This window comes from Vidua macroura, chromosome 7 (genome assembly GCF_024509145.1).
Source record: "Vidua macroura isolate BioBank_ID:100142 chromosome 7, ASM2450914v1, whole genome shotgun sequence".
Classification (NCBI taxonomy): Eukaryota; Metazoa; Chordata; class Aves; order Passeriformes; family Viduidae; genus Vidua; species Vidua macroura.
In genome coordinates, this window is record NC_071577.1 from 1410138 (window position 1) to 1480099 (window position 69962).

General features: G+C 51.2%; 2 protein-coding genes across 2 annotated transcripts; one reads left to right on the plus strand and one right to left on the minus strand.

Moving 5' to 3' along the window:
* Window positions 1–10992: 10992 nt before the first annotated feature.
* Window positions 10993–31471, minus strand: LOC128809928 (uncharacterized). Its single transcript, XM_053982359.1, has 17 exons — window positions 31347–31471; window positions 30959–31143; window positions 30739–30876; window positions 30355–30469; window positions 30046–30183; window positions 29637–29813; window positions 29362–29517; window positions 29112–29213; window positions 28648–28750; window positions 28316–28372; window positions 23049–23053; window positions 14372–14854; window positions 13348–13442; window positions 12964–13078; window positions 12649–12792; window positions 11266–11523; window positions 10993–11010 (listed from the first exon to the last, which is right to left on the minus strand). Exons 1-17 carry the CDS (start codon window positions 31413–31415, stop codon window positions 10993–10995), a joined length of 2358 nt encoding a protein of 785 aa, XP_053838334.1. The 5' UTR covers window positions 31416–31471.
* Window positions 31472–41383: 9912 nt separating this feature from the next.
* On the plus strand, window positions 41384–47872 carry LOC128809929 (uncharacterized; the record flags this gene model as incomplete). Its single annotated transcript, XM_053982360.1, is given in 13 exon segments — window positions 41384–41506; window positions 43749–43838; window positions 44089–44188; window positions 44291–44433; window positions 44573–44587; window positions 44589–44773; window positions 45092–45201; window positions 45486–45584; window positions 45587–45626; window positions 46004–46154; window positions 46157–46826; window positions 46829–47772; window positions 47774–47872. Coding segments are annotated over 13 exon segments (2703 nt in total), but the record flags the coding sequence as incomplete, so codon positions are not given.
* Between the last annotated feature and the right edge of the window lie 22090 nt (window positions 47873–69962).

The window sequence follows — 69962 nt, forward strand, 5'->3', positions numbered from 1 at the left end:
AACCGCTCCAGCGAAAGCGGAGACGCCGCCTCCCCGCCGCTTCGCGCCGCCCTGGCCGCGCCCGCGCCGGCCCCGCTCGCCGCGTCAGCCCCTGCCTCGGAGTCGGCGGCCGCGCCTCCGGCAGTGACAGCGGCGCCTCCGGCACCGCCCGTCATTGCTCCGGCGGCGGCGGCCGCGCCCCCTGCCCCGGCGGCCGTTCCCTCCACGGCGGCCGACCCCGCCGCGCCGGAAGCGACTGTTCTCTTCGCGCACCACACCGCGGAGGGCGAACGCCTGCTACCTGCAACCTCCGCTCCGCAACCTGCCTAGGCAGTGGCTTTGAAGTAAATAATAAATGGCCAGGAGACCTTGCGCTCCTTTCTTGATAAAGCCTTTATTAAAAGATAGCCTAAGGGGGCGGGGGTACGGCATTCGCGAGGCCACCACTACTCCCAGGGAGTCGACGTCCCAGAGGAGGGGGCAGCGTCGGGATCTTTGCCCTCAGAGGATACATCCAGAGACTCAATTATGGCTCATTGGTCTAAGGGGGTTACTCCGTTCGGACCTCTCTCCAGTCATGGCGACCGGCTCCAGGGGTATTGAAGGCTTTCTCGGATACTTTGAGACTTTCCTGTCCCGTAGATGTGGATTGTTGTGCAGTCCCTACTTTGGTTTGTGGTCTGAGTCCAGTTTTAGTTCTCTGCTGGGGTCCGGCAATTAATATGCAGCATATGCTAGGCCTCCTGGGAATCAGGAAGTCACCTCAGGGAGCAGCGGCTGAACTACCCGACGCCATGAAGGGGACAAAGAGGGTTCAACTTACTAGGCATAAAAGGGTTAACACCAGGGGAACATACCAAAACTAGGGGAATACAACCGGAGTGTGAACTGGGCATTGGGGCAATTACATCAGGTAGGGAAAATACGGACAGGGTGGAATCAGTGAATACACTCAAGTGAACTTCCAAACTGTGGAATAAGCAGACAAATGACTGAGCATACAAACAATCGAACAGCGGAGTAAACATACAAACAAATGGTTAAACCTTAAATTTATTCATAACAATCCCCCCTCTGTTATTTTGACTGGGTGTAAGCCTGCCTCAATTAGCAGTTTCTGGCTCCTGATAGTAAAACTTCCTCAGTCTTTGGTATTTGTCATACACTTCCTTGGCTGTCATTCTCTCTGTACCCTCTAACCTCATTATATTAGTTTTTCTTTTCCCTTTCTTTTTGGAGGCTTCTAGGGAAGTGGGAATCATGCTGCCTGACTGGATTGCAGATATAATTATTTTAATTAAGCATGGTATAAGGCAGGGAAAGAATAGCAGTCCAGCTAACCCTGCTACTGCGATAAATGCTACCTTTTTCCACCAACTAGTCTTCCATGACCAAAAGTTATCCCACCAGTCTGTGTTAACAAGCGGAGTCCACTCTTGGGTTCCGACATAAGCAATTTTCCTGATTTCCTTAGATATGTTACAGATGACTTCACTCCTATTATCTATCTCAAGGCAATGCTCTGTGGTGTTAAACTTCCCACATATTCCTCCCTTGTCTGCTAGCAGGTAGTCAACAGCTAATCATATCTGGTATACAACAGTGCAGGTTTGGGAAAGTTGTTCACTAACATGGTCTAGGGCTAGGGCAGTCCTATTGGAAATGGTTTCTGTTACTGCTTGGAGTTTAATTATACGTTTTAACATGTATATAGGGGTCCGGTACCCCCGCGAGCCATCTTGCGCCCAGGTGGCAGGTCCATATGTCTTAATGCTTTCCTCAGGAGTCCATGTTTTTCCTTTCCATTTTTGGGTTCCTCCCAATTCCACCAGACTCCTTTTTTCCCTTTTCGAAGATGTTTTCAGATTATCATATAAAGGAACTCCTAACCCTGGACCTGCCTCTTTGGGAAGTAGGAAAAAGGATGGCTTTATGATTCCTATTGTGCAACTGCCTGCCCAATCCCCTGGTAGATGCGTGTAAGCTGCTTTCCCACAAATCCAAAAAAGATCTCCCAGAACCTTCCAGAACCCTTCCCCAGTTTCATGAGGGAATTCCCAAAACTTTGATATAGACGTCATTCCCCAAAAGGGGTTAATTCCTTTATCTGCACACTCAAACAAGTCATAACCTTCATTGTATACACACCCCCTTTCTCTTTTACTCATACTCCCAATACCGGTTGGGTTCCTGGGGAACCCAACGCATGATGAATGGTGTTCCTTTTGTTATTAAATATCGCTTACAAGCCGTCCTTCCCACTGGGGTGCAGAACTTGTTTCCTGTTCGTAAAATGCATTCTTCTCCAATCACACTGTTCTTTAATTCCCACCTCTCCTTTCTTCTATACTCTGGTGTCACTTGTCCCTCCTCTGTTTGATTTCCAAAATTTCTCTTGGTTTGAGGCTCATGCCTTCCCAAGGCCACACATCTGACATTTGTGTGCTCCCACAAACCCAGCATCTGGTGATGTTTAACTCTTTGCTGATCTTTTCTACCAAATCAATGAACAGGTTCTTCCCACCTAGATCTTCCCGTTCTTTGTTACTAGTTTCTATATTCACTTTCTTTTCCTTAATTATATTCACTCCCCCTTCAGTTATATCTTTTTTTCTCCAAGCATAACCAGTTATCTTTCATGGGACAGTCCCCTAGGAGTCTTTGCCTCAAAGAGGCCGTATTCTTCGTGAACCAGTAGACCTTCCCTCCCTCTTTACAAGTTTCCAATTGGGACTGATTGTAACAGGAAGGACTCAAATTGGTATGTACTCTTACTAGAGACTCCCAAGTTCTCCCCGTCATACAAGGGGTGGTAACACTTGATACAGGAGTCCATTCCTCCTGTACTAGAGAGACTCATAATCATGATTATCATCACTTTTATAGAGGGTCGACTCATTTTCCTCAGGAGTCTGGTAGGGGTCATTTTCCCTTGACCTCCCCCGGTCTTGCCTCCTGGGATTATCTTCCGTGTCTCTACTGCACAGGGGAACTGAGTCTTAAGGTCTTTAAACCTTGTCCTTCCTGTCTCCCTCCCCTATTCCCTGTTTTGGACTTTGCTATTCCTGAGGGGCACTTGTCCAAGGGAAGATATATCTTCTAAGGAAGTGGAGCTATCTCTTAAGGGGGTTTTAAGGTAACAGTTTCAATACATTCAGAAAACTTACAACTTATTCACTTGTAACAGAAACTGTGCAGGCAACAACTATTACTGGTGCAGTTTAACAACTGTATTAATTTTTGGGAGTTTTCTTTAATTTCACCTTTAAGGCTCCAGTGGGTATAGCAGTCCAGGCTGGGGTACTGTCCGTTGACCCAGCCTCTTCCCTTGGGGGTTCCACAGGTCCTTTTACTCGTGAAATGTGCGTCCACCCTTTTTCCCTGGTCCTGACGGCTGTGTGTGTAGTAAGTAGGACTTGAAATGGTCCTTCAAATCATGGGCTAAGAGGAGCAGTAGTCCAAGATCTAATTAGAAACCAATCTCCGGGACTGATGTTATGGGTGCTTGTTTCTAAAGGAGGGGTCTGGGGGAGATATCCCTTTTTCCTGAGTTCCCCTAGTGTTTTTATGATTGTTTCTAGATATTTCCGGGATGCTTCTTCTCCCTCTACATATTGCGCAGTACTGTAAGGGGAGATTAGAAATGGGAGACCAAACAACATCTCGTAAGGAGACAATCCCAGGTCTGCTCTAGGTTGAGTTCTGATCCAAAGTAAAGCAAGGGGGAGACACTTCACCCAGTCCAATCCTGTTTCTAAAATCAATTTTGTGAGTACTGTCTTGATGGTCTTGTTCATCCTCTCTACCCTGCCGGAGCTCTGGGGATGCCATGGAGTATGTAACCTCCATTTTATCCCTAGAGCTTGCGTGGTGTCCTGCAGAATGCGAGCTGTGAAATGTGGGCCTTGATCAGAATCAATATTATTGATTCGCCCATACCGGGGGATAATACTTTCTAATAAAATTTTTACTACTGTCCCCGAGGTCTCGTTTCAGGTGGGGAAAGCTTCTGGCCAATGAGTTAGGTGATCTACGATCACCAGGAGATGTTTATATCTCCTCGCTGGGGGCATTTCTGTGAAGTCAATTTGCACATTTTGGAATGGTCGCTCAGCCAATTTTCTTCCTCCCGGTATAGGTTTCCTCATCACCTTTTGGTTTACCTTCTGACATGTTATACAACCTTGTGTGATTGCCCTTGCTATGTCGTATATTCCTACACAGACGTAATCCCTCAAGAATTGGTCACACAGTCCTTGTGTCCCCCAGTGAGTAAGCTGGTGTATCTAGGCTAGAACTCTCCGTGCTAGAGCTTTGCATATAAACTTTCTCCCATCTGGGAGAATCCACTCCCCTTGGGGCCCTTGTTGCAGTTTTAGTTCTTGTATAACTTTTTGTTCTCGCTCTGAGAATACCATGGGTTCCTTAAGGTATCCCCTTCCCCATTTGTGCTAGTAGCATCTGTTAACTTCAGAACTCTGACCGGTTCTTTTGGGTCTTGGGCTGCTTCTTTTGTGGCTAAATCGGCTGCCCGGTTCCCCCGTACTTCTAAGGTATTACCTTTTTGGTGCCCCCTCACATGTACTACTGCAATTTCTTCAGGTTTCAGTCACGCCTCCAAGATGGACTTAATCATCTCCCTATGGGCTAAGTCTTTGCCCTTAGAATTCAGGTAGCCCCTTTCCTCCCAGATTTTACCAAAGGCGTGGACAATACCAAAGGCATACCGAGAATCAGTGTAAATTGTTCCACACTCCTGGTCCAGAAGTTCTAATCCCCGCTTTAGAGCATACACTTCACATAATTGGGCAGACCAATGTGCTGGTAATTTTCCCTTCTCTTGGACTTCTAGATCTTTCTCATCAGATACTTTTATCACTGCATATCCTGACATCCGCTTTCCATTCACTACTCTCGATGACCCGTCACAAAAATATATTTCTCCCTGTCCTAGGGGTGTGTCTCCTAAGTCCAGTCTGACTTCTGTCTGCAAACTAATAGCTTCCACACAACAGTGTTCCAAACCGGGGGCTGGTCCTCCAGATAAAAATTGGGCTGGATTTACTAATCTGGTTGTGACTGATTCCAGGTGGTCTGAACTCATCAACATAATTTCATACTTTAGTACTTGGGCATCGGAGAGCCACTTGTGTGCCCCCTGACTAAGAATGCCCTTAATGTCATGCCGGGTATATACTCTGATTTTTCCTTGAAATGTCAATTTTTGAGCCTCCTCAACTATAAAAGCTGTTGCTGCTGTTGCCTGGAGGCACGTTGGCCATCCTCTGGCTACGGGATCTAGGAGTTTTGATAGATGCGCGATAGGCTTCTTGTGACTGGCCCATTCTTGAGTTAAAACTCCGTGTGCTACCCCTTCTTCTGCATTAACGAATAGATGGAATTCCTTCTTTAAATCTGGCAACCCCAGGACTGGTGCCGAGATAAGTGCTCCCTTGAGTCTCTCTAACCTCTCATCATCTTCTCTTGTCCATTCTATTGGGTCTGGAAGAACCAGCGTTTCATATAGAAATTTGACGTTCTGGGTGTAATTTTCCAACCATAATTTACAATAGTCAAATAAACCTAATAATTTCCTAATGTCTCTTTTTGTTTTTGGGGCTGGAATTGATACAATCCCTGAGATCCTCTCAGGATTCAACTTTTTGTACCCATGTCCAATCATGTGTCCCAGGTATATTACCTGAGGTTCCACAAACTGTAATTTGTCTTTTGATACTTTTAGTCCGATTGTCCCTAAATAGTTTAGTAATTTGATGCTGGTTCTCTGAACTAGCTCCTGGTCCTTCCCTGAAATTAAGAGATCATCTACATACTGGAGTATCTGTACTCCTTCCTCGGGGGTGAAGGCCTCCAATACTTTTTCTAGAGCTTGCCCAAACAGGTTAGGAGACTCACAAAAGCCCTGGGGCAACCGGGTCCACCTTAGCTGCATCCTTCTATTCCCCTCAAGGTTTTCCCACTGAAAGGCAAACCAGTCCCGACATTCCGGAGCTAATGGACAGGCCCAGAACGCATCCTTCAAATCTATGGTTGTGAACCATGCGTGATGATGAGGGATTTTGCTTAGAAGGGTATAGGGATCTGCTACAGTAGGGTGTCTCGCTATTGTTCTTTTGTTGACCTCTCTGAGGTCTTGTACTAAGCGATATTTCCCTTCAGCCTTCCGGATTGCCAAAATCGGGGTATTATGCGGTGACATACACTGTTCCAGAATACCTTTGCTTAGCAGAGATTGAACAATGGGCTCTAAAGCCCTTCTGTTCTCTAAAGACAATGGATATTGTTTGACCTGTATAGGAGGTCCCTCTGTCACCTGTACCTTTAAAGGGGGAATATCTGCCCATATTTTCCCTTTCCAGCCCAAACCTCTTGACTTATTTCCCCTAAATCTATTTCAGTCAACCTCAGCATTTTAACCACCATCCTTCCCCCTTGAGGAATTATTCTTATCCCTAACTGCACCTGGAGGTTTCTGCCTAACAAATTAGTATCTAAATCAGGGAGGTAAACCAAGTCTACCTGACCAGCCCAGGAATTTCCTTTTATTAGTATTTTTTCCAAAACTGGCGCTGGAAAGGGTCTGCCCTCTGCCTCCACAATTTCACAAGTCCTACCTCCCATTGTTACTCCCAGTGGAACTTGATTAATACTAGAACGATCTGCTCCAGTATCAACTAAAAATTCAAACTCTTGAAAGTAGGGACCTACTTCTAAAGTTAGCAAGGGCTCAATAAAATGGTACATGAGGTCCCCCAACACATAGAGCCCCTGACACCCCTAGTCCTGCCCTCTTAATATTCTTTCAAGGGCCTCCTGCTCTCTCATGATGGCTTCATCTCAAGAGGCCTTCTGACAATCTCTCTTAAAATGTCCTACCTCTCCACAATAATAACATTTGAAATCCTCAGGCCACCTGGGCCTCACTCACCAAGCTGCTACAGGAGCTTTATTAAAGGGTGTTCTCCCACTAGGTGGATTGGAATTCTCCTTCCCTTCAGCTATTTCTTTCCCTACCCCTACACTTTCTCTTGCCACTGCAATCATCATTCGTGCTTTGCTCTTGGCTTTCTCTTCTTCTCTGCGCAAGTACACTCTTAAAGCCTCTCTTAGCCAATAATTGATTCCTTTTTCCTGCCAGTCTTCCAGCCTCTCTAGCTTCCTCCTAATGTCTGGCCATGCCTTGGATACAAACTGAACCTTTAGCAAGACTTGGCCCTCTTGGCTCTCCGGATCTATATTGGAGTATTGCTGAAAGTTTTTTTTCAACCAGCCCAACCAAGCAGCGGGGGTCTTATCCTTCTCCTGACAACAAACGCCAGCTTAGAGTTGGTTCCTTTGGGGACTGCCTCTCTTATCCCTCTGATTATCAGAGTCCGGTACTCCTCCATATTCCTCCTATCTTGTGCCTGGTTGGGGTTCCAACTTGGATCTTCTACAGGTAACTTACGGTCTGCAGGAACCCCAGTTTGATTTTCCCTGTCCCAAATTTTTATGGCAGCAGCTCGAACCAACTTTACTTCCTCAGGACTAAATAATATCTTTAAAATGGAGGTGAGCTCCCCCCAAGTATAAATATGAGGGCCAAGAAACTGGTCAAGTTGTTGCGATACCCCTACTAGGTCCTCTACTAGATTACCCATTTCTTTCTTAAAGCCTCTTACCTTTGAGGAGGTAAGGGGTGCGTTTACGTGTCCTACCCCACCAAAAACTCCCCCCATAGGTACCTGTCTTAAGGGGAATAACCGATCTGCCCGCATAGCTCGGGATCTTGTATTACAATATGGACCCTCATCTAATCTCTCCCGTGGGGTCTCATTGTGGGGTTGGGGAGGTTGCAAATCCTCAGCTTCAATGGAATTATCTATTGAGGGCCGGGGTTCTCCCCACTGACGAGGGGGCTTAGGGACCACCTTTAGTGAAGGAGACATGAACATAGGGGTAGCAATTTTTGCTAACGGGTGTTCAGAATAAACTAAAGAACTCAGGGTATATGGGGAAGAAGTAGGGGTAGAGAGGGAGTCAGGGAGTTGAGATGGGGCAGGGATGGGAACCTGGCGCTGGGAGGCTTGAGGCGGGTTACTGGGGGCAGTAGAGACAGGGGTCTGTAGGGATGACTGAAGAGGGGTTAAAGGAGTTATGGACGATGACGGGGTAGTAAGTGGTGGAGACAAGGGAGAAGACACCTGAGAAGGAGGGGGAAGTACTGGGACAAGAGGTTGTGGAAGGGGAGTTTGAGGAGCGGGGGAAGTTGTTAAGGGTGATGAAGCAGACAAAGAACTGGTAGTTTGGGACAGAGAGGTTTGAGGGTCAGGTGAAGAAGAAGGTAAGGGAAGGAGGGTTGGAGGAGGGGGAAGAGGTATAGGAGTAAAGTTTGGTGGAGGGGGTAATGGAATAGGATTTGGTAGTGGCGGTAAGGGTTCTGGGGAACCTATAGGATGAAGAGGAGGAGGCAGGTGATCTAGGGAATCCCATGGTTTACTCTTTTCTTTCTGTTCTCTGTCTGGCTCCTCCTTGCATTCTTTTAACTTGCAGATCTTAACAGACTTCCTTCCAGACTTTTCCTACCCCCAACAGGCAGCGTATACCAGTTGTTCTTCCTCTGGCTCGGGTTGACTACGTAAACTCTGCATTAATTGAGCACACATCCAGGCGTCCTCTGACCCGAACCACGGCCATTCAGTATCTAGCTTTGGCCATACTTCCATACAAAGATAGATCATCTTAATCTTATCTAAATCCCGGGTTGCCTTATTCATTGCCCAGTCATCTAACCTTCTCCCGAGGGGGCTGTTCGGGGGAATGTTCTTAACTCTCTTGGCCTTTCTACCACGGGAGCTCCTTTTGCTAGTACATTGACCCATCCTGAGGGTATTACAAAAAAAACTCTTAACGTGCCCTACCCAAACACAAAACAACTGACGGACAACACAAATTAGACTAAAACTTACCTCTTTCTCAACAACTGATTCACTCAAAACAAACTTCTACCTCCTGAGACCAATTAAGAATCCACCGAAACAAAACAAAACTGCAGTCCCCCTCAATCCTTACTGCGCTCGACTCACACTTCCCCAGGGTCCTGAGTGCCTGGGTTAGTCTGGGGCCTGCAGGTCAACACCCTAATGCTCTGTCCTCCACCTGCCCGAAGGAACACGCTTCACACACACACTTCCCCAGGAGCCTAAGTGCCTAGACCCTAACCTGAGGTCTGCAGGTCAACACACCACGACTTTCAAAACCCTTCTACCTGCCCAGAGGGTTGGACTGCGCCCGACTCACACTCCCCCAGGATCCCGAGCGCCCGGGTTAGCCTGGGTCTGCAGGTCAACCCACCGCCACTTAAAAACTCTTCTACCTGCCCATAGGGTTGAAACAAACTAAACAAAACACACACCAAAAGACAGGGGAACTACACCAACTCAAATAAAACCTAGGGGTCCCTCCCCACACCTTCTCCTTCAGGTTGGGTTCCAACGGCCAACCCCTAGGGGGGGGAAGTTTTGGAGTGAAGTCCTAGCAGGCTAATCCCTCCCCCAGTCCTTAACTCCCCCTTTCCCAGAAACCCAGAGCCCGGTCCCAACAGGGTAGCGCTATCCTCTTCCAGCATTCCTGGGTCCTGACCTAGAGGCCGGGTCCTAGCGGAGATCTCGGGGGCCCTTTCTGGCCCCTACTCCCTCCCCGTACCTCCCATGAGGCTAGGTCTTAGCGGGGCCTGGGTCCTCCCTCCCTCCACCTCACAACTTAGTCAGGGGAAGCTAATCAGCTAACCCCTGAGGGAGGCGTCTCACTCGCTTCACCGGGCCCAAATCAGGCCTCTTTTGCTTCCCCCGTTCCCAGCCGGCCCCCTCGCGGGAGTCCGGAACCCCAGTACTAGGGGTCCTCACTTGCCATGGGGGTCCAAGCTGCCGGCCCCCGTCTCACTTGCACACACACTCGGTCACCGACTTTCCCCGTAGGCTGTCTTCGCCGTCCAGATGTGGACAGCTGTCCTCCGAAGGTCCGAGGTGGATGGCCAGTCCTCCTGGGCCCTCGTGGGTGTGGTCTATCCCGGACAAGCCCCCAATTGAAGTAAATAATAAATGGCCAGGAGACCTTGCGCTCCTTTCTTGATAAGGCCTTTATTAAAAGATAGCCTAAGGGGGCGGGGGTACGGCGTTTGCGAGGCCACCGCTACTCCCAGGTGAGTCGACGTCCCAGAGGAGGTATAGACGATCCTGTCGATTACGGCAGGGTCGGAGTCTTTGCCCTCAGAGGATACGTCCAGAGACTCAATTATGGCTCATTGGTCTAAGGGGGTTACTCCGTTCGGACTTCTCTCCAGTCATGGCGACGGGCTCCAGGGGTATTGAAGGCTTTCTCGGATACTTTGAGACTTTCCTGTCCCGTAGATGTGGATTGTTGTTCAGTCCCTACTTTGGTTTGTGGTCTGAGTCCAGTTTTAGTCCTCTGCTGGGGTCCGGCAATTAATATGCAGCATACGCTAGGCCTCCTGGGAATCAGGAAGTCACCTCAGGGAGCAGCGGCTGAACTACCCGACGCCATGAAGGGGACAAAGAGGGTTCAACTTACTAGGCATAAAGGGGTTAACACCAGGGGAACATACCAAAACTAGGGGAATACAACCGGAGTGTGAACTGGGCATAGGGGCAATTACATCAGGTAGGGAAAATATGAACAGGGGTGGAATCAGTGAATACACTCAAGTGAACTTCCAAACTGTGGAATAAGCAGACAAATGACTGAACATACAAACAATCGAACAGCGGAGTAAACAGACAAATGGTTAAACATACAAACAAATGGTTAAACCTTAAATTTATTCATAACAGCTTTGCTCTGCCCCCGCCGCCTTTGGAAACCAGCCCCCCTGCGCCGCAGCCGGCAATCGATCCATCAGCGGCAATGCCCGCAGCGCCGGCCAAGGACCTCCCCCCACCAGCTCCGTCACCGGCATCGGCCGTGACACCCGCCTCGCCCCCCTCCCCGCTGATTCTACCGGGTCACCAGGCGCTGCGAACAGCGACAGCAGCGAGCACCAACAGCCTGGCTCCTCGCAGGGGTGTGCACCCCCGTGGCTGTGCACCAGCCTGATCATGCTGTGGAATCTGAAGGTTCCTCTGGGGAACACACCTTCCCTGCTGTGTCCTGGGGCAGCCCGTGCGTCCCGCTTCCGTTCGGGGGGCGGGAGCCGCGGCGTCCCAAGGGGCTGTGGCTTCAGCAGCACCAGGGTGGTGTGGGGGGAAGGCAAAATGCTGGAGGAGTTGCCGTGACGCTGGCCGCGTGGTGAGGGTGGGCTGTGAAGATGAAGAGCCCGTCCCACTGGCCGGGCTTGGGCCGCCCGCCGGGGCTCGGGCCACCACCCTGCCAGCCGGGTCTGGGCTCCTTGGTCCAGCCTCCCGGCCTGGGGCCCCCGTGCCCCCCACGGCCGGGTTTGGGATCCTTGCTCCGCCCACTCGGACCGCGTCCACTGTCCCGCCCAGCACCGCAGGGTCCTAAAACCTGCTGCTGATGGGCATTCTGATTCTGAAAAAAAAAAACCAAAATCATTAAAATTAGTTTTAAGATTAATTAAATAGAGATGGTTGAAAAGACAAAACATGAAAAAGTGGTTGATTTAAGAGCTTTGGCCATAGCATTCCAGGAATTTTCTCAGTTCTTTTGAATTTGGTGATGGTTTTTTTTTGCACGGGAAAGGTATGTTTGCATGGTTGACGATCACCCAGATGTATTTGCATCAAAATCAGGGGAGTTTGGAAAATCATGATCCGGAGATGATTTCCAGCTCTGCTCATTTGAGTTTTATCAGCTGTTGCAGTCTCTGAGACAACATTCAGTGTTCTGGTGTTTGATAATTATATGATGTCACATTTAGTGGTTTTCTATGGTTTTTTAATTGTTTCAGGACTTTCTTCAGTTCTCTGTTTCAGGATTGAGAAGGACTTTTAAGGATGTCAAGATCAACATCTCCAGTCAATGAACACCTTCTCCTGACACTCAGCTGTTTGGACTTTGAAACTTGAGCATTGTTTTCATTGTTATTTGGGTTTTTATATTGTAAGCTTTGTTTTAGAGATTTGATAGAAGTAGGTGTTTGGCAGGTAAAGGATCTCTTTGAACATGCCACATCGGCATCTGATTCGGCTTCTGATTGATAATTAGCAAGTTGATAAGGGAACCTCTTGAGATGTGTTTGCTCTCTCTTTTGCAAGGGCCCTGCAGAAGAATTGCAAATGCAGTTTTTATTTCTTTTTAATTTATTTATACAGAAAAGGGTGATATGTGGCAAGCACATTTCTCTCTCTCTCTCAGGATTTTTCATAGAGGTGCACAGAGATAGAGAAAACAATTTCTATGTCTGCTCCTTGTTTTTCCTATGTGGAATGTGTTTGGAGAATTGTTCAACTGGGGTGATTGCTTGATTGGATTCTGGTGAGGATTGTTTGAGCCTGATGGCCAATCCAATCCATCTGTGTCTGGACTGTTGCGAACAGGGTCACGAGTAGTTAGTGAGTTAGATATGGTAGTTAGAAAAGTAGGTATGTAGTTTTAGTAACTTCCTTTATATAGTATAACAATGTATTATAGTTTAGGTATAATAAAGAAATCATGCAGCCTTCTGAAATGGAGTCGGACATCATTTCTTCCCACCGGGTTCGCATGCATTTTACAATAGAGCACCACGAGGCCTCTGAGAGCCAGGGGACGCCGCTCCCTGCACTCGCTCTGCAGGTGCCTTGACATAATCTCCAGCATGCTGTCACCACATTTAGTCGTGTCCAGGCGCTCGAGGACCTGGAAGGCACAGGGCAGTGACAGGGGACCCGGCCGGCAGGAGCCCAGAAGCGCACAGGGCTGGGCCCAGGCAGCAGCACAGGGCGTGGGCACTGTCCTGGCAGCTGTGGCTACGAGAGGGCAGAGAGCTGGGAGGCAGCTCAGCGAGGCAGCGCTGGCCAACAGGCTCACCTCCACAAGGAATGCCAGGGCAGGTAGATCCCAGCACGGCTCCTCCCTGCTGAGCTGCCGGAGCAAGTGGAGCGTGATGCAGGAACAGAAGGGGACCAAGACATTGCACATCTCCCTGGCAGGAGGAAAAAGGCATCAAGACCCTGAGGTGGGGAGACCAAAGCTCTCCCAGCACTGACTCACAGAGCTCTGGTCTTTCCCCAGCATCCCTGGAGGGGATGTGGACCGTCTGAGAGGCAGCCCCTTCTGGGCGCCCTCCTCTCCCAGCCTTTTCCAGTCTTCTTGGCCATCCCTCACTGACGAGGCCCTCTGGCCCATGAGCACAGGGACTGTGTGGGGCACAGGGCACAAATGCTGGGGGCAGTGAGCAGAAGGGGGTCTCACCTGGCCAGCAGACCCACGGCATAGTGCTGGGTGTGAGCACACAGCATCATGTCCCAGCCACCCTTGCGCTCCATAGACACCACCACATGGTCACACTGCAGTCGGCAGCGCTCAGTGCCGAGGTGTCCATGGGGCAGGGCCCAAGGGCAGAGGCAGGGGGAGCAGCGGGCCTGGTGCCCCCTGAACCTGCCCCTAGGCCAGGTTTCAGCCCAGCGCCTGAGGGGTGGAGAGGATGGAGAGCTGCTGGAGAGGCGACCTGGGGCTGAGCAAAGGCCCAGAAACTCACAGCCAGGGCAAAAAGGTCCTTGTTGTCCCCATCGGAGGTGCACATTCTGTGCAGAGGCCAGTCCTCCATCACACAGAGCAGTGTTGGCAGCGCTTTCTCCAGTGCTGGTCCCGATGAGCCTATGGCTCTCCACATCTTTGCAGCAGCTCTGTGGGATGGCAGCTCTGTGTCAGGGGCATCTCAGTCACAGCACCATGCCCTGTGCAGCTGTGGGGGCCCAGGTGACAGAGGCCTGGTGCCCTGAAGGGCAGGGGGGGAGCATTGGCAGCAGGCTCAGGAAACAGAGGGGCCCGAGGGTCCTGGGCCTCTCTGCCTGTCTGGCAGAGACCATTGGACAGGCTGTGCAGGGCCATGGGCCCTAAAGGCTGCTGAGCCCTGAGCTCTCAAGGCTCGTGGGCCCCGTACCTGTCACACGTTGGGGCACAGCGCAGGAGGGTCAGCACCACGTCAGCAGGGTGTTCTTCTGCCAGCCTCACAATGTCCGTTTGCAGCCTGGCATCCACAGAGACGTGGGACATGAGACTCTGGTGGATGTTCTTCACCTTGGCTGGCACCTGGAGGAGGCATGGGGGAGACTTGGAGCGCTGTCCAAAGGAACAACTTCCCCAGCTTCCCCCAAGAAGTGCTTCTGTTCCCACCACACTGTGCTGGCCTCAAAGGCTGAGGGGGCCCAGAGACCATGGCTTGAGGGGACACACCATCCTGGGAGGCCTCCAGGTGTGGACCCAGGCTGCTTACCTGCTGCTGCTGGTGAGAAGAAACACAAGGCTCCTTGAAATAGTCAAATATGAGTTCCTGACTCAGAGTGGGAGTGGGCGTGGTGTCAGTATTTGCAAGGCCCTGAGTCTCTACACTGTTGGCGTTTGTGATGGCCACATCCTCTGTCACTGCCATGTCAGCCTTTGCCCTGTGATCGTTCATTGCAGCCTCAGAGCCTTCTGAGTGCTCCAGTGAATCTGGGCTGGTGCCAGCAGTTGTGATGCCCTGAGTCTCTTCATTGTCGTTGTTTGTGATGGCCACGTCCTCAGTCATTGACATGAGAAGAGCCTTTGCCCAGGTTTCAGTCTCTGAGGTCTCAGCGTCTTCTGAGCGCTCAGCCGAATCTGGGCTGCCATCGGGCTCTGCCTGGAGCCCGGTCAGCCCCGAGTCAGGCTCGGCTGTGCCCGCAGCTGCTGTGCTGCCGGTCTTTCTACGCTGAATGCGCAGGAACTGCCGGAACATCTGCAGGAGAAGAAAGGCCAGGGAAGCCCGGGATGTTCCATGGAGTGCTCCAAGCGTGGTGCTGGGCTGAGCAGTGACAGCAGGCCCAGCCCAGGTGGGGATGGCTGCTGGTACCTTCAGGCTTTTGCGGAAGCGGCCACGGGCGGGTTCCTGCTCTTGTGTCCGGTCCAGGGCTGCATCTGGCAAAGAAGCAATGCAAGGGCTGGCTGGAGGGCATCCCCCCAGAAAATGCTCTGGTCAAAAGAGAACTGGGGGAAAAGATGAGGAAAATGAAATGTCTGGTGAATGCGGGTGCAACACATTCTGTATTATATATAGAGTTGGAAAAAATTGGTCCTGGTAAAGTTTTGAATGTTAGTGGAGCCACAAGTCACCAGCAGAAGTTTTCCCTTTTAAAACCACAATCTTATAAACTGGGAAAAACAGTAGGAATACATCGGTTCCTATATATGGCTACGCCCCCCCAAAACCATTCGTCCCACACAGATGGGAGTGGCTTTGTAGGAGCAGATCAGTGAAAATCACTGATATGATATACAGTTAGCACAGAGCAACAGGGGATAGAAGCCCTACCTCTACGAGTTTTTGTCTCTATAGATTGGTTTTTTTTGGATTATTTCATTAATTTTGTTCATTTTATTAATCTCAATTACAAGAATTCCAATTTGGTATTTTGGATTATTACTAGTTATATTTAGTTTGATCTTTTTATTGTAATCTATTCAGATTGATTTATTTAATTGTTTCTGTTAGATTCATTTGGTGTTCTAATAGTATCATTTTATTTTGATTCTACATTTTAATAATTTTATTACAATTTATCAATTATTTTATTTGATTGTTTTACTCTACAAAGTTTTGTCAAATTTCATTATTTAATTTCAATCATTCAATTTAATTATTTTATTTAAAGTTGACAATTGTGATTCCAATTATTTAATTTCAGTCATTCTGCTTCAAATCTACTAATTATTTCATTTTATTTCAATGATTTGATTTTCAGTTATTTAAACCTGAACTGGATTAGAAATTGTTATTCCAATTGTTTTATTTCAGTTGTTGTATTCCATTTTTTAATTTCAAGTTATTAATTATTGTCATCAGATGACACAAGGAAAAACGACGCACCACAGCTTTGGTCACAATGAAGAGACTAATTTATTTTCTCTGACTCCAATCTTTTATAGTTCTCAAAAGATGCCAATGGATTGGAGGGTGAACGTGCCACCTCTCCAACGACACTGGACAAACTACCTGTGCATCAAATTTCTCCGCCTCTATGAAAGAATGCAAAACAATAGGTTGTTTACAGAAAGTTGTGTGGGAAAGTTCTCTACAAGAATGTAAACTCAGAAGGCTTTAGAAAACTCTTGAAAATCAGGGCGACAAATTATTTTATTCAATTGTTTTAATTTTAAAATTGTGTACAATTGTGATTTTAATTATTAATTTCAATCATTCTGCTTCAAATCTACTAATTATTTCATTCTATTTCAATTATTTGATTTTCAATTACTCTCATTTAAATCTGAACTGGATTGAATGTTGTTATTTCAATTATTTTATTCCAATTGTTTTATTTCAATTTTTTTTCAATATCTTATTTCAATTGTTTTACTTCAATTCACCAATTATTTTATGTAATTGTTTTAATCATTTCATTCTATTTCAATTATTTGTTTTTCAAATATTCTTATTTAAACCTGACCTGCATTAGAAATTGTTAATCCAATTGTTTTATTCCAGTTGTTTTATTCTGGTTGTTTTACTCCAATTGTTTCATTCCAATTGTTTCATTCCAGTTGTTTTATTTCAATTGCTTTATTTCAATTTATTAATTATTTAATTCAATTGTTTTAATCGAAAAAATTGTGAACTCCATTATTTTGTTAGATACAATACTTAAAATTAAATGATCATATTCTAGTCTGATTGTGGATTTCCAATAATTTTATTGAAATTTAATTGTTTTACTCCAACTGTTTCTTTATTGCAATTACACAATTCTCATTTTGTGATTCCAATTAATTTAATTCTGATCATTTTTACTTTAATTCAATTATTTTATTTTAATTATTTATTTCAATGGTCTTAATTAAATGCCAATACATTAATTTTTTGTTTGATTTCAATCACTTGATTATTCAATCTGGTGTTAATTACGTTATTTTAGATTGTTGTATTCAATATTTTGGATAGAATTTATTTTTGACCAATCAAGGTTCCAATTGCTTTATCAGTTTACTTTGTTAAGAGTAATTTCAATTGTCCTATTTCAAATAAGTGTAGATCCTTTCATGGGCTCATTTGAGTTATTGTTTGCTAGGTTAGTTAGTTGTCCAGTTCATTTATAAAATGGGGCTGTGTACTAGTAAGAACTCCCGTAGGGGAAGGACTGAGAAGGGTAAACTGAAAGAAATTCCACCCAGTAGCCCTTTAGGAGAAGTGACTGAAAAATGGGAAAGTGATGAGAAGTTTAAGGAATTAGATAAAATAAAGATGAGACAGTACTGGGTCGAGGTATGGCCAAAGGAAGCTCTTCAAGAAGGGTCAGTTTACTGGCCTTGGTATGGTTCAAAGGACAGGTGGTTGTGTTTAGCTGTAAACAAACATGTGAATTCGAGGGAAAGTGTGAGTAAAGAAGAAACTAAGTATGCAAGTTGTTGGTTAGAAAGTAATACCCTGGAGGAAAAAGCTAAAGCGTACAAAGTGTCCAAGGACATTAAGGACGTGGAAGACGCAAGGGAAGAGCCCATAAGAAGGTGAGACCCTTTAGATTATCTTCCACCCTCTCCCCCTGCTGTTCCTCCAACACCTCCACCTGCCCAACCCGCTCCTCCAGTACCTCCACCTGTCCAACCTACGCCTTCAACCTCTCAAATTCCTCCCCATATTCTCTGCACACCATCAGTAGGAAGTACATTAACAACCTCAAGTCAGCTGGTTATAAGCCCTGACTCCAGTATTAATGTTTTGTCTTACCCTCCAAACCTCCTAATATCGGGTGCTAATCAATCTCCTCCACAGAATGTTGTCTTAACCCCTCCAAGACACATAAGTGAGACAAAGATCGAAGAGAGAGCGTGATCAGTAACAAACAGTGATTGGCAGAATAGTGTGCAAGGTAATAAAGTTCAAGGTTGTAATTGTGGTAAAGCTGAAACAGATAGTCCAATATCCCGCCGTTACAACAGTCGATTGAAAACAAAAGAGTGCTGCTCAGGAGGAGAAAGGGCAGAAAGACTATTTCCCCTAAGGGAAGTTCCCATGGGAGGAGCCAATGGGGGAATAGGATTTGTGAATGCCCCATTAAGAGCTTCCGAGGGGAGGAATTTTAAGAAAGAAATAAAGACCTTAGTAGAGGATCCCCTTGGAATCGCAAACCAGCTAGATCAATTCCTAGGTCCTAATATCTATACCTAGGAAGAATTAAATTCAATAATGGGGATTTTATTTTCTCCTGAGGAGATACAGCTGATATGAATTGCAGGAGTAAAAGCATGGGAGAAAGAAAATAGAAGGGGCAACCCTGCAGATGTTCCCCCCGGGGATGTTAAAATGCCTCTAACACCACCGGATTGGAACCCGAATAATGAAGCAGGGCGGAAAAGTATGAGGGAATATAGATCTCTGATCATAGAAGGAATCAGGGGCGCAGTTCCCAGAGCAAACAATGCAAAGCTAACATTTGATAGCCATCGAGAAAAGGACGAGGCTCCAAGTGCGTGGTTAGCCCGGTTCAAAAGAAATTTTCAACTTTACTCCAGTGTGGACCCAGAGAGCCAGGAGGGAAAGGTACTCATTAGGGTACACTTTGTGACAAGGGCTTGGGATGATATCAGGAAAAAATTAGAAAATCTTAAAGATTGGCAGGAAAGGAGTTTAAATGAGTTACTAAAGGAAGCACAAAAGGTGTATCTAAAGAGGGAGGAGGAAAAGGCGAAAATGAAGGCAAAGATCATGATAGCAGTAGCAAGGGAAAGTCAGGGAAAACAGGAAGATACCCAAAAGGAGGTAGAATGGTATAAGAGGGAGAGAAAACCAGACCGAAGAGGAGAATTTGAAAAATGAGAGTGCTTTTACTGCGGTAAAGGGGGTCATGTTAAGAAATATTGTAAGCAGCTCGTAAAGGACCAGAAATTATACAGAGAAACTGAGACAGGAGTTGGAGAAGGAGAAGATTAGGGATGTCAGGGGCTCTATTCTCTGAGGGCAGTAAAAGATTTAAAAGCGGAGCCCTTGATAAATTGAGAAGTAGGCCCTCAGAGAGAAGAATTTGAATTTTTAGTAGATACAGGAGCTGATAGGTCATGCGTTTTTAAGATACCAGAAGGAGCAAACTTAGTAGAGCAACTTGTAAAGTAAGAGGGGCAAGCAACAGTCCATTTGAAGTACCTGTAATTAAACAAGTAATAGTGAGAGGAAATTCAAGGGAAGGATGTGTTGATTCACTATTTATGCCTAAGTTGAACTGTAACTTACTCGGCCGTGATTTACAAGTAAAGATGGGGATGGGGTAGTTCCGAAAGAAGGGAAGATGGTAGCAACAATTATGAGATTAAATAGAGAAGACGAGAAAGAAATAGATTCCCAGGTGTGGGCAGAAGAGGGTGGTCGAGGTTTATTAGACATACCACCGATAGAGATAAAAATGAAACCCGGAACTACAGCCATTCAAGTCCATCAATATCCCATCTCAGCTGAAGGAAAACAGGGGTTAAGTCCCGTAATAAAAGGATTGATTCAAGATGGGATATTAGAGCCGTGCATGTCACCCCAGAATACACCAATTTTACCAGTTAAGAAACCGGATGGAAGATAGCGATTAGTACAGGATCTAAGAGAGGTCAATAAGCAAACTGTAGCCAGATATCCAGTAGTGCCCGACCCTTACACTCTGTTGAATAAAAAACCACCAGAACATTCCTGGTTTAGTGTGATAGCTCTTAAAGATGCGTTTTGGGCGTGCCCATTAACAGAGGAAAGTAGGGGGTGGTTTGCTTTTGAATGGTATGGTGAGAACGCAGGGAGAAAACAACAATATCAATGGATGAGATTGTCCCAAGGGTTTACTGAATCACCAAATTTGTTTGGACAAGCACTGGAAGGGTTATTAGAGCAATTTGAGCCAAAACAGAATACCCAGATTTTACAATACATGGATGATCTATTAATTTCAGGGGAGCAAAAGGAACTAATATGAGAAACTACTGTAGAACTTTTAAATTTTCTGGGAAAAAAAGGGGTTAAAAGCATCAAGGAAAAAAGCTCCAATTTGTAGAGCAAGAAGTAAAATATTTAGGACATTTAATTGGGAAAGGTTATAAGAAATTAGCAATGAGTAGAATTGAGGGAATCCTATCCCTGCCCTCCCCAAAGACAAAAGGGGATGTAAGAAAATTATTGGGTTTGGTTGGGTACTGTAAATCCTGGATTGATGGACACACCAAGTTAGTTAAATTTTCATACCATCAATTGGTTGAGACCAGGACTTTTGAATGGACTGAAGCAGATGAGGGGAAATTAATGGAATTGAAGGAAAGACTGATGAAAGCTCCGGTTTTAAGTTTGCCTAATTTGGAAAAACCTTTTGAACTGTTTGTAAATGTAGATGAAGGAATTGCTTAATGGTGTATTAGTGCAAGAGTGGTGCGGAGAAAGGAAACCAGTTGCGTATCTATCTAAATTGTTAGACCCTGTGGTGAGAGGCTGGCCCACCTGCCTACAGTCAGGGGCCACTACTATGACTCGAATTGAGGAAAGTTATCAACTAACTTGTGGAGGTAAAATTAAGGTACATATCCCCCATGATATAAAATTAATATTAAGCAAGAAAGCTAGTCAATGGATTACGGACAGTCGATTACTGAAATATGAAATGAAGTACTCACTAATATTGATAACATAGAACTTACAACTACAAAAGTGCAAAACCCTGCACAGTTTTTATATGGGAAATCAGAAGGCCACCTTGAACATTGTTGTGAAGAATTAATTGATCTGCACACTAAAGCAAGATCTACAAGAATTCCCTTTATTAGAAGGGGAAGTGTTATTTGTAGATGGCTCTTCTCGAATTGTCGAAGGGAAAAGGATGTCAGGTTACGCAGTCATAGATGGGGAAACGATGAAAGTAATAGAGAAAGGAAAATTGCCAACGAAATGGTCAGCTCAGTGCTGTGAATTGTATGCCCTAGTAAGAGGTCTAATTTGGTTGAAATACAATAAAGGAACTATCGATACTGATTCTAAGTATGCTTATGGAGTTGTTCACACATTCAGTTAGATTTGAGGGGAAAGAGGGTTCATAAACTCTAAAGGTAAAATGTTAATTCATGAAGAATTGATAAAAGACATATTAAAAGCACTAAAAGATCCATTAGAAGTCGCAGTAGTACATGTTAAAGGACATCAAAGGTGGACATCAATAGAAATACTCGGAAATAATTTAGCGGATCAGACAGCTAAAGGGGCAGCTTTAGGAAAAGAAGAGCGGCTATTTAAAATAGAAAACCTAAGAGTAATAGATGGGGAAGAGATTCCAATATTCACAGAACAAGAGCAAGAAGAATTGCAAAAACAAGGGGGCGTTAAGGATGAATTTGGGAAATGGACAATGCCTGATGGGAGGCAAGTATTGAATAAAAATCTATCTCGGAAAATCCTAGAAATTCTGCATGCCTCTACGCATTGGGGAACTCAAGCACTGTGTGATCACTTCTTAAGAACATATGTGCGGATTGGGTTATTTGGGCTAGGAAAAGCTGTAACAAAGGATTGTATGACTTGTCAGAAAAGAAACAATAAAATAATGGAGGGGGAAGAGAATTAGCTAAAAGGCCTTTTCAGAATATACAAATTGACTTCACTGAATTTCCTCAAGTACAGAGGTTTAAATATTTATTAGTTATCATCGATCACCTTACCCATTGGATAGAGGCTTTTCCAACAGTAAAAGCAACTGCAGAAACTGTTAGTAAAATTCTACTTGAACAAATTATCCCATGTTATGTTATAGTGAATACAATAGATTCAGACAGAGGGCCTCATTTTACTGCTAGAATTTTACAATATGTAATCAAAACCCTTGGTATGACTTGGAAGTTGCATACTCCTTGGAGGCCCCAAAGCTCAGGAAGAGTAGAGCGAGCTAACCAGACCCTGAAAATTACACTTGCCAAGCTAGTAGATGAAACAAAAATTAATTGGATCAAATGCCTCCCATTAGCCCTGATGAGAGTGAGAACAAAGCCTAGATCTGATGTGGGTATTTCCCCTTATGAACTGATGCTTGGACTCCCATTTTTGACCACCTCACATTGCATGGGGACATCCGAAGGAGATAAAGGTGTGAAAATTCACCTAAAAATAATTGCAAAACCATTAGAAGAGTTAAGAAGAAATGGCTATTGTTGCATCCCGGAGTTTGGGTTTAGATTAGGGTTTTTAATTTATGCTAAAATAAGTCAAGTTCTGTAATCCCGCGTTTCCCCTGTGTTGTTCCCCCCCGCGGTTTCTGGCCCCATGTTGCCTGCTGCCGGCTCTTACCCCTGTGCCGCTCCTGTAACCACCCTGCCGTCCGGCCCTGGGAAACCCCGTGCTGGCCACACGATCCCGCTCAGCCCGCTCTGGCTCGGTGCCCGCCCCTGCGGGGTTCTCTGGTTGGTTGCGGTTGCTGGCGTCACTGCCACGGCAGCCGCCCCTATTGGGCGGCAGGCCGTGGATCCTCTCGCCCCGCCCCTCTATAAAGCCCTATCCCGCCGGCAGTCAGGCGCCATTTTCTCCCATGCGAGTGCCGGGAGCGGTCGCGTCTTTCCATCGAACCGCGCCACGTGACCAATAAACCGTTCCTGCCAAGCACGGAGTAAATGGACAAATTCCTTCCTCTTTGCCGGGTCCCTAGCGCACGGTAACAGCGGTTGGCCAGCCCACGCACCCGAGACACGGAGCCGTGTCCGGGAACCCGCGGCAGCAAACCCCGGTAGCACGTGGAAGCTACGCCACAGCCAGGCTCCCAAGAGCCGCGTGCAGCCGGGGAGAGCAAAAACCCACGCCGCAGCTATCTCCCGCAAAGTACTCCTATTGATTTTAAAATCCATAAATATCAAGCAGGAGATTGGGTATTAAATAGATCGTGGAAAGAACAGCCGTTAACCCCCAGATGGGAAGGCCCGTACCAAGTTTCATTGACTACCAAAACTGCAAAAAGAACACAAGAGAAAGGGTGGACCCATGTTACCAGGGTCAAAAGTCCAGTTCCGGCTCCCACAGAATAGACTATGGGAAATTCGACTAACGTCAAGCAGCACCTCTTGTTTTTATAAGTGTTGTTCTAATGTTGTAATTTGTGAACTGTTATTTAAAGATATTGTTTATCAACCTGTTGTTTAATATCCTATTTAAATCCAGTATTAGTGTAAAAGTTAAGATAAAGAGTTATATGAATATTTATTGTCATATTTATTCAAGTGTTACTATTGAAAATATTTGTTGAAGTTAGAAAAGCATCTCTTTGATTTTAAGAAGTAAAAGTAAAACATTCAACTAATGGCAACTAATTACAATTTCTGGTATTTCTCATTACAGAATCAGTGACAAGAAGTCCCCATAAGATAGAGCATTCGCCCACCATAGTAGTGATCTGACCCTAAAACGGAAAAAATAACAAGTCGACACAGGGAAAGAGTGGAGTGAGACGTGGATACCGGTAAGAACGTAAGCACAGGGGGCAAGCCCAGATCAGGTGACAGCACTCTTACCATCCGAAGCTGACTAAGGACCATGAGAATCAAGAGAGTAACCTGTACTGGACCCCTATGGGGGTTGATAGCAATAATGACTGTGAGTCTCCAGGAGAGCTCACCAAACTCCTGTGATAAGTGCTATCATGCTGTCTATACCGGAAATGCGCGAAGCGCAGTTCTCAGATTCCACACTAATCTTAACCCTGAGTGTGTTGACTTGTCACAATTACAAACCTGTGTAGAAGATGGAAAAACCTATTGGCTATTTGAAAATGAATGGACCCCTAAACAGAAACTAGTGGGGGAATGCCCTACAAGGGAGAAATGGTTATGCACTGACAAGAAACCAGGGAATAAGGTCATTAAAGGATTGGACTTAATAAAAGAAAAAGAAATTAAAAGGGTGAATAAACCAGGGGTAGAAACAAAATTACCGAATGGAAAGAATTTGTTTTCAGATCTAGTAGAAAGAATCAGCCATGAGTTCAACGTATCGAATATACGCTGGATATGTGGGGATACCGGGAGGTCAGAAATATGGCCCTGGGAAGGAATCGCACTCAGCCCTCAAGAAACTCTAAAAGCGATGAAAAACCTAGATAGAGATCGAAAACCAGACATCTGGAATGCAGAAGAAGTTTGGAACTTAAAGTCCGAGGTAATCAGGGAAGAATGTATATGGAGAAAAGGACTGAAATTTCTTTCCTATGTAGGTGAACTGTCTTGTAAAAGGTATCTAACTACTAATGATACCCATGAGTGGTGGATTCCCCAGAGTAAACATCTGTATTGGGCACAAAAACAAAAGCCAGGCTCAAACTGTTCATATATACAAAGAGAATAGTTGTAGGAGTGTCTAGCTAAAGAACCGAATCTAGTTCAAGACGAACCCTGGTTGTCTAAATTTTGGAACAAAAATGAAGTTAGAAATACCAGATCACTAAAATTCTGGAAAGGCCCGAAAGGATTGTTTTGGATTTGTGGAAAGATGGCATATGTGATGCTACCAAAAGACTGGAAGGGCAGTTGTACATTAGGTGTAATAAGAGTGTCATTCTTTTTACTTCCAAAAGATGACCATCCAGATTTAGGGGTACCCCTCTATGATGAATTAAAATGTCAAAAGAGATATCTAATTGGAGGAACCCAGAGCTGGGGAGACGAAGAGTGGCCCCCAGAGAGAATTATTGAAACCTATGGCCCTGCCACCTGGGCCCAGGACAGTTCATGGGGGTATAGAACCCCCATTTATATGTTGAACAGAATTATAAGGTTACAAGCACTTCTAGGAATAGTTTCTAATGAGACAGCTTTAGTTTTAGCCTTGTTATCAGTACAGAGCCGCCAGATGAGGACTGCCATATATCAGAACCGGCTAGCCTTGGACTACCTGCTGGCCGAAGAAGGAGGGGTATGTGGAAAGTTTAATTCATCTGAATGTTGTCTAGAAATTGATGATCATGGGGACCTAATTAAAAATATAGCCACCAGGATTAGAAAACTTGCACATGTACCAGTACAACGATGGACCCCATTGATAAAAGCTAATTGGTGGGATAACATCTGCAATGGAGAATGGTGGAAAAAGATACTGCTTATAGGGGGGGGGGGGGGGGGCACTCATAAATTTAATTTTCCTTCCTTGTTTAATACCTTGTCTTATCAGAATGATTAATAACATTGTCCAGACTTCTCTTGAAAGGTCAACAGATGAGAAAATTATGATGATGAAAGAAAACCAAGACAGAAAAGGAACAGAGAGCGCAAAAGAGATGTATGAGAAATACCAGAAGTTAAGAGAATTTTACTGAAAGTATGAAAGTCCAGTTTGATAAGTTAAGGCTGATGCGGGCCAAGCCCGATCAAAGAATTAGAGGGAGGATTGTTATGAACAAAAATAAAATTTAAACCTTTGGGGAACTTAGTTGACAATGGTTAAATGTTGTTACAAAGTTAAATGTTGTTAATACCAGTAACAAAGTGTGATTAGTTCTATGAAAACCCAGTAGTGTGGTTCATGTATAAAGGGGGAGTGGAACCAGGGAGGAGATGGGGTGCCAATCTTTGTGCAGGGGCAGAGAAACTTCCAGGAGTATTCCATCATAGAACACAACCACAACTTAAATCAAGATTGGAAGAGAGACCAACCAATGGGAGGTGAGAATTCCAAAATGATTGGCCAAGACTGCACCAACTTATAAGTCAATCAGCAACGGAGAAATAGACCTGTCACAGCACGGATCCTGAACGCCCCAATCAGGAGACAAGAGAGAGACTTGAAAAGGCCTGGGGTGTCTAACTCCCGCGTCTTTCCTGGGAGCCGCTTTCCCTGGAAACACCCCTAGGTTACAATTACTAAGCTGTTGAAACAGTATCTGGACCAGCCCGAGGTTTTTGCTTCCAGTTGTTCATTTTGTAATAAACAAGCTTACTTTTTTAATCAACATGCCTCCTTTTTGTTAGTTTAAAGTTTCTTTCTAAGCCTGTTTGCAACATGTACTGTGGACTATGGAGAGGATCTTGCAAAAGAATTTGCATCAGGATAAAGAGAAGGGGAGAATGAAACAAGGTCTTTGCTTGACATAAGCACAAGCAATTCACAGAAGTAAACGAGTACTTAGCACAGATATACATAACTACTTAGCACCAGTTAGCATAAGGAAAAGCTGGAGGGCCAAACCTGACAGGAGAGTGACTTGACAAAAAGCTTTAGACATAGTCTACCAGAAGAACTAAGGGCAAGTACGGAATCAGCCCTGTGCAGGGAAACCATGAGGAGGAAGTGCTGCTTTAGGGCATGAACACTGCTCCTGGACAGCGCCTGGGCATTAGCTTCGAGGACAGGAATCTGACAGAATGTATTTCTAACCTCCTGCCTATCGAATCACCGCAGCAGGGTAAAGATGGATGGTATTTTTGATACAATTCCTACATAAACGCACTGAAATTGATACATGGCAGAGAAGCGTGTTAGTGGGGTGCAGCCCCCTGCCCTCCCGCCAGATCAATAAAAGGGCTTTTAGGGGACAATGCATTTGTCTGCTGATTACTTTGAATTAGGGAGGCCCCTCAGGACTGCAGTATCCTGAGGGAACACCATTGGCCTTGACCTGTAGGCACCTGCAAAAGCTAAAAGTCAGCTGCCTCAGCTTTCAGAGCCTCTCTGGGCCAGCATCCTGACGTGGATGCAGGACTGCTGCCAGGCACTGCTGGGACCCAGCGGGACAGGACCGGCTGTCTCGTGTCCACGTAGCACCCCTGACACAGCCAGGGCTGTCCTGAAAGCAGACAGACGCTCCCATGTCAGCAGAGAGGAGCAAGGAGCACTGGGCTCCCCTCAGCTGGGCTCACCACTGTGCTCCAGTGGGAGGGGCAGACAGGCCACCCACCTTCAGGGCATCCCCTGCATCAAAAGGACGTGCATTTTGGCCTTTTCGTCCCTTCACCCCAGAAGCAGGCCTGACATCTCCTCCTCTGGAGTGGAGTTTTTCCAGTTCTGATGTCATCTCACGCTTGGCCAGCGCCTGAGATGAGCTGCAATGGCTTGTGATACCACTTCCACGCCAAGCACAGCTCCATTGTCTATTGTTCCTCTTTCACAGGTTAACTTCCCTTCGATTGACCAACCCATTGTTTCTTTTAAGGGTCAAATTCACAGTAATTTCACAATAAGGTTTCCTTCATTGTCTGTTCTTCATTACCTGCCTGATGTGCACAACAGCAGACCAAATACGGCAGGGCCTTAGACACGATTTCAGTCCCTGACACACAGGCTCCTTGTCCCACTGCCGGCCTTCCGTGTGCTCGGCAAGATCTGCAACTCCACAGTGTTGTGGAACTGCACCTTCAGCACAGGCACCTTTCCAGCCTGATCTGCCCTCGTTGCTCTGTGCGTGTGCACAAAACACGGCGTGGAAGAGAACGGCAGCAGGGGCCTGTGTGTCCAAGGGCTCGGGATTTGTGTCACTTCATCTCCACAGAGATGCAGGCAAAGTGAAAAAGCCAAACTGTTTATTAATAGAAGACAAACCAAAGGGATGGGGTGGGAGGGAAAAATGGGATGGGCAGGATCTGAGGGCTAGAGGGAAAGAGCTGTCAACAGGGAGGGAGAGTGGAAGGGAAAAAAGGGGATGGGCAGTGTCTGAGGGCTGGAGGGAAGGAGCTATCTATAAGCAGGGAGAGGGCTGAAGCCCTGCAGGTTTCCCACAGGGTCAGCTGTGCCAATCATCAGCTGTGCCTGGAGCTCCAGCTGGTCTCTTCTGGTCTCAAGGTAGTCTCATCTTCCATGGCATTTGGAGGCCTGATGCAGACACTGGTTCCTCTGAGCCACTTCTGCAGCTCTTTCACTGAATGTATCATGAACTACTATGTTTGTCTGGGAAGGACTGTAATCTCTCCACAGGGCCTGAAGGGCTGGAAGAGAGAGGGACAGAGCCCCGGTTAGAGCCAGGATCTGTGGGAATCCTAGCAGACCTTCCTGCGAGGTCCATCCCACCCAGCTCCAGCCATGGCCACAAGAAAAAGGGGTGTTAACTGGATCAGCCTCCCATGAGTCTGACCCTCCGAGATCCTGAAATCTCTCTGTGCTCTGCCCATGCCAACTCTCATCCACACAAGGAGCAAAGCCCACCACAGCAAAAACAGGGATTGCAGCTCCCTGCCCAAGCATCGCACCTCCCCCGCCAGCCCCCGCTGTCAGTCCGCAGCCCTCACTCACCCTGACTGAGGGCATGGAGCTCTCCCTGCTGCCCCCTCGAGCTGCGCCCGGCCATCCCTGCGAACACAGAGCCTGTCACGGCCCAGCGGCACAGCTCCCTGCCAGCGGCGCTGCCAGCCCTGTGGCCACACGGCCTCGTGGCCCGGCAGGGCTCAGCCCGGGCCCTTGCCGCACGCTGCCGCCCAAGGGCACGGCTGCCGGAGGGTGACAGCAGCGCCCAGGCCAGGCGGGGCTCCGTGGCGCCGGGCTCGGATGGCGCTGCCGGGGCAGCAGGCGGGGCTGGGGCCGAGCTGCCCGGCGGGGCGGGGAGGGAGCCCGGGCTCCTGGCTCACCCATGAACCTGACGGCCGCCTCTCGCAGGGGCCCCTGTGGGCTCTGCAGGTAGGGCCGGGCCCGGCGCAGGTGCTCGGCCGCTCGGCTCCTGTCCTCTGCCAGCTGGAGAGAGCGGCAGGAGGGAAGGGCTGGCGCGGGCTCAGCCCCTGGGCCGGGCACTCCCTGCGCCCAGCCCCGGCCTCCCCTGCCCGCACAGCCCTGAGGCCCGGCCAGCAGCCGCTGGCGCCGGGCTCTGGAGGGGGCAGAGGGCCGGCTGCTGCCCGGGGAGCCGCGGTGCCACCCCGCAGCCCCGCCGGGCCGGGGCTCCATCGGCACCCGGCTGGGACCCACGGGAGCCTGGAGAAGAGCCCGCGCGGCCTCTGGCTGCAGCAGCGGGCAGGGGCACAGCTGCCAGCCCACACACTGAGCACTGTGCCCATGGGGCTTCTCCAGCCTGAGCCTGGGCCTTCCAGGCCGTCCTTACCAGGACCTCAGCAAACTTCCACAGATGCTCCTTCTCCAGGAGCTGCTTGAGATTTCTCCTCTTCAGAAACTTGGCTGCACAATGCAGCGTTTCCCGAGAGGCCTGGAGAGCAGCAGAGACCCCGAGATGGCCCCACAGCCCAGGGCACAAGACCTTTGTCCCTGTGCCAAGGCCTGGAGGAGGCTGCAGCCCGCCAGGCGCCAGGGCAGGAGGCAGCCGAGCCCCCTCCCAGCATCATAGAAATGCTCACCTTTGCCACGTGCCAGTTCTCATCATGACAGTAGATGAAAAGTGTGTCCAGGCTCTTGTTCACAATTGTCTTCAGGGACTTTTTTCCCTCATCCACTACCAAGTCCATCACCTTACAGAAGAGTTGAATGGAGAGCAACTGCACATGGCTGTTGTCCTAGAGGAAAGGAAAAGACCTACACCAGCTACTCCAGGCCCACCTGGGCAAAGGCCTGAAAATCCACAGGGCACAAACTTTCTGGGAAGCACCCAATGCCTGTGGATGCAGAACCTTACGTGGTCAAAGAGCAGCAGGAGAGCCTCAGCCAGCTTCGGGGCAGTGGTGCTGGATACCAGGATGTCTTTGTGCTGGAGCACATTTGTGAACACACGGAGGCTCATGCTGACCACCTCTCTATCTTCATCCCCCAGCAGCTGCAGAAGGCTTTGAGACACGCTACACATTCTTCTGGCCTGGGTGGAACACAAGGCTGTGCTGGGAAGCCATGGACGGCTGCACGGCCAGCAGCGCCCTGGCACTGCAACCCCACCCTGCTGCTGCAGGGCCCACAGGCCAAAGGCCTGTCCCAAAGCACTGGGGCAGGTGAGGCAGGAGAGCTGGGAGCAGCTGCCTCAGCTCCTGAAGCCCTGCCAGCCCAAGGGGCTGCTTTGCCCGGCGCAGCTTCAGCCGCTGCCTCCTTCTCACCATCGAGGGATCCTTGCTGAGCACCACGAGGCCTCTGAGCGCCAGGTGACGCCTCTGACTGCATTCACTCCGGAGGTACCTTGACATGATCTTCAGGACGCTGCCACCACATTTACTCATGTCCAGGCGCTCGAGGACCTGAAAGGCACAGGGCAGTGACAGGGGACCCAGCCACCAGGAACCCAGAAGCGCACAGGGCTGGGCCCAGGCAGCAGCACAGGGCGTGGGCACTGTCCTGGCAGCTGTGGCTACGAGAGGGCAGAGAGCTGGGAGGCAGCTCAGCGAGGCAGCGCTGGCCAACAGGCTCACCTCCACAAGGAATGCCAGGAAGGGCAGATCCCAGCACGGCTCCTCCCTGCTGAGCTGCCGGAGCAAGTGGAGCGTGATGCAGGAACAGAAGGGGACCAAGACATTGCACATCTCCCTGGCAGGAGGAAAAAGGCATCAAGACCCTGAGGTGGGGAGACCAAAACTCTCCCAGCACTGACTCACAGAGGTCTGATCTTTCCCCAGCATCCCTGGAGGGGATGTGGGCCCTCTGAGAGGCAGCCCCTTCTGGGCACCCTCCTCTCCCAGCCTTTTCCAGTCTCCTTGGCCATCCCTCGCTGACGAGGCCCTCTGGCCCATGAGCACAGGGACTGTGTGGGGCACAGGGCACAAATGCTGGGGGCAGTGGGCAGAAGGGGGTCTCACCTGGCCAGCAGACCCACGGCATAGTGCTGGGTGTGAGCACACAGCATCATGTCCCAGCACCCCTTGCGCTCCATAGCCACCACCACATGGTCACACTGCAGTCGGCAGAGCAGATCCTTCATGGCCTGCACTGCAAACCTGTGTGCAGGGCAAAGCCCAGGTCACACTGGGAGCACTGCTGCTGGCCACAAGGGCACGGGAAGGACAGGAGGACTGGGACCTGTTGGGCTCGTAGGGAAGGCGGCGTTCCTCCCCGCATGCTCTCCAGAAGTTATCAACTTCCTCTGGTGGCATCTGCTGTGTGGTGATGACAACATGGGAGAGCAGAGCCACAAACAGTTGCCCAGAATAAGGGATCATGGCCTTGTTGCACTCAGGCACAATCAGCCAGATCACCAGAGTTGCCTGCAAAAGAAGCAGCCCAAGGCAGCGCTCAGTGCCGAGGTGTCCATGGGGCAGGGCCCAAGGGCAGAGGCAGGGGGAGCAGCGGGCCTGGTGCCCCCTGAGCCTGCCCCTAGGCCAGGTTTCAGCCCAGCGCCTGAGGCGTGGAGAGGATGGTGAGCTGCTGGAGAGGTGACCTGGGGCTGAGCAAAGGCCCAGAAACTCACAGCCAGGGCAAAAAGGTCCTTGTTGTCCCCATCGGAGGTGCACATTCTGTGCAGAGGCCAGTCCTCCATCACACAGAGCAGTGTTGGCAGCGCTTTCTCCAGTGCTGGTCCCGATGAGCCTATGGCTCTCCACATCTTTGCAGCAGCTCTGTGGGATGGCAGCTCTGTGTCAGGGGCATCTCAGTCACAGCACCATGCCCTGTGCAGCTGTGGGGGCCCAGGTGACAGAGGCCTGGTGCCCTGAAGGGCAGGGGGGGAGCATTGGCAGCAGGCTCAGGAAACAGAGGGGCCCGAGGGTCCTGGGCCTCTCTGCCTGTCTGGCAGAGACCATTGGACAGGCTGTGCAGGGCCACGGGCCCTAAAGGCTGCTGAGCCCTGAGCTCTCAAGGCTCGTGGGCCCCGTACCTGTCACACGTTGGGGCACAGCGCAGGAGGGTCAGCACCACGTCAGCAGGGTGTTCTTCTGCCAGCCTCACAATGTCCGTTTGCAGCCTGGCATCCACAGAGACGTGGGACATGAGACTCTGGTGGATGTTCTTCACCTTGGCTGGCACCTGGAGGAGGCATGGGGGAGACTTGGAGCGCTGTCCAAAGGAACAACTTCCCCAGCTTCCCCCAAGAAGTGCTTCTGCCAGCCTCACAATGTCCGTTTGCAGCCTGGCATCCACAGAGACGTGGGACATGAGACTCTGGTGGATGTTCTTCACCTTGGCTGGCACCTGGAGGAGGCATGGGGGAGACTTGGAGCGCTGTCCAAAGGAACAACTTCCCCAGCTTCCCCCAAGAAGTGCTTCTGTTCCCACCACACTGTGCTGGCCTCAAAGGCTGAGGGGGCCCAGAGACCATGGCTTGAGGGGACACACCATCCTGGGAGGCCTCCAGGTGTGGACCCAGGCTGCTTACCTGCTGCTGCTGGTGAGAAGAAACACAAGGCTCCTTGAAATAGTCAAATATGAGTTCCTGACTCAGAGTGGGAGTGGGCGTGGTGTCAGTATTTGCAAGGCCCTGAGTCTCTACACTGTTGGCGTTTGTGATGGCCACATCCTCAGTCACTGCCATGTCAGCCTTTGCCCTGTGATCGTTCATTGCAGCCTCAGAGCCTTCTGAGTGCTCCAGTGAATCTGGGCTGGTGTCAGTAGTTGTGATGCCCTGAGTCTCTTCATTGTTGTTGTTTGTGATGGCCACGTCCTCAGTCATTGATGTGAGAAGAGCCTTTGCCCAGGTTTCAGTCTCTGAGGTCTCAGCGTCTTCTGAGCGCTCAGCTGAATCTGGGCTGCCATCGGGCTCTGCCTGGAGCTCGGTCAGCCCCGAGTCAGGCTCGGCTGCGCCCTCAGCTGCTGTGCTGCCGGTCTTCCTACGCTGAATGCGCAAGAACTGCCGGAACATCTGCAGGAGAAGAAAGGCCAGGGAAGCCCGGGATGTTCCATGGAGTGCTCCAAGCGTGGTGCTGGGCTGAGCAGTGACAGCAGGCCCAGCCCAGTTGGGGATGGCTGCTGGTACCTTCAGGCTTTTGCGGAAGCGGCCACGGGCGGGTTCCTGCTCTTGTGTCCGGTCCAGGGCTGCATCTGGCAAAGAGCAAGCGCAGCCAGAGCTGAGGGGCTGCGGGAGAGGCCGGAGAACACAGCCCAGCCCTGCACTCCCCAGGCAGGGAGAGCCCCAGAATGCCCCAGGGGATGGAGCACGGCCACTGTGGGGTGCCTGCCCGGCCCCTCCTCCATCCTGTCCAAGGGCTGTCCCCAGGGGATGGGATGGGATGGGATGGGATGGGATGGGATGGGATGGGATGGGATGGGATGGGGCCAAGCTGACTGCAGCCATCAGCCCTGTGGCTCAGCTCTGCCACTCACCATCCTGCAGTGTCTGGAACTGCTTCGCTTCTTCATGCTGTTGTGCTGGGTCAGCTCCAGGGTGTTTCTTTTTTTTCCCCCTAATAACTTTGAACACACTGAGAAATCTGTCTGCCATGCCAGAGTCTGGCCTTGAGGGCACCTTGAAGGAAGATGGAAGGGTGAAGTTCTGAGTCAACAAGTCGTGTAGTTGTGCCTTGAAGGCATCTGAGGCAGAGAAACCTCAGGACGGCTGCAGGACAGCAAGTCCTGCACTCTGGTCTTGAGGGCTCCTGCCACAATGACAGGAGACTCCTCGTAAGGCTTGTGGTCACCAATTCCCTCAGTCTGGCCTCGCAGGCACCTGCAAAAGAAAAGCCTCGGGAAGGCCACGGGCTGCCAAGTCCCGCAGTCCTGCCACGAGGTCACCTGCAGGAATAACGCCTCGGAAAAGCTCCGGGTCAGACACGAACAAGCGCGCTGTGCGAGGGCTCCTCACGGCACCGCTCTGTCCTGTCCCGTCCCGTCGCCTGCTCCGAGCACTGTGGCGTGCTCTTGTCACCGCCAGCTCCTATGTCACCACGTGTCACAAAGGGAGGGCCCTTGGACACCCTGGCCCCTTCCATGACATGGTGACCGTGCTGCAGCGTGTCACAAAGGGCCCTTGCACACACTGCCACCTGCCCTGGGGCCACCCCCAGCCCCACCCAAAGTGGCCCAGGCTGGAAGGAATCCCTGGCCCCAAGTGTCTAAGAATGCCCAACAGGATCTTTAGGAACAACTCAAACCATCAGCAAACCCTGCCGTGTTCTGTGGGATCAAGTAGCTCCAAAATTTGCAAACTTCTCAAATTAATAGCGATTGCCGGAGAATGTGAATGATTTGGAAGTTTGTTCCCACCTAAAAGCAGCAACTCATTTGCCTTAACACATTCCATTGGAAGTCCCTTTTGAAACATAGCACTATACAGAGGCAAAAAGAAGGCCATTCTTTGGTGTGCAAATGGTTTTCGATGAAGGGATGATAATATCGTAATTCTCTTAAGGAATAAAAGCTCTCAAGGAATGAAAGTCCACTCAGTGGTACAAAAGTAGCCCAGACAAATGAGTAGATGGACAAAGGGCTCGTCCTCCCCCAGTACAGATATCTAAGTGGCCAATAAAGTACATCTCTCCCATCTTGTTCCTTGCAGGAGAATTAGGACCATGAAGAGAAATAGTCACAGATATTCCTTCTGGCCTCCATAAGCAAAGCTGTGCCAAACCACAGATGCTGCCTTCAAGCTGACTCAAATTCCAGCCTAGACCTCTCACCTTGCAGACAACTCCTTCCCCAACACGCTCCCCAACACCAACCCCCTGCAAACACCCGCAGAGAAGCCCTCAACAGCCTGCCAGGACTGTCCCCACTCCTCTGAAGAGCTTTCCCACCCTCCAGCAGACCCCCTGGTTCCCTGTACGTGCTGTGGGATGGCACTCGGGAGCATCTGCTCCAAGGCCTTCCCTGGCAGCAAGCTCAGGCTGCCAGGCCTATGGATCCTGGCTCATCCTTCCCACCGAGCCTTCCTGTGCACGGCTGCTCCATTGGCACATCTGCGCTCAGCTCGGACTTCTCCACTCAGCCAGGGCTGCTGGGAAAGGATGGAGAGCAGCCTGGCAAGCTCTTTCTCCAGCTCCCCCTTCCCTCTCGGGGGAGGTAGAACATTCCAGAGGAAAGCAACTGGTGCCGCAAGGAGTGGGCGGCATCAGGCAGCTCTGGGGAGGCCCCTCAGGACTGCAGTATCCTGAGGGAACACTGTTGGCCATCCCCTGCGTGTATCTGCAAAAGCTTAAAGTCAGCTGCCTCAGCTTCCAGGGCCTCTCTTGGCCAGCATCCTGACGTGGATTCAGAACTGCTGCCAGGCACTGCTGGGACCCAGCGGGACAGGACCGGCTGTCTCGTGTCCACGTAGCACCCCTGACACAGCCAGGGCCGTCCCGAAAGCAGACAGACGCTCCCGTGTCAGCAGAGAGGAGCAAGGAGCACTGGGCTCCTCTCAGGGTATCTCAGCTGGGCTCGCTCCACAACCCGCCCCCATTTTAAGGCCTGCTGATGCCCAGCTGCCAGAAATGCCTACCTTGTGCTCTCCAAGATGCACAGGGAGAGTCAATGAGCAGGACACATGGGGAGGCAAACCTTCCAAGCCTTTCTGAGGCCAGGAGCACACCAAGATCAGCCAAGACTCTCCACGCTGCCTGGCCCACCCAGCCCAGCTCTGGGCTGGCCCTGGGCCACAGCAGCTCCCACCAAGCAGGAGGCAAATGCGTATTGCTGAGAGTCGAAACACAGCTGTCTTGGTTTGGAAAGACAGGTGTCTGCTAAGGAAGGTGGGAGCCTCCCCTGAAATGGAAAAATGTAGACCTCTTCCCTCTGAATTGTTAGAAGTTTGAAATTAAGGGGGGCTCTTGGGCAAAAATATGGGAGCAGGAATAACAGTTCTTTACTAGGGAAGAAATTAAAAGATAAAATAAACAATGCAGTGAACTAAAACAACAGGAACAGAGTCAGAATACAACCTGACACCCTGTTGGTCAGGTTGTTGGTAGCAGTGCAATTGGAATTGTGGCTGCAGTCCTCCTGGAGTGTCAGGTGTGGTTCTGTTGGAGTAGTGATCTTGTAGAAAAGGGTGCAGTCTTCCTCTGAAGAGGCAGTGGAAGAGGCAGCTGTTCCTCTGGGAAAATCCAGCGCAAAAAAGCTGTGCTCCTGGGCCAGAATTTCAAGCCTATATTTGCAGGTAGGAATGCTTGGCTCCTCCCTCTGGCCAGAGCCTCTCCCAATGGGAAGTTAGAGTTCTTATCAGTCATGCAGTGACACTCAATGGCCCCTTATCAGCAGATGTCTCCCCATAAGGAAGGATTGATTGTGGAAGAGATAAGGAACAAGTGCCCACTTAACACAAGACAACACAAGACAATTTGCCTTACAGATGGCAAATAGAATACATCTTGCTTTTTCCAGTCTGGGACAACAGCAGCCAGGGAAGATGTGAAATGTGAGTGTGTAAAGGCCTTTGAATTCACAGCTCCCAGAGACAGCTTTGCTGCTCACAGCAGGACAGAGATTGTTCTGCTCACACCTCTGTTCAAAGGGGGGTAACACATCCTGCTGCAGGTGCTTGGGTTGTTCTCTGCAGCTCCAGGTGGATGCCAAAGCTGCTCTTCACAGCCTTCTTCCTGCCCCTCTGCCAAGTGCAATGGGCCTTCAAGGACTGAAAGGAGCACAGAGAGCCAAAGGGGGACACTTGCAGCTGCCTCACTGGGAGCTCCCTGGGGAAGCACTTTCCTTGAGAAGCAAGCCCCCTTCCTCCAAAGGCGGTTCCCTAAATGTGCAGCTTTTCCGGGGAACACCAACACAGCCTTAAGAAACGCTGGCAAGGCTGAAGGAGTTCAGGTCCTTTCAGGACAGGCACTCCAGCTCTAGCTCGTATTCCCCCAAGTGCTTTTCCAGATGAAGGTTCAGACCTGCAGCCCCAGGCCCTCTACCAATAGAAGCTGCTCACTGCCTCTTTGTGCCGGATCAGTCCGTGTCTCACAAACGGGATGGGACCCTGACTGGTTGCAGACTTAGGATTTATTATCTGTCTGTATCATACAAGCAAAAAGTAAGAGACACAGGAAAATAACAACATCCATGCAAACACAGATCAGAGGCAAGATGGCAGCCCATGCAAAGCCTTTTTCTACATATTCTTTGAATCAATAGCAGAAAAGAAAAGGTGTAAATGCATTATACTCTAACCAGTTACAAAAGGACCCATGTGGGTTTAACGTTAACAAAAGGACTTCTATGAACCACAAACAATACACAATTATTCACTCTTTAAGATGGAAACTTTTTCTATCTTTGCAAGGCATATATCTAGGACTTCTCACATCTTGAGCTATCAATAAGTTCTTGTTCTTTCTTGTTCCTCGTGATAAATATCAATGTATTCACTTGGTTCTTAACTTCCTAGCTTTCTCATGAGAAGGTTTATAAATTTCCCAGCCTTTCTCAGCTTTAGAAAGTGTCTTTTACCTTTTTATATTCCTACAGATGTGGACTTGGGGATGCCAGTGCTCCCCAGGGCATTTCTGTGCGCCTTGGAAAACATTGAGTGACTTTTCCAAACAGTTTATAATCTGTGGGTTTGGCATTTGTCTGTTTCACTTGGATGGCATGAGCCTGCTCTGCTTGGCACCGTGCCTTTGTTAAACAGCTGAGGCAAAGGTTAGTGCTAATTTGACAGGGTTTGGGATTGGGTCCAAGACAAAAATGGTTGTGTGTGGCTTGGTGTTACTTGAAGAGTTGGGAGCTCCTGGTTTTTGGATGCCAGGTACCTCTAGAACCTGTTCAAAGAGAAGTGTTTGCCATGCGTGAAGCTTGTCAACTCCCCCCAGCGTAACCCAGTCTGAGAGAGCAGATCTGGCTCTGGGGTTGTTACCAATAACCTTTTATTTTCAGTGCTAAATCTATGCCAGAGGCAAGGGATGTGTTTTTGTCTCCATGGCTGCCTTGCCGTGCTTTTCTTTGGGAATGTGATGGGCAAAAAAGGGAAGAGATTAGATGACTTTGCTCCTTCTCCCTTCTTTCTCCTGCTGGAATTTTTTCCTCCATTGCAGGGCTTAGGAACCTCCTTGCAGAGGCAAGAAAGCCAATCCATAGGGGGGTGCTCTTGGGGATGTATGGGGCACATCCTGATTCATTGATGCTGGAGGCTCTACTGATCCTGTCTGGCATCTTCCCTGGCTGAGTGAAAGCCTTGCAGTCTTTGGGGATCACACCAGCAGCAGGAACCCTGCAGTGCTCTGGCTGGTTCAGGACAGAGCTGGATTTTCCCTTACTGTCTTAAGAATTACACACAGCCTCTGTCCCAGCACTTTGAAAATGTAAGTGACAACCACACCTGCTCCAGCAGATGCCTGGGACTTACCTGGTAATGCAGATGGCTTTTGCCACGGTCTTTTTCATAGAATTACAGAATCATTAAGCTTGGAAAAGACCTCTGCAATCACCAAGTCCAACCATTAACCCAGCACTGTGAAGCCCACCACTAACCCATGTCCCTAAGCACCACATCCACATGTTAATTCCCATTAATTGTGCAAGATGCACTGCAGGAGATTGGAAAAACTGGGCACAAACAGCAAATGTGAATTGTCTTATTAGCCAGTTACTTTTGTTTTGTGGGTATATTATCGATTGGATACATGTTGGACCTGTTTCCTTTAATCCCATTAATTTGTGGTCTCAGCTGCTTTGTGTGGGAGTCTGAACTGCTCCATTAGAAGGAGTGTGTTAAATGGGATGAATTAGCCAGCTTTTAATACAGCTCGTCACCTGCTTTGTCCTGCCTGGCAGCCAGCGGGTCTCTCTTCCTCCTGCCAGCCACTGTTTCCAGTCCATCGTAGCCATTGGCCCCTTGGAGACCTGGCTTCAGCAGGCTGAGGGATCCGTAGCTCCGGGGGGGATTCCAGAGGGTGGCATCTCCCCATCTTGTTTCAAGCAAGGGGATGTTTCAGGAGTGACCCCTCCTTCCCATGAGGTTTCCTGTGTTGTAAATGAGCTGGGATATGGTTAAAATGTTGGGTTTTCCCTTCCAAGTCAAAAAGTGACTGGGAATAGTCTCTGTACCCTTGGTGGTTGCATGGGCCTGGAGTCCTCTACCTGGAAGTGCTTGGGTTTCTCTTGGGATTGCTCCCAGTCCTGATGCCTCTTGGCAGTTTGAGAGAGGATGAGTTCAGAGACCTGTTTGAAGGAGGAGAGCCACAGGAATAACATGGCCCCTGGCTGTGGATGGTGAGGACTGGGCTGGATATGACCACCAGCTGCTCCACACCACCAGTCCTTTGGTGGCAGACAACATCTCTTTGAGTTTCCTCCCCTCTCTCCATGCTCCAGACCTTCTCCCCAGGTCAGGTGTGTCCCATGGGAGACAGCTTCTGGAGGATTTTTGAGCTCAGCTCTGCAAAAATGGACTGCTCTGTGTTTGAGAGAAGGGGAAGTGAGCACCTTTGGTGGGAGATTAAAAGCCCCTTGCTAAGATCAGTGGGAGAGGTGAAGAAATTTTGCTGGAAAGCACAAAATGGGTATTTCCTGCTGGATTCTGAAAGCCACAGCAGCTCTCCCCAGCTTTCCCTGCAGATACTGCTGGTGGATGCTGTGGGAGAGAGCTGGAGACCAGATGCTCTCAGGATGTGCATGCTCTCAAAAAGTTCTGTGCCCTTTTAGAGCTTTATTTTGGAAGAACTTGCTTCTTTTTGAAATCCCCTGCCAGCCTGCCTCATTTCAATGCTTTCGAGAGGAGTCAACCCTTCAAAAGAAATAACATTTTAAATGAGAATCAGTGTTTCATTTTGAAACTATTATACTCCATGAAGTGCAAATTGAAGCCATGTGGTCTCGATGGGATTTTTTTTCCTTGAGCATCACTCGGCTATCATGTGAGGAGGCTTTTTGCTTGGTGTCTCCAAGCAAAGATTCTGTTGAATCTCGTCTTTCCCAACCTTTCCCAGAGGTCTCACATCCCCTGAGCAGGCTGGTCTGACAGCACAGGATGGAAAAGAGCAGAAGCCACGGCTGATGGATAAGGTGGAGATGCTGCCTGAGCATCTCCAAGGAGTACTGAAGGTTTGAGGGAACAAGAAGTATCCCAGCTCTGCCAGCAATGGAGATGGAGGCTGACTCTGCTCCAGAGCACCCTCTCCACTGCTATTTGTGTCACCTTGTGCAAGACCTGCAGCTAGTTACCCTAACCCTACTGTATCCATACCTTGGTTGATGAAAGCCTCCACGGGTGGGTACTTGTTGACACTCGGGCTCCGGGTGTAAATACATCCCAGGGATGCTTTGATTCCAAATTAGTTTTGAATTCAAGCATGCCAATCCATCACATTTGCTGCAAAGCAAAATGTCCCAGATCAGCAGTTGCACATGAAACTGCTTTAGATTCCAAATTTGGTTTTGAACTTAGTGTTACCAGGGAAGAAACCCAACAAACCTTCAAAACATTTCAGTGGTGAAGTGAGAGCTTCTGCCAGGGAGAAAATTAAATGTATGGTCAGACTTGGGATGGTTTGAGGTTCTTCCTCATATCCAGCTTTCAGAGGATCTTTTCCCTTTGGATCCAGCACCATCTGACAGCCAGGGCTGAGATGGGGCAGGCAGTGCTCTCTGCTGGGATGTGAATTACACGGGGGGTGTGAGCTCAGTCGGTCCTCAGGGAGCTGCATGAGCTGCTGGTGGTGGTGGCAGATGTGGGGTGGCTCCTACACAGGAGCTGCTTTGAGCTTTTCTGTGATTTTCCTTTTTTTTGTGTGAGCTGGCACAAAGACATGTCTTGAAAATCATCCTTTTGCTGGCAGGTGAGCTTGGATTGAGTTTTTTCAATGATAATCAGCAGATAAAGGATCATGCTGGAGATTTGCCTGGGAGCCCCTGTCCTCATTCCTGTTCCCTGAACAACTGGTTCTGTGGGAGTCCTGTGATGCTTGAGGTCCCACAAGCAGGGCAGCAGGAGGTTTCATGCTGGCTGCACCCAGGGGTGTTGCCTTGAAGGCATCCAGTGCTGAAGCATGAGGCAGCTCCTGAATCAGCCTAGGGAGGTCATGGCAGCAAGTCCTGGGAGCTGAGAGCTCTCAGGTGTCACTGGGAGTACCATGGCCGCCAGCTCTTGATCTGCTTCCAGGCAGCCAAAGGTGGAAGGGAGAAAACAAGTATGGGTGCTTTGATGGCATCTGAGGTGCTTTGGGAAGCTTTGTTTCTGTCATTCTCTAACCCTGAAGGGCAGCGGAGCAGACAGAGCACCCCAGTGGGGTGGCTTGGAGCCAACTCCAGCTCTGCCAGGCTCTAACCAGAAGCCTCCTGGCTGTGTTGGGTGGTGTTCTCCAGCCTGGGCAGCAGAGAAGCACTCAGCCCCCCTCTGTCCGTTGCATCTCTGCCTCACACCCTGGCAGGAGTGAGGTTTCCCAGAAATGAGATCAAGCAGGGGAAAGAATCTCTTGGAGGAAGCCTCAGGCAAGCTGGGCATGGCTCTGTAAGTGGGCTCTGTGCCAGTTCCCACTGATGGTCACATCTTCCTCCACACTGCGCTGGGTCCACGGCATCCAGTAGCTGCATGAGCAGCCCTGGGGTGGGAAGGAGAAGTGGGAGGCTCCTGCCTTGCCTCTTCCACACTGATTTCTTGCCTTCTCACTTGCAGCTACAGCTCCAAACGTTGGCAGCTGCATGGATCAGCCCAGACCCCCAGGAGGGGACAGATGGACAGAGCCGCAGGGTGACAGGGAGCTGTTTCCTGAGGGGGAGCTACTGCTGCAGGTATGGTGCTGTGGCTTGGTCATTTGGGGTCTCCCCAAGCTGCTCTGGAGCTTGTGGTCGCATCTGTGGAGCGGGAGGAGACCCTGCCTTGCCCAGAGCTGATTCACTGTGATTCCTGCAGGCAATGAGTTCCTGGGGACAGAGACCAGTGGCACTGCCTGGCTGGGATGGGTCCAGATCCCCATTCCCACCATTCCCTCTCATCCCACAGCAATTTGCTGCCCCTTTGATTATATTACATCTCATGGACGTAAGCTCCATCCCAACCAAGAGGTTCAGGGATGTCATATGGTGGTGTAAGGATTGATCCCTGAGTAGTTCCCAAGGTGCTGGCTTGGTTCATTATCTTTAGCAAAGGCCAAGAGGAGAATGTTGAGAGCTGTGAGACAAAACATCCCCCAGGAACTCCTTGCCTTACCTGGGGCATTGTGTGAACTCTGGAGGGATGAGTTCACAGCCTGCCTAGGATGGGAAAAGCCCAGCTTCAGTTTGTAGGTTTTGGGGGAGAAAAGAAGAGCACTTGGATGTTGGGCAACAGTGGTGGACAAAACCAGTGGGAAATGAGAGCTATGCTTTGTAGAAAGGCCACGTGTGTCTCATGAAACAGCTGACAGTGAAGCTCGGAGCACGAGGGCCTGGTGAATCAGCCTCCCACAGTGCTGCTGCTTTGGGCTGCCATCTATAAATGTCAGCTGGAAGGGCCTGGCATGGAAGGTCACATGGAAAGGCTGACTGCTGAACAAGCATCTGGGCACATCAGCTGAGGAACATGCTTACTGGGGCTGCAGGACGAGTCTGTGCAAGACCTTCAATCATTCTGTGTTCTTGGCATCTCCCATGCCTGGCCTTTCACAGAATCCCAGAATGGCTTGGGTGTGAAGGGACCTTAAAGGTCATCTTGTGATGAGCTGCCATGGGCACAGACACCTTGCACTATCCCAGGTTGCTCCAAGCCCCATCCAGCCTGGCCTTGGTCACTTCCAGGGATCCAGGGGAACCACAGCTTCTCTGGGCACCCTGTGCCAGGGCCTCACCACCTTCTCCAGCTCTCCTATAGGCTTTCTGGGCCTTCAGTCCTCTTCTCCCACCTCTCCAAACACCAGCAGATGAATGCTTGGCTCTCTTTAAGCCTGGCTTTGGTTGCTTCAGCCCTGCTCCTGCAGAGCCCTCCAGGCAGCAGGCAGTGTGAGCAGACCCCCAGCAGGAGCCTCCATGTGGGATTTGGGTGAGGCAGTGACTTCTGGGAGCTCAGTGTGACTGTTGGCAGTGAATCTTGGACTACACGAGGTCCCCCATGGTCCCAGCTGTGTGCCAGTGTGATGGTCACAGAGGAGCAGCTGGATACCAGGAGGGAGCCCGTGACTGCCCCAGCCCCAGCATCTCCTGAGCACTCCCCAGGGCTGTGGACTTGGACCATATGATGGCAATTTGTTGAGCCATCAACATCAGAGCATTGGCAGGCTGGGGTGACTGAAGGCATCTGGAAAGCTTATGAGGTGTTACTGCGACAGAAATCTCCCCCGCTGAGCTGCCTGGTGGCTTTTTTTCCTCCCCACAAAGATCATTTTAAGCATATACTGTGATTTGCAGCAATCTCTGACTTGGGATCCCTCAGGGGGCTCCCAAACAGCACACAAAGGGAAGGGACTGGTCCCTCAGCAAGCTGGATCTGTACGCTAAGATTCCATTTCGGGTGTTCTTTCCCTAATTTCTCTCCTTCCATTCACTAATAAATTAAACACATCACAGTGAAGAACAGGGGGCATGAGTTACTATCTAGTGCAGTGCTTTGCTTTTGAGGAAAATCAGCCTGAAATGGACACCAGAATCATAGAATATGCAGAGCTGGAAGGGACCCACAAGAAGTGTCGTGTCCAAAGCACAGCCCTAGGAGAGTGGAGCTATTCCCAGCTGGAAAGGAGGACTCCAGATCCTCCATGAAACCTCTCCCTATCTGGTCCCTCCTGACGCAGGAGCTGCCCTGCAGTGAGAGGGGGTTCCATGGGAGGTTTGGAGAAAGTGGTCAGTCCAGCTTGGATCATTGCTTGTGCTGAGAAGAAGAAACTCCGCAGAAGAGAATCTTGCATGGTTACCAAGTGCTGTCCTTCTTTGTGGGGCTCCTTGTTGAGGAAGAAGGTCCCTTCCTGTCCCTGGATGCTGAAGAAACAGCTGGGGGATTTCATCGTTCAGCAGCGGGATTGAAGCTGGGCAGAGTAAGTTTGGACCGAACTTTTGCTTTCAGGCACTCAATGGATTTGCCATCGCCGCAACTGGAGATGGCTACATCTTCTACATCTCCCCTGCCGTGCGGGACTACTTGGGCTTCCACCAGGTGAGCACCATGTTTTCCTGGCTGGAAACAGATGGATGCAGTCCTGGTGTGGGAAGGAGGTGCAGATGGAGAGCAAAGCTTCCCAAAGGGCTGCAGCTCCTGTGGCAGGGGAAGGAGCTGGAGTTTGCCTGTTCTTTACACTCAGTCCTGCACTTTAGTGCCCAGGAAGGGAAACCTTCTGCCATGTCCTCCTCCCGACACCTCTGCCAGGCTGTCCAGGAGCAGACACTATTCTGTTTTGTCATTCCAGTCGGATCTCATCTACCAGAGTGTGTACGAGATGATCCATGCGGGCGACAGGGCCGTCTTCCGCCGCCAGCTGCACAGGACCCCACTGCATGCTGCTGACAGTGAGTGCCAGGGTGATCCCTGCAGGGGTTCACTTGAGCAGCTCTGATCCGTGAGCTCAGGGTGTGCAGCACAGTTTGGAAAGCTTCCTTTTGATTTTCCAGCTTTTCCCCCTGAGCAGCCGCTGCTTGCCAGACGCAGCGCCACGTCCAGCCCCCAGCACCTCCATGCTGAGAAGCAATCCTTGGTGGAGAGGAGCTTCACCTGCCGCTTCCGCTGCCTGCTGGATAACTCCTTGGGATTCTTGGTAATGCTGGGACACCCTTCTGCTCCTCCTGTGCCTGCAGAGTGTTCCCCCAGAGTCACTTGTGTCCCATAGGGATGAGAGCACAGCCAGTTCCCACCACCCTGTTTGCTTCACACCCACATTTTCTAATCCCTGTAAGGCCTTGAATTTCCACCACCATTACAGGGTGCCTGAAGTTCCTTCTTGGGCAGCAAAAGTCAGCAGCAGACAAGTCCCCAGTTGCTCTCTTTGCCATTGCCACACTCCTCCAGCCTCTCTCCATCCTGGAGCTCCAGACCAAAACACTGATCTTCCAGACAAAGCACAAGCTGGACTTCACTCCCATGGCCTGTGATTCCCGGTAAGGCATCTCTCACTTTCCCTGTGGCAAAATCCCTGGTGCTGGACAGAAAACTAGATCTGGTGGGGACAAGGAACACCTGACCCAGCTCCCATGGCCTGATGTTTTTGTCCCTCTACTGCAGGCCCCCAGTAACACAGGGAGCAGGTTAACAGGGCACCAGCACTTCTTGTCTGCTGTGGTTTGCGTGGTTTGTGGAACAGAGGATGCAGCTCAGCCCAGGGCGAGGTTGCACCATCCAGAGTGGGGGTCTGGCCAGTGAGGTGCAACTGTGGGGGATGCATCCCTGGTGTCACTGCACTCCTGTGCTGTTTCCAGGAGGAAGGTTGTCCTGGGATACACAGAAGTGGAGCTGTGCAGAAGAGGGTCCGGATACCAGTTTGTTCATGCGGCTGACATGATGCACTGCGCAGAGCACCATGTGAGAAGTGAGTGCTGGGGGACTGTTGTGGGGGTGTTTGTGGGGTCCCTCAAGGCTCTGGCTGTACTATTGCTCCTTGGTGCTGTCCGTCCCGGGGCTGGAGTAGCTGTGACAAAGGCTCTTCCTCCTGGATGAGCTTGGGCAGCTGGCAGAGAGACAGCACACTGCATCTCCTGCCCCCGTAGCACGGCCACGAGGTGATAGTCAACTTCGTGGCAACTTGCGTGTGTCATTGGTCTGCCTCCGTGGAGGAGCTCTGTCAGTGGCAGTTCTTTTGTGTCCCTGCCCCAGTGATGAAGACAGGGGAGAGCGGGCTGACGGTATTCCGGCTGCTGACCAAGAGGAGCAGCTGGGTGTGGGTGCAGGCCAACGCACGGCTGGTGTACAAACGATGATGCCCGACTGCATCATCGCCCGCCAGCGAGCCCTGTCGTGAGTATTGCTGGCCCCCTTCAGCTGCTCTGGGCTTGGGGGGCTGTCCGAGGCACACAGAGGCCATGAAGGTGGAGGAAAGGGTAGGTGAGGTTGGCACTTTGCAGCATTTGTCCTCCTGTAGTGTGAGTGAAACAGCTCTGAGGAGGTGGTTGTGGACATGCTCTTGCCTGAGAGCAGCAGCCCTTCCCTGAGCCATGCAGACCTCCCTGTGGGCTCCCCAGAGCTCTCTTTAGCCAGCCCAGTCCAGCCCCCTTTTACTCTAGAAAAGCCAGGGCAGGGCTGTGAGTTCCCCTCTTGCTGTCAGAAGGGAGGTTTTGCCTGGCCTGGAGGAGCTGCTCATGCTGTTTCCATCCCTTTTTGCCTCCACACCGAAGGAATGAAGAAGGGGAGGAACATCTCCAGAAGAGAAACTTGCCGCTGCCTTTCAGCTTTGCCACAGGGGAAGCAGTCTTGTGTGGGAATGACCTTCCTGGGTTCTTTGACTCGTTCCAAGCCAAGGAGGAGTTGCAGGTGCAAGCAAACTCCAAGTCAAGTCAGAGCAGCGCTTGGTAGACCCCAGCTCTCTCCTTGGGGCCATGATGAAGCAGGATGCATCCGTATACAATTCCCACGCTGATAACGTGCCTCAGGTCTCCCTGCTAGCTCTCATTCCTGAGCCTGATGGGCTGACTCAGAAGGAGGATGTCAGCAGGGCCAAGGAGGACAGCAACTCCCTCCTGGTGGTCATCGAAACCCTCTTTGAGAAGAGTGAGGTGGATGGAAACGTCTGCCAGACCCTAAAGGTGGACAGCACAGAGCTGCAGCAGTGGGAGGAGGATCTGCTCAGCCTGGGGGTAGAGGAGGAGCCACTAGCTCAGGGGCTTGGCCAGAGGCCGGGCACCAAGGTGACATCCTATATAGAGCAGATGCTCCCCAGGGAGGGTGTTGGAAAGAGCCTGGACTTCCCACACTGCCATGAGGAAAACAGTGCTATGGCTCACTTCCAGCGCTGCTGGGCAGCTGGTTCAGCATTCCCAGCACAGCCCCAGGCAGCGGGCACATGGGGAGGCCAGGGGGCTGTGGGCTCCGTGGGCTCCGTAGCCTCCGTTACCTCTGAGGGCAGCTTTGCCCAGCCAGAGCAGCAGGTCCCGTTTAACCCAGCCGGGCCGGTGGCAGGGACTGTGCTGGCTGTTCCCATCTCCAGCAGCAAATCCTCTGCAGACTTCAGCTGGCAAACCAAGCGTTTCAGGCAGAAGCTACCCCCTCTGGTCCTGTAGATAACACTCTTCCTACTGCTCAGAGCCAGCCTGGGTGCCAGCTGGTGGGCTCAAGCTGCTCACCCCCATTGCACTCAAACACGTTGGTGACTCTGTGGCACAATAAACTCCTCCAGGCAAACCCAGTCAGTTGCCCATCGGAGGCTTTGCTGGCCATAGTTCCAAAACAGCTGGAAGCTGCAGGAGCATACGTGGAGTCCCAGACTCTGCCAGGTGGCAGTCCTGAGAATTCCCCGGGGGCTGGGCTGTGGTGGCCACCCCCCTCCCAGTCTTTTCCTTGCCCTGTCCAGGGCTTGCATCAGTCCCTGTTCTCTGGGGATGGGAAGCTCGATGATGTGGAGGCTGCTCTCCCTGCACCCTTAGAAGCCAGAAGGCTGCCAGGGCATGGCGGCTTCCCCAAACAGCCCCTGGTAGCCCACATAGACCCCAGCTTTTCCTGGGAGGGGGAGCAGGCAGTGCTCCGAGAGGACAAGGGGTTCTCACAGCTGTGGCTCCCACAGGCTGGGGCAGCTCCTCAGAGGAGCCATGGGGCAGGGCCAGTGCACCACAGCGGACTCCTGCTGAACTCCAGCATGGATCCCAGCACCCACGAGATGGACTGCGTTGTGCTGTCCAAGTGCCACTATGGAAACAGCCTTTTTAGGCATGAGAGCAACTTCCTGAGGGATGCTGCTAAAGTATCCCTTCCCCAGCAGCCAGGCACTTTGCTTTGCCCTGCTGAGAACCACCCTGGAGCACCTTCCTCCTCACCGGGCTCGGTTTCAAGGTGCTCAGCAGCTCTCCCTGTGAAGGTGGGTGCAGGAGCACCCCTGTGCTCCGGGCAGGGTCCTGGCTGCCCATCAGTTCCCTTCTCAGCTGGGCAGCCCCTCGGTACCTGTGAGATCCAGGCTCAAGGTGAGGTGCGAGGGCTGCAGAACCTGAGGGGTGTCCGGCTCCTGTGGAGGTCTGCCAGGGGTGCAGCCACACCATCCTTTGTGGGCAGCCTGGTTTGGGGCTCCATGTGAACCAGGAGCCCTGTCTTGAAAAGCCACCAGCAGCTGTGAGCTCTTCTGGTACCCGCCAGGTGCGTCCCATGCTCCCTGGTCTCTCGGGATTTTGTCTTCCAGTGCTTTCAGGCAGTCTAAGATGAAGTGGTTTGGACTTTTTGTTCCATAAGAAGTCTTTCAGGGAGATGCAGCTGTGCCTCTGGGGAGGCTTGTGGGCTTCTGGGCTCCAAGGAAGAACATTGCTTGCTGGCACATCCGTGTGCTTGGGGCAGCCTCTTGCAGATGGAGCTGCTGCCTCAGAGGCAGGTAGCACTGAACTGCTGTTTCTCAACAAAACAGCGTGCTCTTCTCGTCTCCTGTGTTGGACCACCCTTGTCATGTTGCTGTTTAGTCCCCTGCATCATCTCTGCCAGCCTGAGCCTCTTTTCCTCCTGTGCTCTCCATCTCCTCCAGAGATCATCCAAATCCTTTGGAAAAGATGTTACCAAGCACTTCAAGAAGCTCAGCAGCATTGAAGGGTCTCAGTGAGAGGTGGAGTTGGTGGGAGTGGAGGCATCCTGGGGATTTGGGCTCTCCAGCAGCCTCCCAGGGGAGTTTGGGAGAGGTGGGTACCAGGCACTGTGACTTTTCTGGGATGCAGGGTGGGGAAGGTCCAGCCAAGCTCCCCTTGGGTTTGTCACTGGCTTGTCCTTGTTGTCCTCTTCTCTGCTCCACAGTGCCATGGGACAGAGAAGAGTGGGGCTTCCCCCTGTGGTTTTGCCAAAACAGTGAGAAGGAAAGGCAGGGAGGGATGCAGTGACCACTGGCTGCCTCTTCACTTCAGACCCACTTGGTGCCCTTCAAACCATTGTTCTGCAGCCCAGAACAACCACTTTGTTGAATTCTCTTCCTTTTCTAGATACGTAACCTAAGATTTGAATGAATTGGTTTTTCCCCACCATGAGAACAAAGTCTTGCAGATCCATCAGGGAAATCCACAAAAAAAAAGCAATGATTTTTTTTTGGGGGGGGGAGGGTGGGGATGATTTGAGACCACACTGACTTGCAACATTGGGTTAGAGAGGTCAGAGTTCTTGGGGACATTCACACCTTCCCCTCATGCACCCATCAGCCTGAGCATCACATCTGCCTCGCATACCAGTGTTAAGCATTTGCAGATCAAATTAAATCAGGCAATCAGCACAGGGCCAGCAGCAAGCCCACATGTCCCGGTGTAGAGTGGCCTCATCTCCCTGGGTCTCTTCCTTCATGCCCAGCCTTGCCTCCGCTCATGGGGCCTGGGAAAGGTCAAGCTCCTCTCTGCAGGCTGGGAGCAGAGCAATGCTGAAACATGCTGGACCACTCTAAGGTGGCTTCGAGGAGCACCTAGGTCGGGCAGGGAGTTGACTGGCCATGATCCAGATCCAAAAAGCGGCAGGATGGACTCTGCTCACTAGCCTCTCATGCTGGTGACTGTGAAACGCTGCTGGGGGCGTACCAGGGGCTCCCAGTGTTGCAAGAGGTGGGCCTTGGGTTGGGGACACTGTTGCTTGGGGCCGTGACAGACCTCCCTGTGCTCTGTCACTGGTGTCTGATCTCTTGTACCTCGTGGCTGTACAGATAAAGTCTGTTCTGGTGGCAGCATCTCATTTCTGCTCCATGATTTCTTTGTGCTGCTGGTGGCAGCTGGATGGTGCTGAGGGGAAAAGAGCTGTCCGGTGAAATGAACAGGGCTAATGCCTTTATTAAATGTTCAGCTCTTTATTAAAAAGATCAGCTGGGCAGGGGGCTCGACGCAGAGCTCGCCCCTGCAGTCGTAGCTTTCCCAGGCGGCCGAAAGGAAGGAGGCGTGCAGAGTCTGTCACTGAAGTCCAGAGCAGCAGCTGTCCCTTCTTCTTTCCTTGTAGCACACCGGTGGCCAGAGGGTGAGGAGGCGTGGCATGCAGAGTCTGTTGCTGAAGTCCAGAGCAACAGCTGTCCTCGCTCCTTCCATGGTGGCAGCACCAGGGCTCTCTGTCTCTGTCGCCCTGCTTCTCAGAGCCTAATACAGTCTTCTTTCTTAGGTGACAGCGGCGGGTAAAAGTCAATCAGGGGATGTGTTTCCCTCTTCCTCAGCTAGGGCATTCGTCTAGACTCCTCTACTGTGTTCAGTTTTTGATTTATAGTCCTTTTTATCTCCTAAAAATGCTCCCACGATCCTATGGGGTTTTTATTTGCATGTTAGTCCCAGAATGGCAGCGTGGAGGGGTGGGAGGCCAGTTATCTCCAGGTAGTTTAGAGAAAACAAACAGAGCAATTAGCTAATTAGCATTTCAATATCGGTACTTAGCTAGAGTTAGTAGTTTTTTTTAGTGTTGCCATGGGAACTAGGAAGGCCCTGCCCGCGTCTCTCAGGAACACGTGGAAACTGTTCATTACAAATCCCTCCTCTATTTCTTTGATCGGGCTTAAGCCCGCATCAACTTACAGTCTTTGGCTTTTGAGGGCTAACTTCTTTTGGCTTTTGTATGCTTTTACTCATGTCTGATGGTAATTCTCGTGGCCTTTAGAAACCAAGTAAGACTTAATAATATTCTAATTAAATTTTTTTTTCAGTTAACTCCTTTGGCTAAAGGACACTTAGTCTTATTAAACAATTACCAAGTACTTAAACCTTTACTATGGTACTTTAACTCAGAAACAGTTATTAACACCTTACTGTATATCAGCCTCTAGCAAGTCTTCTTTAAAGTTAATTTTAAGTCCTCTGGTTTCTTCATTACTGTCCATGCACAAGAGGAGGCGGGTAACACTGTTGGGTCTGGTCTGGCGTCTGGGGGTGGCACTGGTCCTTTAACTCTGGTGACGTGGGTCCAGCCTTTTTCTTGGGTCCGCACCGCAGTGTGTGTAGTGAGTAGTACCTGGAAAGGTCCTTCGAATTTGGGGGTTAATGGAGTGGTAGTGTTCCAGGACTTTATCAACACCCAATCCCCAGGACTGATGTTGTGGGCATTGGCGTCCAGAGGGGAAGTTTGGGAGAGATACCCCTTCTTTCGGAGGCCTTCTAGGGATTTTCCTATGACCTCTAAATATTTCTGAGTTGCTGCCTCCCCTTCCAGGTAAGCTGCTGTACTGAAAGGGGTGATTAAAAAAAAAGGGAGTCTAAACATTATTTCATAGGGAGAGACCCCTATGTCAGACTGAGGTCTGGTTCTGATGCGCAAGAGAGCGAGAGGTAAACACCTGAGCCAATTCATCTTTGTTTCTTCAATTAATTTAGTTAACACATTTTTAAGAGTTCTATTCATCCTTTTCACTCTTCTAGAGCTTTGAGGATGCCATGGGGTGTGCAATCTCCACCATACCCCCAGGGCTTTTGTTACTTGATGTAAAGTTTGAGCGACAAAATGTGGACCTTGGTCCAAGTCAATGTCATTGACTAGCCCATATCGTGGTATGATGTTTTCTAAGATTATTCTTGCAACTTCCTGCGCAGTTTCCTTTTTGGTTGGGAAAGCCTCCACCCAGTGAGTGAGGTGATCCACGATCACTAGTAAATGTTTGTACTTTAATTTTCCCTTGCAGGGTCAACTTTTGGGCTTCTTTTATCAGGATAGCTGCTGCTGCTGCGATTACTTGCAGGCAAGTTGGCCATCCTCTGGCTACTGGGTCTAGTAGTTTTGAGAGGTAGGCTATTGGCTTTTTTTATCTTTCCCACTTAAATACATTCTATGGGCTTCTTTGAGCAACTCATTCATGTTCTTTTCTTGCCAGTCCTCTATCTTTTCTAGTTTTTGTCTAATATCGGGCCAGGATTTGGTGACAAACTAGACCTTTAAGAGGACTTGACCCTCTGGGCTATCTGGGTCTATATTTGAATACAACTGGAAATTTCGTTTTAGTCGGTTAAGCCAAATTGCCGGGGTCTCATCCTTCTCCTGAGTACCATCAAAGGCCAATTTCGTGTTGCTTCCCCTAGGGATACTCTTTCATCCCTCTTATCATGAGGGCCCTATAGTCTCTCATGTTTTGCCTACCTTCTTGTTGGCTGGGACTCCAGTTGGGGTCTACTAAGGGCATCCCCTGGTTCCCTGGGGGCCCCAGTCCACCCTCTCTTTCCCATATCTTCACCCCTGCCACTCGGATCATCTGGACCTCTCTCGGAGAGAACAATGCTTAGAATAGCTCAGGTCTCCCCAGGTACAAATACTCAGCCCTAGAAATTGGTCCAACTGGCTAGATATTCCAACAGGGTCTTCCACTAAATTTCTTAGCTCTTTCCCAAATCCCCGGACTTTGGAAGCTGCCAAAGGTGCATCCACAAACCTAACTCCCCCAGCTGCTCTACCCATAGGAACCCCTCTAAGGGGAAAGAGACCCTCCACCCTTGGTGCTTTGGATTGGGTGCTACAATACGGCCCTTTTTCTAAGACATCAGGCAGGGAAATAGTAGTGGAGACAGACACTGGAGGCCAGGGGGCATGCCAGGTGGCGAACCAACCCTGGGCAAGGGTGGCCTCAGCTCCCAAGTGGGAGGAGGCAAGGAAACTCCAGCTGGAGAAGGGGAAGAGGGAGCTGGGGAGATGGTTGAGGAAACTAAGGAAGGGATGATGAAACAGAGGTGGGAAAACGGGGGAAAGGAATCAGGGACTCAATAGGAGGGGCTGAAGGACCAACTGGGGAAACTGGAGCAGAAGGGGGCAGGCAATCGAGGGCGTCCCATTCCTTTATTTTTCTAGTCTCCCCCTCTCTATTCTCTTTGTCTTCCTCTCTATTTCTTTATAATTTGCATATTCTCAGTCTCATTATTTATAGAATTCTCCAGCCAGCAAGCTGCATAAGATAGTTGTTCTATATCAAGGTCCTCTCGGGTTTTTTAGGTGCTGGTTTAACTGATTACACATCCACTGATCTTGGGTTCCATACCACGGCCACTCTCCCTGTAATTCTAACTTCGGCCATACTTCTATACTGTAATGTATCATCTTACTCTTGTCGAGACCCTTCATGGTCTCCCGAGAATCCCATTAGTCTAACAGTTGCCCCAAGGGGCTGTTAGGGGGAATTCTCTTTGCTTTGGAAGGATTTGCTCCTTTACTATAACCTCTTCCCATTTTCAGGCCTCAAAACCAAAAAAAAAATATATATACCTTAAATGGTGCTTCTATCTAAAATGGAATATACTGACAGGCAGCTAAAGCTCATCAGGCCTCTCCCAACTTAGTCTTTTGAATCACTTGACTAAACTTAATCTCTTTTAACTAAATTCCCACTCTTGGTCCTACCCTCTTGGCACTTTACATTGTCTCTTGGCCAGGACAATCACTAGTCACACTTCCATCTATTGTCTTCTGTTCTTTTTCTCCTTGGCCTAAGTTTTGAACTTCTTGATGGACTTTCTAGGCTTGGACCCCTGCTAAGTCCCGCCCAAACTCTTACTTGGCCTTTTGCCTAACCTTCTTACTAGGCTTGGGAAGCTTGGTCTCCCTGCCGAGGTAAGGTCGAACGTCCTGCCGAGCCTTACACTCGAACTCCGGCCAAGCCCCCTTGCCTGACTCTCCTACTAGGTTTGGGAAGCTTGGTCTCCCTGCCGAGGTAAGGTCGAACGTCCTGCCGAGCCTTACACTCGAACTCCAGCTAAGCTCCCTTGCCTGACTCTCCTGCTAGGCTTAGCTTGCTTGCCTTCCTGCCTTTCTGCTTACTTGGGTTCATGCCTGCTCTGACAGAGACATCCTGCCCTGCCTTCCAGAGACATTCCCCTACCTGCTATGCCGGGGACCTCCGTCCATGCCTGCCATGGACATCCTACCTGCCCTGTTATCCTGTCCTGCCTGGTAGGGACATACCTTCTGCCTGGCGGGGACACGCCCCCTGCCCGGTGGGGACGTGCCCTCTGCCTGCCGGGGACATGCCACTCCTGCCTGCTAGGACATCCTGCCCTACCTGCCAGGGACATCCCACCTGCCATCCTATCCCATCCTGCCTGCCAGGGACATGCCCTCTAGGACCTCCACATCCCACCTGCCCTGCTGGGGGCATTCCCCTTGCCCTGATTGCCAGGGACTTACTTTGCCCCTAGGGGACCTCCACACGCTCGGAGGAGGGCCTGCTTTACTTCTAAGGAGACGCCTTAGTCGCTCCTGCATTCCACTCGCTTCCCCCCGTTCCCGGCCAGCCCCTTCGCAGGAGTCTGGAAACACGGTACTAGCGGGTCCCTCTCACTTCGGGGGTCCGAGCTGACGGCCCCCGTCTCACTCACTTACTCATTCGCTCGTCTCCCGGTTTTTCTTACCAATCCGACGCTCCTCTGTGTTGCTCGTCTCACACTGATTCTAGGGTCCGAAGGTAGCCAGTGACTCCCGAGGGTCTCTCGAAGCAGGTGGTCAAGCTGTCCAGCTGTCCGGGGGTCCTCTTTGGGCGTGGCTATCCCGGACGAGCCGGCAATTGAAATGAACAGGGCTAATGCCTTTATTAAATGTTCAGCTCTTTATTAAAAAGATCAGCTGGGCAGGGGGCTCGACGCAGAGCTCGCCCCCGCAGTCGTAGCTTTTCCCAGGTGGCCGAAAGGAAGGAGGCATGCAGAGTCTGTCACTGAAGTCCAGAGCAGCAGCTGTCCCTTCTTCTTTCCTTGTAGCACACCGGTGGCCAGAGGGTGAGGAGGCGTGGCATGCAGAGTCTGTTGCTGAAGTCCAGAATAACAGTTGTCCCCGCTTCTTCCGTGGTGGCAGCACCAGGGCTCTCTCTCTGCCTTTCTCTCTCCCTGCTTCTCACAGCCTAACCTAGTCTATTCTTTCTTAGGTGATGGCGACGGGTAAAAGTCAATCAGGGGATGTGTTTCCCTCTTCCTCAGCTAGGGCATTTGTCTAGACTCCTCTACTGTGTTCAGTTTTTGATTTATAGTCCTTTTTATCTCTTAAAAATACTCCCATGATTCTAAGGGGTTTTTATTTGCATGTTAGTCCCAGAATGGCAGCGTGGAGGGGTGGGAGGCCAGTTATCTCCAGGTAGTTTAGAGAAAACAAACAGAGCAATTAGCTAATTAGCATTTCAATATCGGTACTTAGCTAGAGTTAGTAGTTTTTTTAGTGTTGCCATGGGAACTAGGAAGGCCCTGCCCGTGTCTCTCGGGAACATGTGGAAACTGTTCATTACAGCAGGTGCTTGGGTTGTTCTCTGCAGCTCCAGGTGGATGCCAATGCTGCTCTTCACAGCCTTCTTCCTGCCCCTCTGCCAAGTGCAATGGGCCTTCAAGGACTGAAAGGGGCACAGAGAGCCAAAGCGGGACACTTGCAGCTGCCTCACTGGGAGCTCCTTGGGGAAGCACTTCCTTGAGAAGCAAGCCCCTTTCTTCCAAAGGCGTTTCCTTAAATGTGCAGCTTTTCTGGGGAACACCAACACACCCTTTAAGAAACGCTGGCAAGGCTGAAGGAGTTCAGGTCCTTTCGGGACAGGCACTCCAGCTCTAGCTCGTATTCCCCCAAGTGCGTTTCCAGGTGGAGGTTCAGAGGTGCAGCCCCCGGCCCTCTACCAACACAAGCTGCCCGCTGCCTCTTCACCTGCCTCAACACCTGCCTGCGTTCATGGCACCAAAACCAGGCTGTTCCCGGCCACAGACCAGAGCCCTGTTCCCGCAGGACGCTCTTGCCAGCACCTTCCAGGACTCTCCGCTCTGCACGCAGCGCTTTTCATGCCTGCTCCCAACAGGCTTTGGAAGGCAGAGCACAACCTGGCTGCCTCTGCCAGCAGCACACCCCAAACACAGGCGGAGGAAGAAGCAGCAGGGGCTGTTTTGCGGCCATGCCCAAGAGAAACGGGAAGGGTGCCCTCCCTGTGGGCTCACTTGGTTGGCTTTCTGACTGGCTCTGAGCCTGGGGCTGCCATTCCTCACCTGTGGGGACCAGAACCACACCCGGGATCCCGGCACTGCCTGACAGCGCTCCGGGCACTGGCACGGTCGCGCGTCCGAGTCCCGGGCCCCGCGCTGCTGCTGCATTTGCTCTTAGGCACACCCAAAGCCGCCTGTTAAGCCTGGATGGTCGCTGATTCTGTCCTCTTCTTCATCCTGTGCAGGGATGGAGCACTGCTGAGCTTTCAAGAAGCTGCTCTTGAAAACTTCCAGCATTCCAAGCTCCTTTGACCTCCGTGGATGCTTGCCATGGAATCCCTCACAGCTGGGTTCATCCTCAGGTTGGCTCTTCCAAATTCCAGGGGCTCCAGGGTGCTCAGCAAGATCTGCAACTCCACTGTGGTGGTGCCTGGCTACGCAAACGGAGCAGAAAGCTTTGTGAATTTGGAGTTTGGATTTTCTGTTTCCTAAACCTAAAGTTGGAATTTCTATTCTGTACTTTTACGTGTATTTACCATTTCCCCTGAAGCTATTCCCATGGATTTTACCTGTAATGTATTCATACTGGACATTGCTCTATTGGTTTCACCTTATCTCTCACTTTCCCCTATAAAAACAGTAAACCAACCCCAGACCGGGGTCACTTGTATGTGCGGCGTTCGAGCAAATACAACCTACTTCGGACTGCGCAACAAGTGTCCAATCTCTTGAGTCTCTTTATCCCGGTCATGGACGTGCTCTTGAAATAGCTCTGTCTGTATCAAATGAACCCCAAAGTTGGTTGTTGCTTCTCTCTGACTGCTCCCGGCAGCGCCTGGCCAACGCCCCTGGAAAAAGGAGCCGGGCGGAAACAAGGAAGTCGGATAGAGAAAGCGACAAGTGTCGCCACAATGTGTGGCTCTGATACAGCAGCTGTTTTTAGGGCATGGCAGATAGCGCTCCGGTTTGGGGCTTTTCCAGATGCTGTTTTCCACAGCCGTCACCGCGGGAGACACAGCCGCTGACGCCGCCACTGCTGAGCCGTCAGCGCCAGAGTCTGCCCGGTGGGAAAAAGCCCTTGGACCACGGCATCCGTGAAGGGGTTCTCGCCCCCTTTCATGCAGCTCCGCAGCTCTATCGCTGCTGAGAAACTGTTCCGGTTTCTGTCCGCTTCCGTTTTCAGCAGGGAGTAGACGCAACTTCCGCACACCCTGAAAGACGGCTTCAGACCAGGAACCGCTGCTGTTTTTTGTTTTCTAAGAGTCGGCGGTGTGGTAAGTTTCAGTTCTAGCATGGGAAGGACCCGGCTAGGGAAATCTTACTTGGTAGAGGCACCCCTGTCCCTGTGGAGGGAAAGGGCATGTGGGTGCGCAGCGTGCGGGGTGCCGCCATCGGTTTTTAGACCTTTTCAGGTTTTTTTCTTTGTTTTTTTCTGGCAGCAGGTGGGTGAGGCTTGCTGGTGGGCAGAATGGGTGGGAAATTGTCCACACAGCAGAAAGAGATTTATAACCAAGTAAAAGGAACCCTGACAGAGTCAGGAGAAAGTTTTTCTAAGAGTTTTGTGAAAAAGTTTATTAAGTGGTTGGTTTTAAGATTTCCAAACGTCTCAGCTCAGGATGTGAGGGAAAAGGGTTTTTGGAAGCGGGTTGGCTTCCAAAACACCTTGTGGGTGAGGGGGATTGGAACCAATCCCAAAAGCAAGCAGCCGAGATTCCAAAGCCAGTGTTAGATCTCACAAAAGACGCAGCAGAACAAGCATTTCTTAGTATGCCCTCAAAGGAACCTATAATACCTTATATCGCACTCAAGCAATCTGTTTCAGAGCCATTCATGGATTTTGTTGATTGAGTGAGAGACACGGTCGAGAAAAAGGTGGAAGGGCAAGAAGCACAAGACGAAATCATGTTAGAAATTATTACCACAAATACAAATGAGGCCTGTCGGCGAGTCATCATGGCTCTTCCAGCGTCTCCTCCTCCAACGCTGGATCGGCTCATCAAGGAGTGCACAAGAAAAGCCACCCTGATGGCAGAGGACTTGGTGAAAAATCCTCAGGAAAAAGTGGTTGCTCTGACATCAGCAACCCCAAAAACTCCAACATCGAGTTCTCCTCCTCCCAAACGCAGGTGTTTTTACTGCAATGAGGAAGGCCATCTCATCAGCCAGTGCCCCTTTCGGGGGACAGCACTTCCTCACGGGGGGAGGGAGGTGGAGGGAGAATTCTCCAACCAGAAAAAAAACTAATTGGGGAGCGCGGATCCACCCCGCATGATGATACAAATGGGGTGGGTCAGGGGGTTGTTGGAGACCCCACAGATGACGCAGTTGCGTCAAACAGGAAACGCCGCATGGGAGGAAGAGAACCATAATTCCTGTTTTTCCTTTATACTGGCAGAACCTTTTATAGTTAGTTTACCCTGTTGTATGATTTCATTTTTCTTTCAGACTAGCAGGATGTCAGTTTCTACGTTCCTGCTCCCCGTTTGGCTCCAGAAAATGACCTTCTACCTGTCCACAGGGGACGCGTGGATCGTCCCTCAGACACGGAAAAATGTGTGGGTCACCCTTGCCCAAGCCTTGAAACAAGAACACCTGTGTTTAGCTTCTGCCTCAGCAGAAAATCCAATGTCCATATGCCTGGTAGGGATTCCGAGTAAGGGGCAAGAATTTCCAAAGTCCTTGATCCATTTGCAAACAGAGTTAAATGAAAACAATCCACCTAATATCTGGGCAGAGTTCTACAGGCACCAGGGAGTCGTAGAACATGTTAAAATACCTGTTCAGAATCCCCTGCTCCTGTGGCAAAAGTTTGCTCTAGACCTGCCCGCTGCTGATGGGGAGCCCCAGGAATTAGAACTACTGGGCTCCACAAAAGCTGAATTTTGCGTTCAATTTAATTTTTCACCAGATAAAGAAATAAACCTATATGCAGAGGTCAGACAATACAAGATAGAATTCAGAGCAGGCCAATGGTGCACAGCTGTTGCTGTTTTGGAGATCCCTAGCACCGCAGATTTCTATCCCCACAAGCTGGAAAAGGGAATGTTTTTCATCTGTGGGGATAGAGCATATCCAGGAATCCCTTCTCATCTTATTGGAGGTCCATGCACTCTGGGGCATCTTTCCCTTGCTTCCCCCAACATGACTCAAATTCCAATTGGGCAAGCAAAAAGTGAAACAAAAATTACTAAACGGAGTGCAAGTCAATTTGATGAACACTGTGACGCCGAAATTTACCATTGAGCAGAATCAAAAAGGGTTGCCGTCTCTGTGTTTTTACCATGGGTAGCGGCAGCCAAAGCATTGAGTGAATTAGGCAATTTAGAATGCTGGGTGACAAAGCAGGCAAGTTTGACATCGGCAGCTTTGAGTGATCTCCTGGCAGACGAGGAAATTACCAGGAAGGCTACCCTGCAAAACAGGGCAGCTATGGATTTCCTGCTGTTGGCACATGGGCATGGATGCAAAGAATTTGAGGGATTGTGTTGCTTTGATTTGTCATCAAAAGGCCAAAGTGTTCAATCATCCATCCGGGAAATGAGAAACCTCATTGGGAGCGTGAAGCAGGAGAATGAGGACTGGGTCAAGGGCATGTTTAAAGGCTGGGATCTCTCTGGGTGGGTGTTGTCCCTTCTTAAGGACATTTGTTATTTTGTAGTTGCAATTTTTTTAGTTCTGCTATCATTTGGGATTCTTAAGCGAATCATTTCTAGCATTGCTTCCTCCAAGTTTGCAGCCTCCGCACCTGTCGTTGCTGCTGCCACCATGGGAAGAGAATGGTGGGAGAATGGCAAACAGGTAGGCACTGCAGTTTAATAGCTGCAGTTTCTCCTTCCCCCAAAGCTCTGTTCATTTTATTAAACAAAAAAGAGGGAGATGTGGTGGTGCGTGGCTACACAAATGGAGCAGAAAGCTTTGTGAATTTGGAGATTGGACTTTCTGTTTCCTAAACCTAAAGTTGGAGTTTCTATTCTGTATTTTTACGTGTATTTACCATTCCCCCTGAAGCTATTCCCATTGGATTTTACCTGTAATGTATTCATAATGGGCATTGCTCTATTGGTTTCACCTTATCTCTCACTTTCCCCTATAAAAACAGTAAGCCAACCCCAGACCGGGGTCACTTGTATGTGCGGCGTTCGAGCAAATACAACCTACTTCGGACTGCACAACAAGTGTCCAATCTCTTGAGTCTCTTTATCCTGGTCATGGACGTGCTCTTGAAATAGCTCTGTCTGTATCAAATGAACCCCAAAGTTGGTTGTTGCTTCTCTCTGACCGCTCCTGGAAGCCCCTGGCCAGCGCCCCGGGAAAAGAGAGCCGGGTGGAAACAAGGAAGTCGGAGAGAGAAAGTGACACTGCTCTTGTGACTTTCTAAATACAATCCAAATTATTCATTTGCTGTTATTTTAATTCAGCTGAGAAGAGTTTGGCCATTTCTCCCTTGGGTTGTGCTGTCAGATGGTTGCTGATCAGTTATCCAAGGTATGCTTGGTAGAAAATAGAGAAAGAACCCTTCCCGTTGCCGTGGTTTCCACTTCTAATTCCTGTTTCAAGTGCAAAGTGTGAGAGACCAGTAGGAGAAGTAGATCAGATAATCAGAGACAAGGAAGCTTTGGAGAGGGTGGGAGTACTTTTACTGTATCTAGCACGAGGTGCAACCATTCAACACTGGTTTTGATTGCATGATCTGATACAAAATTATTGTGATGTGGTGTTAGACCTTGTGCAGTTTTCATTATAAGTAGATAAACTTTAGGCATAAAACCCTTGAACCTCTAATTCTTGCAACTATGAACTGAGATACACAGCTAAGTTGCAGTTCATAATATTGCTATGACTATTGAGCCACGGACTCAAAGTACCTGAGATTGCTGCAAATGCCTCTTTATGTTGCCTAAAATAGGAACAAATGCAACATAATTCAAATATTGTGACAGATCTTGAACTGCCTTTGGTAGCAGCAGCATAATAAATGTAAAAGTTAAACAGACTGTCAAGTCTGCAGTAGGATAAATGACTTCTGTGGGTCCCTTCCCACTCAAAATATTCTATGATTCAGAAATAAAAACAAGTATTTTCTTTTGCAATGAGGTTCAGACACAGCTCAAGGAATCACTGCTGCTTACCCACAACTTTACTGTTGACAATTGTGCGAATCGGAGCAGTTCCAGACACTGCAGGATGGTGAGTGGCAGAGCTGGGCCACAGGGCTGATGGCTGCAGCCAGCTTGGCTCCATCCCATCCCATCCCATCCCATCCCATCCCATCCCATCCCATCCCATCCCATCCCATCCCATCCCATCCCATCCCATCCCATCCACTGGGGACAGGCCCATGGACAGGACGGAGGAGGGGCCGGGCAGACACCCCGCCGTGGCCGTGCTCCATCCCCTGGGGCATCCCGGGGCTCTCCCTGCCTGGGGAGTGCAGGGCTGGGCTGTGTTCTCCGGCCTCTCCCGCAGCCCCTCAGCTCTGGCTGCGCTTGCTCTTTGCCAGATGCAGCCCTGGACCGGACACAAGAGCAGGAACCCGCCCGTGGCCGCTTCCGCAAAAGCCTGAAGGTACCAGCAGCCATCCCCAACTGGGCTGGGCCTGCTGTCACTGCTCAGCCCAGCACCACGCTTGGAGCACTCCATGGAACATCCCGGGCTTCCCTGGCCTTTCTTCTCCTGCAGATGTTCCGGCAGTTCCTGCGCATTCAGCGTAGAAAGACCGGCAGCACAGCAGCTGCGGGCGCAGCCGAGCCTGACTCGGGGCTGACCGGGCTCCAGGCAGAGCCCGATGGCAGCCCAGATTCGGCTGAGCACTCAGAAGACGCTGAGACCTCAGAGACTGAAACCTGGGCAAAGGCTCATCTCATGTCTATGACTGAGGACGTGGCCATCACAAACACCAAAACCAGAGAGACTCAGGGCCTTACAAATACTGACACCATGCCTGCTCCAACTATGATTCATGCTCCCACTATGGATTTTTTCGAGGAGAGTGCTGTTCCTTCTCACCAGCAGCAGCAGGTAAGCAGCCTGGGTCCACACCTGGAGGCCTCCCAGGATGGTGTGTCCCCTCAAGCCATGGTCTCTGGGCCCCCTCAGCCTTTGAGGCCAGCACAGTGTGGTGGGAACAGAAGCACTTCTTGGGGGAAGCTGGGGAAGTTGTTCCTTTGGACAGCGCTCCAAGTCTCCCCCATGCCTCCTCCAGGTGCCAGCCAAGGTGAAGAACATCCACCAGAGTCTCATGTCCCACGTCTCTGTGGATGCCAGGCTGCAAACGGACATTGTGAGGCTGGCAGAAGAACACCCTGCTGACGTGGTGCTGACCCTCCTGCGCTGTGCCCCAACGTGTGACAGGTACGGGGCCCACGAGCCTTGAGAGCTCAGGGCTCAGCAGCCTTTAGGGCCCGTGGCCCTGCACAGCCTGTCCAATGGTCTCTGCCAGACAGGCAGAGAGGCCCAGGACCCTCGGGCCCCTCTGTTTCCTGAGCCTGCTGCCAATGCTCCCCCCCTGCCCTTCAGGGCACCAGGCCTCTGTCACCTGGGCCCCCACAGCTGCACAGGGCATGGTGCTGTGACTGAGATGCCCCTGACACAGAGCTGCCATCCCACAGAGCTGCTGCAAAGATGTGGAGAGCCATAGGCTCATCGGGACCAGCACTGGAGAAAGCGCTGCCAACACTGCTCTGTGTGATGGAGGACTGGCCTCTGCACAGAATGTGCACCTCCGATGGGGACAACAAGGACCTTTTTGCCCTGGCTGTGAGTTTCTGGGCCTTTGCTCAGCCCCAGGTCACCTCTCCAGCAGCTCACCATCCTCTCCACGCCTCAGGCGCTGGGCTGAAACCTGGCCTAGGGGCAGGCTCAGGGGGCACCAGGCCCGCTGCTCCCCCTGCCTCTGCCCTTGGGCCCTGCCCCATGGACACCTCGGCACTGAGCGCTGCCTTGGGCTGCTTCTTTTGCAGGCAACTCTGGTGATCTGGCTGATTGTCCAAGTGCCTGAGTGCCACGAGACCATCGTCCTTTATTCCTCCCGCCTGTTTGTGGCTCTGCTCTCCCATGTTGTCATCACCACACAGCAGATGCCACCAGAGGAAGTTGATAACTTCTGGAGAGCATGCGGGGAGGAACGCCGCCTTCCCAGCAAGCCCAACAGGTCCCAGTCCTCCTGTCCTTCCCGTGCCCTTGTGGCCAGCGCCAGTGCTCCCAGTGTGACCTGGGCTTTGCTCTGCACACAGGTTTGCAGTGCAGGCCATGAAGGATCTGCTCTGCCGACTGCAGTGTGACCATGTGGTGGTGGCTATGGAGCGCAAGGGTGGCTGGGACATGATGCTGTGTGCTCACACCCAGCACTATGCCGTGGGTCTGCTGGCCAGGTGAGACCCCCTTCTGCCCACTGCCCCCAGCATTTGTGCCCTGTGCCCCACACAGTCCCTGTGCTCATGGGCCAGTGGGCCTCGTCAGCGAGGGACGGCCAAGGAGACTGGAAAAGGCTGGGAGAGGAGGGTGCCCAGAAGGGGCTGCCTCTCCAAGCGCTCACATCCCCTCCAGGGATGCTGGGGAAAGACCAGAGCTCTGTGAGTCAGTGCTGGGAGAGCTTTGGTCTCCCCACCTCAGGGCCTTGGTGTCTTTTTCCCCCCTGCCAGGAAGATGCTCCGTGTTTTGATCCCTTTGTGTTCTCGCATCGCACTCCACTTGCTCCGGCAGCTCAGCAGGGAGGAGCCGTGCTGGGATCTGCCCTTCCTGGCATTCCTTGTGGAGGTGAGCCTGTTGGCCAGCGCTGCCTCGCTGAGCTGCCTCCCAGCTCTCTGCCCTCTCGTAGCCACAGCTGCCAGGACAGTGCCCACGCCCTGTGCTGCTGCCTGGGCCCAGCCCTGTGCGCTTCTGGGCTCCTGCCGGCCGGGTCCCCTGTCACTGCCCTGTGCCTTTCAGGTCCTCGAGCGCCTGGACATGAGTAAATGTGGTGGCAGCGTCCTGAAGATCATGTCAAGGTACCTCCGGAGTGAATGCAGTCAGAGGCGTCGCCTGGCGCTCAGAGGCCTCGTGGTGCCCAGCAAGGATCCCTCGATGGTGAGAAGGGGGCAGCGGCTGAAGCTGCGCCGGGCAAAGCAGCCCCTTGGGCTGGCAGGGCTTCAGGAGCTGAGGCAACTGCTCCCAGCTCTCCTGCCTCACCTGCCCCAGTGCTTTGGGACAGGCCTTTGGCCTGTGGGCCCTGCAGCAGCAGGGTGGGGTTGCAGTGCCAGGGCGCTGCTGGCCGTGCAGCCGTCCATGGCTTCCCAGCACAGCCTTGTGTTCCACCCAGGCCAGAAGAATGTGTAGCGTGTCTCAAAGCCTTCTGCAGCTGCTGGGGGATGAAGATAGAGAGGTGGTCAGCATGAGCCTCCACGTGTTCACCAATGTGCTCCAGCACAAAGACATCCTGGTATCCAGCACCACCGCCCCAAAGCTGGCTGAGGCTCTCCTGCTGCTCTTTGACCACGTAAGGTTCTGCATCCTGAGCCACAGGCATCGGGTGCTTCCCAGAAACTTTGTGCTGTCTGGATTTTCAGGCCTTTGCCTAGGTGGGCCTGGAGTAGCTGGTGTAGGTCTTTTCCTTTCCTCTAGGACAACAGCCATGTGCAGTTGCTCTCCATTCAACTCTTCTGTAAGGTGATGGACTTGGTAGTGGATGAGGGAAAAAAGCCCCTGGAGACAATTGTGAACAAGAGCCTGGACACACTTTTCATCTACTGTCATGATGAGAACTGGCACGTGGCAAAGGTGAGCATTTCTATGATGCTGGGAGGGGGCTCGGCTGCCTCCTGCCCTGGTGCCTGGCGGGCTGCAGCCTCCTCCAGGCCTTGGCACAGGGACAAAGGTCTTGTGCCCTGGGCTGTGGGGCCATCTCGGGGTCTCTGCTGCTCTCCAGGCCTCTCGGGAAACGCTGCATTGTGCGGCCAAGTTCCTGAACAGGAGGGATCTCGAACAGCTGCTGGAGAAGGAGAATCTGTGGAAGTTTGCTGAGGTCCTGGTAAGGACGGCCTGGAAGGCCCAGGCTCAGGCTGGAGAAGCCCCATGGGCACAATGCTCAGTGTGTGGGCTGGCAGCTGTGCCCCTGCCCGCTGCTGCAGCCAGAGGCCGCGCGGGCTCTTCTCCAGGCTCCCGTGGGCCCCAGCCGGGTGCCGATGGAGCCCCGGCCCGGCGGGGCTGCGGGGTGGCACCGCGGCTCCCCGGGCAGCAGCCGGCCCTCTGCCCCCTCCAGAGCCCGGCGCCAGCGGCTGCTGGCCGGGCCTCAGGGCTGTGCGGGCAGGGGAGGCCGGGGCCGGGCGCAGGGAGCGCCCAGCCCAGGGGCCGAGCCCGCGCCAACCCTTCCCTCCTGCCGCTCTCTCCAGCTGGCAGAGGACAGGAGCCGAGCGGCCGAGCACCTGCGCCGGGCCCGGCCCTACCTGCAGAGCCCACAGGGGCCCCTGCGAGAGGCGGCCGTCCGGTTCATGGGTGAGCCAGGAGCCCGGGCTCCCTCCCCGCCCCGCCGCAGCTCGGCCCCAGCCCCGCCTGCTGCCCCGGCAGCGCCATCCGGGTCCGGCGCCGTGGAGCCCCGCCTGGCCTGGGCGCTGCTGCCGCCCTCCGGCAGCCGTGCCCTTGGGCGGCAGCGTGCGGCAAGGGCCCGGGCTGAGCCCTGCCGGGCCACGAGGCCGTGTGGCCACAGGGCTGGCAGCGCCGCTGGCAGGGAGCTGTGCCGCTGGGCCGTGACAGGCTCTGTGTTCGCAGGGATGGCCGGGCGCAGCTCGAGGGGGCAGCAGGGAGAGCTCCAGCTGATCTGCAATGGTGAGTGAGGGCAGCGGGCTGACAGCGGGGGCTGGCGGGGGCAGCTGCGAGCCCTGCCCCGGCTGCAGTGGGCTCTGCTCCCGGTGCGCACCAGGGCTGCTGTGGGCAGAGCACACAGAGATTTCAGGCACACGTCGGGGAGTCGTGGCAAGTACCTCCCGGCTGATTCCAATGTCTCCTACTCCCTTCTGGGTGGGATTGGCCCTGTTCAGAAGGACTCCTAGCATTCCCACAGATCCGGGATCTCACCATGTCTCTGTTGCTGTCTCTTCCAGCCCTTCAAGCCCAGAGGCGGGATGCCAGCCCGTCATGCTCTAACCTGGAAAATCAAGCCCAGTTTCCCCAAAGAGCTAAAGAATTAGGCACACCTTCTGGATCCAGTGAACCAGTGTCCCAAGAACACACCCGGAGACATTGAAGAGGACATCACCTCTCAGTGCTGCTGGAAATCCTGGCATAGCTGATGCTGGGCACAGTTCTCGTGGCTTCAGCACTCTCCCTGCCTGTAGATAGCTCCCTCCCTCTAGATAGCTCCCTTCCTCCAGCCCCCAGACACTGCCCATCACCTTTTTTTCTCTCCACATGTCCTCCCTTTTGATAGCTCTGCCTCACCAGCCCTCAGCCTATCCATCACCTTTTCTTCCCCTCCACTCTCCCTCCCTGTTGACAGCTCCCTACCTCCAGCCCTCAGACCCTGCCCATCCCCCTTTTCCCTCCCATCTCATCTCTTTGTTTCATCTTCCATATAATAAACGGTTTGGCTTCTTCACTTTGCCTGCATCTCTGTGGAGATGAAGCGACGCAAATCCTGAGCCCAGGGACACACAGGCCCCTGCTGCCGTTCTCTTCCACACCGTGTTTTGGTGTTTTGTGCACACACACAGAGCAACGGGGACAGATCAGGCTGGAAAGGTGCCTGTGCTGAAGGTGCAGTTCCACAACACTGGAGTTGCAGATCTTGCTGAGCACCCTGGAGCCCCTGGAATTTGGAAGAGCCAACCTGAGGATGAACCCAGCTGTGAGGGATTCCATGGTAAGCATCCACGGAGGTCAAAGGAGCATGGAATGCTGGAAGTTTTCAAGAATAGATTCCTAAAGCTCAGCAGTGCTCCATCCCTGCACAGGATGAGGAAGAGGACAGAACCAGCAACCATCCAGGCTTAACAGTGGGATTTGGGTGTGCCTAAGAGCAAATGCAGCAGCAGCGCGGCGCCCGGGACTCGGACGCGCGACCGTGCCAGTGCCCGGAGCGCTGTCAGGCAGTGCCGGGATCCCGGGTGTGGTTCTGGTCCCCACAGGTGAGGAATGGCAGCCCCAGGCTCAGAGCCAGTCAGAAAGCCAACCAAGTGAGCCCACAGGGAGGGCACCCTTCCCGTTTCTCTTGGGCATGGCCGCAAAACAGCCCCTGCTGCTTCTTCCTCCGCCTGTGTTTGGGGTGTGCTGCTGGCAGAGGCAGCCAGGTTGTGCTCTGCCTTCCAAAGCCTGTTGGGAGCAGGCATGAAAAGCGCTGCGTGCAGAGCGGAGAGTCCTGGAAGGTGCTGGCAAGAGCGTCCTGCGGGAACAGGGCTCTGATCTGTGGCCGGGAACAGCCTGGTTTTGGTGCCATGAACGCAGGCAGGTGTTGAGGCAGGTGAAGAGGCAGCGGGCAGCTTGTGTTGGTAGAGGGCCGGGGGCTGCACCTCTGAACCTCCACCTGGAAACGCACTTGGGGGAATACGAGCTAGAGCTGGAGTGCCTGTCCTGAAAGGACCTGAACTCCTTCAGCCTTGCCAGCGTTTCTTAAGGCTGTGTTGGTGTTCCCCGGAAAAGCTGCGCATTTAGGGAAACGCCTTTGGAGGAAGGGGGCTTGCTTCTCAAGGAAAGTGCTTCCCCAGGGAGCTCCCAGTGAGGCAGCTGCAAGTGTCCCCCTTTGGCTCTCTGTGCTCCTTTCAGTCCTTGAAGGCTCATTGCACTTGGCAGAGGGGCAGGAAGAAGGCTGTGAAGAGCAGCTTTGGCATCCACCTGGAGCTGCAGAGAACAACCCAAGCACCTGCAGCAGGATGTGTTACCCCCCTTTGAACAGAGGTGTGAGCAGAACCATCTCTGTCCTGCTGTGAGCAGCAAAGCTCTCTCTGGGAGCTGTGAATTCAAGGGCCTTTACACACTCACATTTCACATCTTCCCTGGCTGCTGTTGTCCCAGACTGGAAAAAGCAAGATGTATTCTATTTGCCATCTGTAAGGCAAATTGTCTTGTGTTGTCTTGTGTTAAGTGGGCACTTGTTCCTTATCTCTTCCACAATCAATCCTTCCTTATGGGGAGACATCTGCTGATAAGGGGCCATTGAGTGTCACTGCATGACTGATAAGAACTCTAACTTCCCATTGGGAGAGGCTCTGGCCAGAGGGAGGAGCCAAGCATTCCTACCTGCAAATATAGGCTTGAAATTCTGGCCCAGGAGCACAGCTTTTTTGCGCTGGATTTTCCCAGAGGAACAGCTGCCTCTTCCACTGCCTCTTCAGAGGAAGACTGCACCCTTTTCTACAAGATCACTACTCCAACAGAACCACACCTGACACTCCAGGAGGACTGCAGCCACAATTCCAATTGCACTGCAACCAACAACCTGACCAACAAGGTGTCAGGTTGTATTCTGACTCTGTCCCTGTTGTTTTAGTTCACTGCACTGTTTATTTTGTCTTTTAATTTCTTCCCTAATAAAGAACTGTTATTCCTGCTCCCATATTTTTGCCCAAGAGCCCCCCTTAATTTCAAACTTCTAACAATTCAGAGGGAAGAGGTCTACAATTTCCATTTCAGGGGAGGCTCCCACCTTCCTTAGCAGACACCTGTCTTTCCAAACCAAGACAGCTGTGTTTCGACTCTCGGCAATACGCATTTGCCTCCTGCTTGGTGGGAGCTGCTGTGGCCCAGGGCCAGCCCAGAGCTGGGCTGGGTGGGCCAGGCAGCGTGGAGAGTCTTGTCTGATCTTGGTGTGCTCCTGGCCTCAGAAAGGCTTGGAAGGTTTGCCTCCCCAAGTGTCCTGCTCATTGGCTCTCCCTGTGCATCTTGGAGAGCACAAGGTAGGCATTTCTGGCAGCTGGGCATCAGCAGGCCTTAAAATGGGGGCGTGTTGTGGAGCGAGCCCAGCTGAGATACCCTGAGAGGAGCCCAGTGCTCCTTGCTCCTCTCTGCTGACACGGGAGCGTCTGTCTGCTTTCGGGACGGCCCTGGCTGTGTCAGGGGTGCTACGTGGACACGAGACAGCCGGTCCTGTCCCGCTGGGTCCCAGCAGTGCCTGGCAGCAGTCCTGCATCCACGTCAGGATGCTGGCCCAGAGAGGCCCTGGAAGCTGAGGCAGCTGACTTTAAGCTTTTGCAGATACACGCAGGGGATGGCCAACAGTGTTCCCTCAGGATACTGCAGTCCTGAGGGGCCTCCCCAGAGCTGCCTGATGCCGCCCACTCCTTGCGGCACCAGACGCTTTCCTCTGGAATGTTCTACCTCCCCCGAGAGGGAAGAGGGAGCTGGAGAAAGAGCTTGCCAGGCTGCTCTCCATCCTTTCCCAGCAGCCCTGGCTGAGTGGAGAAGTCCGAGCTGAGCGCAGATGTGCCAATGGAGCAGCCGTGCACAGGAAGGCTCGGTGGGAAGGATGAGCCAGGATCCATAGGCCTGGCAGCCTGAGCTTGCTGCCAGGGAAGGCGTTGGAGCGGATGCTCCCGAGTGCCATCCCACAGCACGTGCAGGGAACCAGGGGGTCTGCTGGAGGGTGGGAAAGCTCTGCGGAGGGGTGGGGACAGCTGGGGCTCCTGGTGGGCTGTTGAGGGCTTCTCTGCGGGTGTTTGCAGGGGGTTGGTGTTGGGGAGCGTGTTGGGGAAGGAGTTGTCTGCAAGGTGAGAGGTCTAGGCTGGAATTTGAGTCAGCTTGAAGGCAGCATCTGTGGTTTGGCACAGCTTTGCTTATGGAGGCCAGAAGGAATATCTGTGACTATTTCTCTTCATGGTCCTGATTCTCCTGCAGGGAACAAGATGGGAGAGCTGTACTTTATTGGCCACTTAGATATCTGTACTGGGGGAGGACGAGCCCTTTGTCCATCTACTCATTTGTCTGGGCTACTTTTGTACCACTGAGTGGACTTTCATTCCTTGAGAGCTTTTATTCCTTAAGAGAATTACGATATTATCATCCCTTCATCGAAAACCATTTGCACACCAAAGAATGGCCTTCTTTTTGCCTCTGTATAGTGCTATGTTTCAAAAGGGACTTCCAATGGAATGTGTTAAGGCAAATGAGTTGCTGCTTTTAGGTAGGAACAAACTTCCAAATCATTCACATTCTCCGGCAATCGCTATTAATTTGAGAAGTTTGCAAATTTTGGAACTACTTGATTTGCGCAATGAGATGTAAAGCCTTCCGGAACTGAGGAGTCTTAAATGCAGGGCAGGGTTTGCTGATGGTTTGAGTTGTTCCTAAAGATCCTGTTGGGCATTCTTAGACACTTGGGGCCAGGGATTCCTTCCAGCCTGGGCCA

Coding starts and splice junctions, on each gene's coding strand:
- LOC128809928 (XM_053982359.1), bottom strand. CDS start 31,415: ATGGAGGACTGGCCTCTGCACAGAATGTGCACCTCCGATGGGGACAAC. Junction 13,079..13,347: donor GCCGTGGGTCTGCTGGCCAG/GTGAGACCCCCT, acceptor TCCTCCTGCCAG/GGAGATGTGCAATGTCTTGG. Junction 12,793..12,963: donor CCCTGGCATTCCTTGTGGAG/GTGAGCCTGTTG, acceptor TGTGCCTTCCAG/GTCCTCGAGCGCCTGGACAC.